General features: G+C 39.2%; 1 long non-coding RNA gene across 5 annotated transcripts; it reads right to left on the bottom strand.

Annotated features, from left to right (window-relative positions):
* Positions 1-31,068: 31,068 nt before the first annotated feature.
* Positions 31,069-45,866, bottom strand: LOC119150498. 5 transcript variants are annotated; one of them, XR_005105080.1, is made up of 6 exons: positions 45,639-45,866; positions 38,904-39,025; positions 36,127-38,245; positions 34,107-34,198; positions 32,114-32,259; positions 31,069-31,378 (listed from the first exon to the last, which is right to left on the bottom strand). It is a non-coding gene; the product is annotated as an uncharacterized LOC119150498 (long non-coding RNA). The 5 variants fall into 5 exon arrangements; XR_005105079.1 differs by lacking the exon at positions 32,114-32,259 and having other exon boundaries at positions 36,127-36,207; positions 36,856-38,245; XR_005105081.1 differs by lacking the exon at positions 32,114-32,259 and having other exon boundaries at positions 36,127-36,207; positions 38,089-38,245; positions 45,639-45,863.
* Between the last annotated feature and the right edge of the window lie 26,223 nt (positions 45,867-72,089).

Raw genomic sequence — 72,089 nt, 5'->3', positions numbered from 1 at the left:
GTAAGGTGAAGAAGAGCAACCTAAACGTCCTTTTGCTGAAAGGGAAGTGGCAGGTGAGATAGAGATTTATGGATGATTGGTTCTAAGCAATACCTGAGAAGTCTCTCACCCATATAAAACATAACAGAATTTATTGTTATGAGAGTGGCATAAGTATATATTTTCAGTGTATTGCACAGAAACAGATATGACCTTTCTTTTTTGGGCTCAGTGGTTTCTCTAAAAAGGCTTTTTTTGTTGTACTGTTTAGCATAAATTATTCAGGTTTACAACTAAACTTGAATTAGAATTTTGAATGTAATAAAAAAATGTAAATAAAAAACCAGTAAATATTCCATTTGGAGCTCCACATCGGTTTTATACCTGTCCTAATCTTGACAATAAGAGAAGGATTGTACCTGAAACAGTGTTACTTAACATTATTAGGAAAACATGGTTTATCACACTGCAACCAAGAAGCTGGCTGTATAAGGCACATTATTAAATAAACACAATACTTTCATGTGGGTTTATGAATCCTTCTCTGTCTTTGACTACAAAGCCTGGAAATTACACAGAATTGACCTTGGGGATCAAAACAAATCAAGCTCTGAAGTTATCAGCTTCCTAAAACTTGCTTAAAGAAGTTAGAAAAACAGAGACACAGGAAACAGATCTGGATTGAAAACAGCAAAAGTTGTTTCTTATTCTTTAGGAATAACATCAGGACTTTTAAAGCCACTGTCAAAAAGGCCAGGACAGTCCGGAGAAAGAAAAAAAGTATGCAGAAGGAAGACCCCATTAAATTGGCAGGATTAGTATGCCCAGGTATAAGTACAAGGAGAGAGTTACATTCCTCCTCTCTTACCTACAGAGGTTCTTCCAAGCACACATACTTCACATCACTTTTGTCTTTCAGGTTAAGGGCTGACACCTTTTCACCTGTGGCTTTGTAGTAGAAGGGAAGAAAGCAATCCCAGGCTGTGTTAGAGAGCACTGCCGAGCTGTAACAGAAAAGTTAATGGAGCAAGGAAAACCCAGCTTCCACATTCTGTGAGCAATTTTATTCTCCATTTCACTATTCCTCATTTAAATCAAGCTTGAAGTTTCTGGTCTTGTTTGGTTTTGGTAGCAACATATTTTTTCTTTTTGAACTAAGTTAAACTTGTGTTGCTGACACGTCTATTCTTTTATTTGCCAGATGGGAGTAGCTTCAAAGGAGCATTTATGTTTATTCAATCCCCATCTTTTGGCAGTTTACTGGTATTTAGTGAATACTTTAATCTAAGGGATGCAGAAAGCACATTTTGCAATGTGTTAAAGTCATCTGGGAAGTGGGGAATGTGGCTGACAACTTTTGCACAAAATAGAAGCAAACTATTAAAAAGTGTGTATTGCCAATATAAACCAAAAATAGAGATGCCACAGGGTCATTATAAATGTCCTCACCCATAAGAAAAGATCAAAGATGGACAGTCTGGACCTATCTCTGCTTGGTTAATTGTTTCTGTGATGCCCCTGGAAGCCATAAGGTTGGTTCTTATCCATCTTTTCTGTGAGTCAATCATGCTTACACTTCTCAGGGAGCTCCAGATTATTTATTAGTTGTTTACTAGACCCTGGCTCAGAACAGACACTTTTTTTAGGTGGCTTCTGAATTATTTGCTGCCTATAGTTGTTGTGACCAATCCCATTATTTTCCTTCTAGAACATTTAAAAAAACCCTACTGTTTTGTAGGTGTAAAATGTAGGTACAAAAGTGTTTACCTGTATTAAGCAAATGCACAGTTGCATTGGAGAGCTACCTATGGATCACTTGTTTGTATTAATGCAATCAAGGGGGGAAAAAGGAGGGGGGGGTGGCATGCAGGGTCCAGGGAGGGGGGGACTATGATGACTGAGTTTTATATATGCAAAAGAGGCTGCAAAACTTATCTGCTGTGCCAGAGGGAAAAGCTTGTCCCCAGTGAAGATAAACTGAAAGGACCCTTTTATTCATATTGCCTTCTCATAGACTTGTTTTAAATTATTTCAGCATTGTTATTGTGATATAGAGCAGTGTAAGAGACAGCTGTCAGGCTACAAATGCCTGGACACAGGGAAATGAGAGGGCAAGCAGGCAGACATTTTTTTATATTTGTCTTCTGCATTAAAAAAATGTAAGAACGACTATATTTCTCAGAACAAAGTCAACTTTATCCAGCATCCTGTCTGACAGTGGACGGTAACAGATGTGTCAGAAACAAGAGGGCAATAAACATTATACTCTCAGCTTCCAGAAATCTGTGGCTTAAGGTCTCAGTAAGCCACTGTTTACATCTGTGTTTAGTAAAAAAAAATCCATCACAAGTTATTATTATTCCATGAATTTATTCAGTGATTTTTAACCTGTTTCAGTAAGGGTTTTCTTTATTTGCTGTAAACTACCTGCAGTTTGATACCTCCTGATTCTTTAGTGAAACAGAAGAGTGAATACCAATTCTCAAGAGCCATAGGTGCATCCTGGACCTATTCAGTTCCATATTGATGGCTTTCATGTGATCTCCATTCCTTTGCCCTATGTTCTCTGCCACTCCACTGCTGGCACCAAGCTGACAATCAATGGACCTGTCCATGATGATTCCAGGATCTATTCTCTGAGGAGCAATAGCTAGTATTGAAACAATACTAATTTTTCTAAGTAAAGTTGTTTCTCTCTCAAGCATACTAATAAGTGACAGTCATTGCCTATGAACAGTATGCCAGGCAAGGAAATATTGCAAAGCCAGTTATCACTGCAAGTTTGTCATTTCATAGGAAAAGCCATAAAACTTGTTACTGACTGGCTAGAAACACACACCTACTCTATTTTCATGCATGTAACCTGTATTTCACTTAGCTCACATCCACACAGAAGATTGGGAATTTGAAAAGCAATAATGGACTAATGCAGATCTTCATATAGCCTGCAGGAAACCTAAGGAGCAGGTGGGGGAATCCAAGCTGCAAAATATCCTGAGCTAGGAAGGGAGGAGGAAGACGACAATGGCCATTAATGCATAGGAAAGCTGAGCTGCCACAAGACAGACAGGTCTTCCTCTTGGGTTATTTGCTCTCGTCTATTACTCTCACTGACACTCAGCACAAGACCTGGGGGATTCTAGTCATTCATTTTGTCATTGAGGATATTTTAAACAGACGAGGGGTTGTCCTCGTAATATAGGATAATTCATGGGCATTTATCCCTCTTTAGGTACAGCTCTTTTTCTGTAGATACTCCAGAGATATAAACTTAACATCATATTAGGGAAGGAGACATGCAGCAATAGTGATACATCAAAAGGGACATAAAAGCTTTTCTAGATCACTTATGCATTCAAGATTTCAGGACCAAATAAACTGATGAAATAATATAGAGAAGTCAGGCACAGTGGCTCCATAGTGATTAGCAAACAAATACATTTATTCCTTCCTGGTTTCTACCACCTTACATTCCTCCCCAATTGGATTTTTTCAGAGTTCAACATCTGTTTTAAAAAAAGAAAAACTAGCTCTTGTGGTTTTTTTAAGACGTTCCCAGAATAGAAATGTCAAATGTAAACATCTACATAATCTCCAGGCCTTATTTTATTTTGAACTTTGGATTAGACTCATGAGATTACATCCAAACTAAAAGGAATTCTGAATTATGCTGTTGTGTTTTTCATCTCCTGCCAAAGACTTCTTCAAAATTCACAGCTTATTTGAACCCTCTGACTACTTAATAAACAAAGCTTCATATTATCACTATTATCACCTAATTAAAATGTATCTCATTTCAGAGCTTTACTGCACAACATAAAACTTCTGCTGCAAGTCTGTACAAAAATTACTATGCAGTCTTCAGCTAATTGCACCTCAAACCATATTTCTGCTATAAACTGGCACAAACCAAACTACATATAAGTAATATCAATTGTTCCTCTGTAAAAAAAAAATGAGAAACATAAGTTTTAAGTTCAGCTTTACAGAAAAAACACTTCAGCCTACACCTCTACACCTGTAACAAAGTGATAATTCTGCTTTTTACACCTTGTGATATCTGAAAGGTTTTTCTTGTGCAACTAGGGGTCGCTTTTGTAATTTGAGACTAAATTACTATTTATTATTTGTTTCAGGAAGAATATAACATTTGTCAATTTAAAACTAATCCAAATTAAAACCTTTCTAAATTGCATCACCACAAATCCACTGGCACAATGCAATTCTTGTACTCTGCAGGCATATCTACCCACAATCTGCCTGCACTGTGAGGGCAGAATAATGATTTTTGTGGTATGTTGAACATACTTATAAATTGCAGTGGGTGTGTCAAGAAAGACATCATAACTAAGACAAATGATACCCAGCAGTACTTCTCATACAAGATATATATGTCTTCCTTTCTGTCAGAGTCTCTGGTGGGAGAAAGAGGGAACTGAGCCAGCAGGTCACCAACTAAAGAGTGAGGCAGAAGGTGGATACTCATCAACTGCATGGGAAAACAGAGAGTTACAGAAGTAGCAAACTCTTTGTCAAAGGCAAAGCCCAAACCAGCTTGGGAGGAGGGGAATTGGAGAAGTGACCACCTAGTCTATGCTTGCAGTGTGATCGTCTGAACAGTGCTGATTTTCACTTTTGAGTTCCACACTAAGGTCCGAATTGCTTCCATCAATGTCACAAGGATAAACTCACTGCTATGAGATGTTGCAGCAAAATCACCTCATTTAATGCAGGGTAGCTGGTTGGCACAGCATAATTTTGACGGAGTGCTCATAGTCACACATTGCAATGATAGGACAGTCCTATGCCAGACTAAAATTGCTGTGATTGAGATTATTCTTCACCATAAAGGATGCAGATCATGCCAGTTACATGAAAGAGAAGACAAGAGGCCAAATCTACAGACACAGTGACTCTCAGCAGTAAACATTTACAGCCCCAGGTAGCTCTGCTGCCAGTGGAGTCTCCTCCCATCACAACTAGGGTGTTCAGGTGCTTACAGAAGGGATCCAGCTTCTTGAAAATGGGACATGATCCTTTCGATTTGAAAAGGATGGTAGAATCCCAACACAGTCACAGCTTAGAGAGACACATAATTATATTCTTGTAAAAAGAAAAAAAAGTAGCAGAGGGAGTCAGAACAGAAATAAGAACAGTTTAAATGCAATGCTCTCACTGCCTACCATTCCCCTGCAGGCAAGTCCTAGCTTTCATATAAATTTAGGATTGTCTGAGTTGCAGACAGCTCTGCCCACTCTTTCTGATCCCCAGGAAATCCTTTGTGCTCTCTCCAGAAAGTCTAGGCATGCCCTCCAGCCCTCACTCTCATGAAAGCAGACCCCAGCCCCAGCTATGGCTGCTGCCAATGTCAGGTCCCTCCTGCCCTCACCTGAGTGAGGTGCCTAGGCAGGGCCAACCACCCTTCTGCTCCAGATGCTCCTTCCACCACACTCTCCTCGAAGGGACAGCAGAAAAACCCAAACACTGCCCATCACAAAAAGTAACAGAACAAGGAAAGGACTAGAGAGGAACAACTAGCATCACCCAAGAGATACAATGAGTCAGGACAAATATGATGGAAGTGTATAAACAAAGTGCAATGGAGAAAGGTTCAGTCTTGCATCTTCTTTCCTAATGTAAGAATTAAATGACAATGAATGGCAATAGTAAATGATAGATTCAAAACAGGCAGAGAGGGTTCTTCACATGTGTAGTTCATCTGTGTGGTGAATACAGTACATATTACCTGGTTTCAAAGTGGGACAGAACAAAATTCTTGGATACAAAAAATCTATTTAAAAACACTGAATATATGGCAGCATTTCTGACCTCGGACTTACAAAAATCAGTGGTTGCTTGGAGAATATTTGGATAGAATATCACTATATGCTTGTGTGTCTCCTCCCTACATTTCAGTGACAGGATCATTTGTGATCAGAGACAGGAAACTAAAGTAGACTCAGTAAAGCTAGGCCCATGGTATTATAAAAAGGAATTTTTGTTTATCCAACAAAGATTGGAAGTTGTAACACAAATTATATGAAGCCCCCAACCCACTGGATATGTTAGCCTAACTGCAAATAGGAGGGTTTCACATATCTCTGCTCAGAGCACACCAGCATAATTCTATCTTGAAGGTAAGCATTAACACTAGTAAACTTTTTCTCTAAAAAAAATAAAATGGAGAGCTACTGCTTTTCATTATAGGTAATCACTGTGCTTTGGAATGAGCCTGAATACTTCCTAGATTTTTATAAGATAACCATAGATGGATGTGGAGGAAATCAAAAAGCTTGACTCTAAGGTCACTGTCAGAGTGAGACAAGAGGGAAGTATTAAATATATATTTAATAATACAAAAGGGAAAAGAAGGTAACCAAATAAGCAGAACAATATGACAACTTTATGGTGTCTGGGAAACTTAAACTGAAGACCGCATATCATGACAATCAGCAAAAAGACAACATAAGGGACCAAGAAGAGGAAAGTAGAGGAAACAAAGAAATACTGGTCTTGGGAGAGTCTTTCTCTCTCTGTTAGGAGATTAGAACTGATTGCATTATGAACCTTTAGTTATTTATGAGTTTAATTTTTTGTAATAAAATGTACAAAGGTGCAGAAATCTTTACATCAGAGAAACAAAGGCAACAATATCTGCACATAACAGCATCAACAGTGCCAGCATAACAACTCCTTTCTTCACACATAGTGGGACTTTTGATCTCAAGAGTAATTTTGATTTTAACAATGTCTAAAGGGTTTTTCTGTTGTATTTACATTCATCTTTGGCAAAATAAGGTCCTTATTTTGCTTAAACTATTACCTTCCTCTTTTTCCCTTGGGCTTCTATATTACTGATTATTATTTTCTTTCTACACCTGATTATACCTTAATCTGTAAGGAAGGTCTTGCCAAATACATTCAGGTTGTTAAATTTCTACATTCCTTCAACCCCTTCAAGAATTTCATTCCCAGATTGTAGCCTGGTCAGTTTACAAGCCCTTTACAAACCAAAAGGCCCTATTTATTTCCCAGAGGAAAATATATAGCAGGTGGCACTGGTGGATCTTAATGAGGAATTTGAATATTAAGACTGAGCACCTGAAATACTGAAGTACTTGAATAAATTCTTCTAAGTTCACACACAAGACTCATTCCAAGATCACATGCGTCAATTCTCAAAAGGAAGTTTGGGGTTTAATGCTGTTTTAGCATTAGCTTATTTTCCAATTTCTTAACATTTAACTTTGAAATGTCTTACAGGATTTCTAGGGAAGCCACCTATTAGTTTTGCCTTGAGGAAGTGTTTTTTTCCCCTCCCATGTATGTACACTTTGACTCTGTGATGTCAAATACTAGACTGTATTTGAACTCTTTGTTCTTTAAACATTTCTCTGCTTATTTTTATAACTTTCCTGTTTATTCTATTTATCAATGTTCTTCACTTTGGTTTTATTTCTAGAGCTTTCTGCATTTTATTATTAGTATCTACAAAGGTTTAATGCTGAAAAATATGCAATGCATACAATTAAAATCCTCACTTAACTGTTATTAGGAAGCAATCAGATGAAGTTTTCAAGCATTGTTCACCAATTCATCATCTTGACAATTGCTGGGCTAGCCTAATTAAAAAAGGGACAATTCAAAACTATTAGAAGTAATGACAGTACTTTGACCAAACAGGCAAGTTTACCTGCCATCACATTTCCCAGGGATGGCAGTGGTGTAATACTACAGCATCCTGTAATACCAGCACTATCTCAGAAGTAACAGCCTGTAGTAACTTCCCTCAGCCCATGTAAAATTGCAGACGAAAGGTCCTTTGGATGTTTCAATATAGGAAACAGTAAATAAAGCTAATTAAAGGAAATCTCTTGTTCACATTACCCAGCCTTTTAGAAACAACAAGGCCTAAAACTGTCATGCTATATAAGTCATGAGTTCTGCAACTCTTAATTTTAAAATTATGCATGATGTTCCTGTCAAAACATGTCCCTCTACAACCTGAATTATTATTGTGAGTGGGAAAAACATGATGCTTAACTCATAGAAAGAAAGCAAATGGAAAATTTAGATTTCCTTTTAGCAGTAAATAACTTTAAAAGAAGTGGCATAGAGCACATTTTAACAGTCAGCCACAGGTTAAATAAGCAGGAAACAAAGCTCAATGAAGCAACACAGTGCACTGATTCACTAGGTTTGCATACCACCAGAGCTGCATTTGCATTGTGTCTTGAGTTAGAAGTAAAACTAAAAGCAGCTGCCTCAACTTTAGCCTTCTTATAATACCAAAAAACATCAGTTATGTTTTCATATGGAAAAAGCAGCAAAGATCACAAGCACCTATATTAACACGACAACAGGAAACCAAGGTAGCAAGGTCCTTCTGTGCAAGGGTAACAATGGGAGGTTAAGGCAGCAGTTTTCATGGAAACAGATACACATAGTTGGAAACGGTAACCCCTGTTCCTGTGGCATTGAGACAGCACTTCCACCATTTTGTAACACCTCTAAACAAGAGGTACTTTCTAGAAGAGTCAAACTGGCAAGAGTCATAAGTTTTTTCCTCACTATCTGCCTGGCTGCAGCTGTGCATTTTATCAATTATGTGCTTTAACGAATATAGTATTTACAATAAAAACATTTTTAAAATCTAGGAATCTGCTGAGACAATGTTACTAAGTCTAACTGAAGACAGAACTCTATTTTATACATGAAAACAGTTTCTAGTCATCTAGAAGAGTCATTGCAGTTAGTCTCTATCAAAGTTTGCTTGAGAAGTATTTCTAGATTCCACCTCTCCATTTGCTAATGTAGCATCAAAGGATAGCAAATGCAACATGTCTATGACTTAATTTTGCTATTACGTTTGTATCTTATTCTGCATTACTTCTCTGCTTTGCTCCACTATTTTTGCTCTGCATGGCACCCAAAGAAATTGTGATGAGCAGTACACACTGTATGATTATTATGTCAGTTTTTTCACAACGTTCTGACCATGCCACAAGTTCTTATGAATTTTAATTAATAATTTGAAAGCCATTGATCTCCTTAAACTATAAACATCTCCTTAAACTATAAGCAAACACCATTCATATGCTAAACTCATTGAACCACATTGGGTACAGCAGTTACCACCGACCCACACAGCACTCAGGCAGCCATAGCTTCTGTTCAGAACCTGCTGTTCAGCAGTTTCCCAATGTTTCCAAAGTTTTCTCACAGTAGTTTCATAAGATGTTTCAACTGATGTAAATCAGCTCTGCTGCAAAAAATGAGTAGTCTTGTCCTCCCTTATACTGCCAGGTGCTTGTTTCTCTCCTCCTTGCTAGTTCATACATCAGCTCCACCACTGAAGTAGTCAAATCCATCCTGACTATTGAAGTAAGCTAAAGATAGTTTCTAAGGTAGTATTTTTACCATCTTCTCCCTGCATGTTTGCACAGTCTTTTACCCGCTGCCCAGATAGAGTGGAGGAGGAGAAAAGTGCCAGACTGGCAGTAGGTAACTAGAAATAATAAGATGCATGAAAAGGAGTTATGGCTTCTTTTGATGACAAGGCCAGAATATTCTGGCTTAAATTGCTTGTGAAGCAATGGTATAATGCATGATCTAGGTATGAAAAAGTTTGAATTCTTGCTGTTCCCTGGAAACATGAGAAGTGCAACTCTTGGGAGAAGCAAAGAGATATTAGAAGTTCTAAGAAAGTGGCCAGTGACAGTCGCTTCTGAGAGCACTGATTGTTTATGTATAGAGCCCACTCTGGCTGTAAAAATTGGTTTTGTTAATTTGATCAAGCCCTAGAAACAGTGAAACTTAAGACTGCCCTGCACAAAGGCCCATACATAATGGGCTGAGCCTAGTTTTCAAAATCTGTGTGTCTGGTTGCCAGAATTTCTCAGGCAAATAAGTTACCTCCAGAACATGATGCTTGCCTGCACAATTGCCAGAATTTCTCAGGCAAATAAGTTACCTCCAGAACATGATGCTTGCCTGCACAATTGCCTGAAAATTGCCCAATCTGCATATAGAAATAATCACAATTCCAGATTCAGTAAAGGAACAGCAGTGCAACTTCCAGCAATCAGCATTGCTGCATCAATAACTGACTTCCCCCTTTCCAAGAATTTCCACTTAATTTACTACTTTATTTCTTATGGATCTAACAGCATAAATGCCTTTTCCTTTGCCTTACCTTTCTAGTTTTGGTTCTTGTGTGTAACAAAGGAGCTACAAAAAACATTGAGAGAAGTAGTAATGGAAGAGCTGATTATACTTACAAAACAATGGACAACATTTCCAAAAGTTTGGCTCTGTTGTTCTACTGACTTCAACTGGCAAATTAGCCATGATGATCCAATCACATCCCATTGGAGTTTGCCAAGTTGTGTTCACATGAATCTTTAACAGGAATCTTTTTCTTCCTTAATTAGGGCAACAATGAAGGCTTCTTTCTATTACTAGCATTAAACATTTTCATCTCAACTCCAACAAAAAGAGGAGATGCATTTGAGAACTTTAGCCTACATGGAGCAGCACAAACAGCCCTTTCAGCTCTTGGAGTTGAATAGGGAGTACCTACATCTGGTAGAAATTGAAAACATGCAGAAAACAAGCAATATTGGTTTGGACAGAAAGAGTTAAAAAAATATCCCTTTTCCAAACAGATCGGGGAATCTACCTTCATTTCACAGCTTGCTTCATTCTGGAAAGAAAATGTTTGAGAGACAGAGCTGGAAACAGAAACAAACATCCTTATTTTAAAAGGCTTGCAATACTGGAAAAGAATACCACAGCCAAATCCCTGCTGCCTGAAGCAAGAATCGAGTGAAAAGCCTGCTTGTTCCTGCCAATTAAAATTTGTGGTTTTCTTTTGTAATTCTAACAAAGTCATTTCCGTGGGTGTTTTATAGTGTTTTGCTGCCTCTGGGTCTCCAAGGAAAAGGAAGCTAAACACTTCACCTTCACTAGGTACAACGTTATTACAACTATTCCGCATGTTTTAAATGTGTCTGAGTCCCTTAAGAGCGTTTTAAAAAGGGAGAGAAAAAATGATAAGACTGGACAAAATCCCAGGACAACCATTTAAAAGGTGTATTAAATGCACATGAAACAATTTCTCAGATGCATTGCCTAAGAAGGATACATTAATTCCTGAACATTCCTTCAGGAACTGCCTGAGACCTTGTGTGAGAAGGAACATATGCTCTTTTGGTTTCTTTTCAATGCAATTTCAGTAATATCACATGCTGATCAGTATTGTAGTGTTTTTCTACGTGTACGCCATAGGTGAGAGAATATCAGGAATTCTCCTTTTGCTTCTGAGATTCCTTTGCTATTGTGTTTGCATGGCCTCTCTTCCCATCTAAAAAAAAATAAACCAGCAAATGAGTACAATACCACAAAAGAACCCAAGGTATAAGACATATCACCTTTGCAGTACCTTTCAAATGTTTTGATGCATCTTGAAAATGCATAACTCCAGAAAAAAATCAGTTAGAAGAAATAACATTTATCTAAAACAGCTAGCCAAGAATAGCTAGTTGAATCACAAAGTCATAATATTTTTTGTAAAGTGAATTAGGGAATTGCAATATGTTTTTTTACATCTGTTGGTAATAAGTTCAATATTTCTGGTTAGAGCTGTAAAAACCACTTACAGGTACCAACCTTATATGCATTAGAAAAAAAGAATATTCAGAATAGAACCTCACCTCCATTCAACTGCCTAATTGCCAGCTAAATGACTGACAGCAGGACCCTGGATATGTATAAGAATCAATGGTTGTTGGTTTGTTCTTGGGTTTTTTTTCTAGAAAGGTTTTGAAAGTATGCTGCATGTGTCCAACTACATCATAAGCATAAATTTCAGTTTTATTACATCTATCTTAGAATGTGCCAAAACACTTCTTGTAGGCATATGAACAATGTACATTCCCAGGCAAACAACATTTATTCATTTATAGCACAAATAGCAATCTGTCCAGGTCTCCTTCCCCTTTCCTTCACATTGGCTGATATCCATAGACAGCCTTGCAATATGGTAAAAATGTTCAATTTTTCATTTACAGATGACTAGTTTTTTTTAATGTATAAAATGAAGTATAACAATCAAAGGAAACATCTAGGAAATTCAACATTTTAATTGAGACTAAACTAAATTCACAAGTATTGCCACCCACACAACACCTGAAAGACTCCGTCTCCTTGAGATCAGTGCCCTCTGGGTTTGTGCTATCATGTAATCAAAATTCTCATTTACTTCTAGCACTTAATTTAAAAATAAAGATATGAATTCTAGCATTTAATAATTTTCTTCTTCTGATTACTCATAAATCTTTATATTATTCATTCTTAATCAGCTTCAGGAGTTAGAACATTTTATGCACAATTGTCTCTCTCACTTCAATAAAAAAGAATCAATATGCCTTTCCATTCTCTTTCTCCTATTTGCTGCTCCAGTTAGTCTGCCCCCTCATCTGTTTTTATTAAGCTTTGCTTATTTCTGAGATTGAATTCACAAGGTTAGCAAATGATGAGGCTGTCTCTTGATTCAGTTCCTTAATTTCCCTCCTAAATTAGCTGGCAGCCTGCTGGGGTGCTGAGGTGGACCACTGTCTCTTTTTCCTGCTTTTGTTAGGTTGTTCATTCTTCCATTTCTTTAAATTAAACAGTAAAAGTTTGCTTACTAATCATGTTTTTTTCTTAATTATATTGATGTTTCATCTTTTCTCTGATGACTGCCACCTTTAAATAAAAAATAGGGGATGGTTTTTAAGTCTTATACACAGGTCAGACACATGTCTTTGGTCCTTGAAGATTTACTGGATACATCCAATGCTGTAACAAGTCACAAACCTCAACTGTCTGTTAAAAGGAATATACCTCTCCTTCCACCTGCTCCCTGTTTATATCACAGCAACTGAAGGTCACATTTTTTGCAACATGCACTCACATTACCCCAAAGATACATTTGAATTCCAACATCTGAAACAGACTTTGTTCATATCCCACTGTCCAATTACTCTGCTACTACTCAGTGTAATATCACGACTGCACAGCCTCATGATGTGGAAAATGTGTAGGAAACATCACATGTTTAAACACAACACTCAGTCATGAATATCCTACCCTGTCCCTCAGATGCCATCAGGGAATCATTTTCATGGCAACTGAAGTGCGTGCATGCTCCCCCCTCCCAGTCCCAAAGATCTCACTTCCACTGATGTCTAAGCAATATTTGTCCTCCTCTGGGGGACGGAAGGTAGAAGACCACCATAAACATTACCTACAGGCTCATTCATTCATCCAAGCAGGAAAGTCCTCCTGAAAAGCTGAATTTGCAGCCATCTGTGCCTATTATCTGCTCCAGTTACAAACATGGAAGAATACCTAGAATTTCCTAAAAATTAGCATGTAGACTAGAAGACAGTGTAAAGAGAGAATAACGAAATTCCCATTTTCTTAGCCAAGCTGTTTAACAAGAGAGAAAGAAGAAAGTCAGCAGTTCTTACTTTTCAAAGTCACAGAAGCATTTACCAGATTTATTTTTCTATTATCATAGTGGTTGCTTGCCATCGTTTTCTCTTACTATCCTTTTCAGAGCTAAGAAATGACTGGGCCAAATCACTTTAGTCAGAAATGGGTTGCAGTGCCTTTATCAGTTTGTCATTCTGTTCCTTTATTCTTCTGTTTATTGGTTCAACTTTTTTCCCCCAAAGCAAGTCAAGAAATTTTGCCTCATATCTAATCTTTTGTGGAGTTGCAATCAGTTATTTTAAAGATGCTTCCTGATCCATGTCCATTTTGCATGTAGAGGGATTTTCCTGATACGTGGTTATTTTCCATGTAGGTGGTTTGCAAAATATGACTGCAGAAAAAGAAAGTGACTTGGAACAGTGTTTCAGAGGTAGCCAAATGGCTGCTGGGCCACACAGCCTACAGGGTAATGAGTCCATCCAAAATGATTTGGGTTTTTTTTCCTAGAGCAGAGCAGGAAAATGTAGCTAACTTATATATTTATATTTTATTTTATTTTCAAATGTGCAAGATAAAGAGAAATAAAATCACTCTAAAAGATAAGAGAGGAGTTTCCCCAGACCATAGTGCAGACATACTCCAACCTACAGAAGAAGCAGACAGACCTGTTTTTCTGAGCACAAGCTGAGCCTCTCCAGTTCAATGTAGCAAACACTGTTCACTACAGCACAAAGAGATACAACCTGTAACGTAAGCACATCATGCTATGTTCAGACTCCTGTCTGCCTCCACAAATGGTCAGACAATTGCCACATCAGAGATGACAAACTAAATTTCTGACTACTGGGTACTGTGTCAGTGTAATTATCTCATGGCAGGAAACCTTACTTACGTACGATCCAAACAGGTATAAAGTTACAGTAAAGCAAAACCCTGCTAAGAAGAAAACCTGAGATTCTATCTTCTACAAAAAGGGTTTGGAGGGCAGCAGAAGGATCATCACTTCAGAGTTACTTAGCCTCAACTCTCTAAAGAAACTAGGAGAATATTTTTGATCTTTGATCGTGGACCTGTTTAGTCATCCAGGACAAATTTCTGATTTTCCTCAAATTGCCTGTGTCCCTGAAGTAAGTCCAAATAACAGTCTCTTGTACCTCCCCCCTTGCGGAGCATCCCTGGTAAGCCTGAAGTCCTTATATTAGCTAAAGGTAGACCTCAGCCTATGATCAGAATTGACCTGATATAGAAAGAGCATCCGTAAGACATGCTGCTTGGAGTTCATTCAGACATACTGGCAAAAAAAAAAAAAGGGGGTTTTGTTACCTTTTGTGTGGCAACCTAATGGTTAAAGCACCTACCAAACAAAAGGGAGATCTAATCCCACAGCAGCACTTCCCACATGAGAAGATACTAAAGAAGGTGGTTTTGAAACACAATCGTCGAGTGGCCAAGAATACAAGTTGCACAGGACCAGATAACGAACAAATTAAACAGGGTATAAATCTGCTCTAGGATTTACAAGTTGAAGAGGACAGACCAGGTCCCCTGGCTCTCTTCCAGGATATTTCTTGATTTTATCCAGTGCATATGTGATCTAAAATGCATAAACTTTCGTAAGAAAACAGATGAAAAGGTGCTAAATAGAGAATTACTCTCATAACTTCTACAGCATTAGATAATGCAGGAAGTAGTAAAATAACATTCTAAATTTCCATCCGTTGTGAATTCAGAAGACTTTCTGCTTCTAAGAAGGAACGAACAACAGGCAGTCTATTTATTTTGCTAAGAAAGATTTGTTAATAAAGTGAGTGCAAAAGACAAAAGGTGAATACTATCAGGACAAGCATTATTTTTCCAGAAACATTCTGTAAACAAATTTAATAAAAAATTATTTTTAAATGACAGTAAGAAAAATTTGAAATCTAAAAATTTTGGAGAAATTCTTAGGCATACTGTTCAGGTACTGCAAAGCTTCACTGGAACACATAATTTTGTAATATTTCAAGTTGAAAGCTGAAGAACAAAGGAATGCAAATATTTTTTTAATTCTCTGATTTCATTCATGTGCCTTCAACTTGATAAATTAATAAAAATTTGATGGATAAGTTATTCTTTATTGCAGAAAAAAGAAAATTAACTGTTTGCAAAAAGCAATATACATTATTAATACAACAATGACAGAAGGCATTATTATAAAGGGGTACAATGTGACCAACTTGAAACAGCCCTTTAGGGAGCAGAGCTAATGCTCATGCATAGATGTAAAGTTAGGAAAACATCAGAGACTGCTCGACATGAGCTTTCAACAGCAAAGGCATGCCCCTTCAAGGTATCCTGGAATGCTGTGTTACACCGTATGTTCATTTCCGAGAGCCAAAATTCTGTTCACATCACTGAAGTTTCTCACAAATAAGACTAAACCAAATACATGTGGCCCACAGATTTCATCAAAGAAGAGATTTTTGCTCTACACTTGGAAAAACAAAAAAGTATATACATACTACATACAGGATAGAAAGGATCTTTATGATTTCTGCCGGTTGAATTCTAAATGCATGTTTTAAATTGCTAAGGAATATGCATGTTTTGGTTTGCTAAAGAGTACATTTTCAGACAGTAATGATAGTAAGCTGCCAGTTAGAAGCCAGGATAATTAATTTAGAAGGCACAGAAGTATATTGCTAACAGACACAGCGAACAACAGGTCACAAGACCTGTAACAAAAACACATGCAAAATTTTCAAATCTAAGTGTGCCAGAAAGGCATGCACTTCTCATATTTCATAATAACCAGGTTATATTGAAGATAAATAATGAAATTAAAACAGGTCATTTTTGAAATAATTTACATAGTGCTTCCATGATAAGTGAAGATCAAATAGAATAATTAAGCATCCTTTCTGAGCCAAAAGATATAGGACCAACCAAAGACATGCAAGAATGATAAAGAACTATGTCTAGCTTGTTTTATCAGGAATTCAGCCTACTTGTACAAAAAAGTTGCCCTTAGTCAGAGAAATGCATGAGTAATAATGAGAACTAAACCACGATAAATAATCGCTCTCATTGGCATAAAGGAAGACCCAGTTATTATTAAATGTTATAGGGGGATTTACTTAGTGTAGGTTTGCTTAGGCAGTCTCACCTCCTCATCAAGGTAGCCGATATGCCCAAGGAACCCTAGAATGACAGTGGTTAAAGGAAGACTGTGGAGTGACACAGCTCATCAGACCCTGGACCCGTCCTTATGCAGCTCGTCATATCAAGTACATGCAAGGTTCTCAAGGGACTAGGAAGGAAAGCTGTCCATGTTTTCTTAAACTGAACACCTGAGAGTATTTTGGAGGACCTGAGGATAAGTAGGAGTCAGAAGCCTAGAGACTGAGCAGTGGGGACTCCACCTTTTCTGGCAATTGGTTGCGGTAGATTATTTTGGCCAAGATGCTCATGAATCTTAGAGAATCCGATTAACTGATTTTTTGTGTGCCCAATTCCAGCAGAAAACAGTAACACGGAGGCATCTGAAATGTTTACTGAGAGTTTAATGCATTTTCAACCATCTACAGTCTGTATGCAGAGCTAAAAGCCCTGTATGAGAGAGATAAGAATGTCTCAAGAAGCAGGCTAGGATGCATCCTTTATACGCTAAAAAGATCCTAAAACCTATTGCTTGTGTAACACTGGGTTCCTTCCCAGAAAGAGGTGCTAAAGCAGGGGTCCTCAAACTACGGCCCACGGGCTGGATACGGCCTCCCAGGGTCCTCAATCCAGCCCCCGGTATTTACAGAACCCCCCGGCGCGGGCTGTGGGGGAAACCAAGCAGCCGCAGATGGCTGCCTGCCACTGCATCCGCGCGCCGGCCACCTGGTTAAAAAGTTTGAGGACTCCTGTGCTAAGAAAACACAACATATATTCCCACAGACAAGAGATTACGTGCAAACACATATTGAAGGAAACAACGTAAAACAATGTTGTGTCCATGAGATACCATAAAGCAAGCAAATGCAAAAGCCAAAGGTTATCCACACATAAAGATATAAGACATTTTTACAGAAAAATGTAATACTTAAAAAATGGAAACAGAAGCAATAATTACTCATAAGAACTTAAATGTTACGTTAGGTAGGTCTTCGGTAGACCACATACTCCCCAGGAATACCTAAAAAGTCCAATTTTTCATGAGCGAATATAACATATGTTCAAAAAATAAAGAATTAACATCTCCACAGTAGAAGTCAAAATAACATCATATGACCTAAAAGAAAATTACTTTCCTCAATGCTCTGTATTTCATGAGGCTTCTAATCTGCCCTACATTCTGGCACAAGAAATACTTACTTAAAGCCCTTCCTCTACTCCAAGACTGCTCTCACATATCCATCCCTTAAATCAGTTTATTCTCATCATCAAATACTGGTGTTTACCTGTCCCAGGTCTGAGTTACTTTGCCCTTCAGACTCATAAGGCATGCCCTGATCAATGAAAATCAGGATGTGGCAGCTATGGGGACTGCAAATCCCTCCAAAGTCATTCTGGTACTCCTTTCTCTTAGAGGTACAGCATCCATAATACATACCCATGATCTGCAACGATCAGGGTACAAAATGCTACAGACTAGTTCAGCTTCCTTTTCCATAGGAGGATCACAAGTTAGGTCTGGCTAGCTTTGGGGAATCTGTGCTTAACAGATAACCCAAAATCCCTGCCTAAATGGTTGGATTAGCCCAGCCTTTTCTGGGTTTGGTCAGCGCCTTGGCCACAGCTCTGAGCACTGCCCTATTCAGACAATGCTCCAGATCAACAACTGCAATCTTCTGCTTTAACAGGCTGCCATAAAAATCCAGAAGAGGCATGTTTCTTGTAAAAGGAAATCATGCCTAGCAAATCTACTGGAGTTCTTCCTCTGTCTACAGTGAGTCTTATAGAAAAGATGGATCCAAACTCAGACAAAATCAAACATACTGATTAACCTGCAAAGCCCTTCACAAAGCCCTATAAACTATACCTTCTTACACATTCTTTTTAATTCTTTTGGATTACTTCTGTAATTACTTATGCTTTCTGTGAAAGCATAAGACCTGCTGCTTGCAACTTAAAGTCCAATCTTCCTTCATATCCTCTAAAACAAAAGATCCATCGTGAGATCAGAAAAAACATAACTGCACAACTGCCATCTGTCCATTTTTTACACAACTCAATAACAAAGATCTGAAAAGGAAGAGTTACAGAAGGATATGCTTCTTTTCTGTTCCAGTTTTAACTGAAGCACTCCACCTTCAAACAATGGCTCTTTTCCGTATTCTGAACACCATTACCCCATCTTCCCATGACATAACTGCCTTCTCATCTCCTCTAGAGTCCCTCAGTTGTTTTGCAGAATCTACTGGTGTTCTTGTACAGTTTCAGAATAATCTTCAACCATTTACTTTTAATTTTTCTCATACCCTAGAGTGCCCCTGTATTTTGATATTTTCTGTTTTGTAGCTTTGACCACAGACATGGAGAGTATTTACATCTGCAAGTCTAAGTAAAAAGTAAGTTGCAAACCTGAAATAAATGTTGGTAGCCTAAGGAAAGACTGGGCAGGGTGGGGGGGGTGTGCGTGGAGGGTGGAATGGAACCAGGGAGAAGGTTAGCCATGACTTTTTATCACTATTTTACTTTCACCTATTCCTACCCCTTGACACTGACAGGACTATCTTCCATACTTGGTTTTGGATTAAATTTGAAGGATAACAAAAGTATTTCAGAGGATTTGCTGCAGTGATTTCTCACCAATATAAATGGCAGAGGTTTAAAACATATACCCTTGGAAACAGCATCACTTCTCTCTTTCTAACCAATTTATGAGTGGCTACACAGCATACATAAAAAGGACAAAGGATCCCTATTCTAAATCCGGAATACATTATCTTGTTAGAGGCCTGTTCTGATAAGTGAATGATGCTTTGGGTTTTTTTCTCGCAAGTAAATCTGTATAACAGCATAGATACCAACAGACACAAAGTGTGTTAAACAAATAATCCAGAAAGAGGATAAGCATTAAGAACTTTCTGTTCATGGTGCTTTAATTGCTGTTTCATTTTGTTTATTGAACCATCAAATAAGCTTAATTGAAGGTGATAAATATATTATACTCTTCCAAGAATCAATTTGGATTCCCAAATATATTTCAAGTGAGCCTTCTCCTATATTACCAGTTTCACTTCACTTAGTTTTTCAGTACTCAGTTAAGGTAACGCTTATTATATTCTTTGTGTTTATTTTAAACCTACAACAAGAACAAAACCATTTCTGCAGCTCTAAATTTTTAATCGTATCAGGATACTAAATCCTGCCAATAGCAGATTTATTTGTAAAAACAAAACTATTATTTGTCCACCAAATATTATAAAGTTGATTATTCCATTCCTCAATTAACAAAAAATAAGATAGAAGGTGATATTAAATCTGGACTTATGGATAGCCCTATATAATGCTATTATAAACAAGAATAATTGTCACTATCAATTCCTGTTTGGGTTCTAAATGAGAATAATTCTGATACAGATCTTGACATTTTTCTGTTAAAATAGTCTTTAATCCAATATTTTTATCAACATATATAGTGTGATCATGCCTCACTAAATCAAAAGCTTTGGCGAGGCTTATAACTATTACAGCAAATTTATCATTAGCACTTTATTATTAATAGTGGAAAGATATTGCCTCTCTTGCAACCTGGAACTGCTGTGTGATGTTTTGAACTTCGCTTGCAAACAGGGTAGCCAAAATCTTAACATACAGCCCTCCTCTAAAGGGGCAGGTATTTCTATGTTTGCAATCAGAAGACTTCAGTCTTGGGGATAAGAACAGCCTTATTTTCTTCAAGGTACTCAAGAAATTGTTAAATACTTAAACCATAAATTAATGTTTCTTAACATTTTCTGTGGGCATCATTTAAAAGTGTCCCAAGAATCTTTACTTTTCATCACTTCATATATATATGCAATTTTTAACAAAGTTTAGAGTTCTTTCATTACTAAGCAGATATCTATGAAACTAATACATTTTCCCTTTGCACTACATGCTGATGTTTCCAAAATGCCTGTTTGGGGGCCAAGGTCTTCCGCAGATAGAAGACACACATAAAAATTATTAACAGCAAACTGTATAAAAGCTGTCCTACACCTTTTAATATCATCTCTCTCCTTACCAATTGCAGTCAGAGTCCAACTCAGTCAGCCTCACACAGGACACAAACAAACTAGTAGGCTGCAATAAGGCTTTACCCTCAGTCAGATTCTACTGTCCATGCTGCTTCTCCTTCCTCCAGAGGTCAGACCACACTGCTCCTCCACCATCCAACCTCTCTCCCACCATCCTCAGGGCTATTTAACCACTTGGCAGGAACGAGCTACAGCTGCACATCATCCATGTCAATCAACCCACTGTCGCTGAGGCAAGGCCACAGCTGCATACCATCAATGCCCATCAACCCACTGCCTGCATTCCTCTACAACCAATGGACCTTCTTTTGGGTGATGAATGTTATTTAAATTGCTGTTTGCAAACAGAAATAACATAAGCTAAAGACACTAATGCTTCCTGCTACGTTTCTAGCACCCATAGGTAAGAGATGCTGTTCATTCACCTAGCATTTATCTTTATTTGTGGTGAATTTGGAATGAACATGAGAAATTCCTGTTCAGAACTGACCGTGGAAAAAGGACTTCTAAATAAGCACCAAGAACTACAAGCTGTGTGATGGCAAACCTGCTCAGACTTTTTCATATAGTGTAACTGGGATCCAGAGGTTTGTCCATTAGGGTTGAATATTTAATTCCAGCTCAGTATGTATACAGTATGTCTTGTCCTTACGTTTCTTCTATTTTAACTAGGTGAATAGAGTGCATAGCTGCAGACTGAACATTTGCAATTTAAATATGTCAGCAGAGTATCCTTGCAGCAAAAGCTTGCCGCATACTGGGTTGCATTAGCCAGCAGGTCCACGGATCTGATCCCTTCCCTCTATTCAGTACATGTGAGACCACTTCTGGACTGTTGTGTTCACTTTTCACCAATACAAGACAGACATCAGCACATCAAAGCAAGTTCAGCAAAGGCCACCAAGCTGGTCGAGGAGAAGGAACACAGGACAGCCAAGGAGAGGTTGAGGGAGTTGGGCTTGTTCAGCACTGAGAGGAGAAGGCTTCAGGGAGGGGTCTTATGGCTGTTGACAGTTACCTAATGGGAATATGTAGACAAGACAAACTCAGGGTCTTCTGAAAGGTGCACAGCAATAGGATGAGAGAGAAGCTGGAACAAGGAAATTCCAACTAGATAGCAGAATATTTCTGTTCTTCACCACCAATGCAGGAGATCAAACACTGGAACTTGCTGCTCAGACAAGTTAAGGAATCTTCATTCCTGGAGATATTCAGAACTTGACTGGACACAGTCTTGTGCAGCCTGATTTGTCTGGCCCTGCTTTGCATGGGGGTGTGACTAGGCAACCCCCAAAGGTCCTGTCCAACTTAAACTGCTCTGTGAGTCTAAGTGCAGACAGCTGCATGCCACATTCTTACATGCACCAAGGAGGATTCAGTCACATTGTCACAGTTGTGTAAATGTGTTTAAATGGCTTCTGGAGTGGAGCTGGCACACATCTCAGTTTGGCCACAGAGTCCTGGGTGCCCAGAAAATGGGCAAAGCTAGGAGGTAGCTGTCTGCACCTGGTTGCATAGACAGGGTCCACATGGAACAAAGCGTCAATTATGATCTTGATTAAGAGATACAAACCACCACTTCTGCTTTCAAATGTTACCTGTCATGAAAAAGACATCATCCTCTTGCCAGTTGTCTGGTTTTGTACCCTTGCAATGTGTAACCACACCTCCCTATCCCACTTGGTATGGCAGGCTCTTAGTCCCTACCTCTGCCCTTCACTTGGTATCTGCACGTTTCACTTTCCCATTACTCCGTGTTTAAGTACCAGCTTGATCTCTCCTTTAGAAGAGTATTTTTGTTTCTTGGGTCAGATGAATGCTAGCTGTAACTTCAGCTGCCTGACACCAAGCTAAAGTTCCTGTACAGTCAGCAGAGAGAAAAAAGCCCCTCTGGAGGGTGATTCATCCCCATTTTTCTTGGAAACAAGACTGATAAATTTCTGAACATATGCAAATCTCAAATATGTACTCTTCAGACACTATTTATGTCTTTAGCTGTCTTCATTTGTAAAGCTTTCCGTGGGGCAGAGAATAGAAAAACTCAGAGATTTTTGGAACAATTTAGAGTAATTCAGTTAGTGTGACCTGCAGAAGGTGGCACTAAGAGCAAGAAAAAAGGGAGCTTTACATATATAAAAGGAGGAGGAAAAACATGGATATTAATTATTTTGACCTCTCAAACAAGTTACAGTTTTGTAGATGAGGGCATCTTACGCAAATATGCCCTCACAAAAGGTACAGTATTTATGTAATACTCCAGTTGTGGAATCTCCTTCAAAGAAATTATACCCAGGAACCTAATTCAGTAAAAAACTCCTTCTCTTTTGTTCCTTTTCCAAAACCATGCACCTATATCGGTAGTTTTCACTGTTGTGACAAGGCTGTTTTGCCAGTCTTACAGATGAGGCTGCACAGTAGCATGAAGAGCCTTTTATTATCACATACAGTACTGAACCTCTCCTGGCTAAAGAAACGCACAGAGCTGCTGAGACAATGGCAAGTCTCAAAAGCTCTAAATGGCAGCTTGTATGGCTGCAAGGTGAAGCAAACCAAGCTGTAAAAGAAAAATCAAACCACTCCATTTTAAGAATGCCAGCAGACAATTTTACATCATATTTGCTCTTTGCTATCTCACAGGTCTTCTGTTCTTCCTTCTGGCATCATCTCCAAAGTTTCGAGTTATGTCAATTAATTTCAGATCAGGACCAGGAATATGCCAGCAGCCTGCAGCTCCTGCCGAGCCCTTGCCGCATGTCAAGGAGCCCACTGATCCAAGAGGTGCTCCAGCAGCAGCGCTCCAGGCAGCTGACAGGCGTCAGCCCCATACAGCAGGCATGCAGGGGCGGACTGGAAAGAGAAACACTCATATCAATGTCAGCCGAGTCACCAGGGTGCCAGTGCATAAGAAAAGAGGCATGTTAGAAACTGTCCTGGCTAGACAAGTGTAAAGGAGTTTCTTCGAGGGATGACAGGGAAAACCAGCCTCCTTTGGATTTAGAGGACGAAAGGAGAATGTGCTTCTCATCTTATTCACCTCCTCTGAGGAAGAGGGAAGATAAACTCATTACCTTGCATATTTCTCAACACATCTGTAAATAAAAGACTACCATTAGCACATTTCACCAGACATTATCTGTGTGTCAAAACTCTTTAGGGTATGACTGGATATCCCCTCCTTCAGAGAGCATGCAAGCAAGAATAAGCTGCCTTTGATTTATTAAAGATGAACTATCAGTACTGTAAAAGGCAGAACAGGAATACATATGCACATCCTAAGAGCAGGGCAGGATGAACACCACCTTCACGTTTATTCATAGAGCTCAGTTCACAGCCTTTCCTGTTTACTAGCCTGCCAACATTCATGCAGCCACAGTATATCTACACTGATATTTTTTAGGAAGTTTACCTGTGTGTTATTTCCCCATGATTGCGCCATTTTAGGTAAAGAATGCTTCCCTGTCTGGTGAAGCGTATTGATTTGGGAATTAGATTTTGGGTATAAATAGCATACAAAAAGAAGCATATGAAAAAAAAGAGGTTTATTTTTCAGTTAAATGGAAGACAGTGTGAAATTAACTAGAATTCAAGCACAGGAAGCAAAGGAAGAGTAATCTAGTGAGAAGCATGAGGATAAAAACCCAGCACCTGGCACTGCAGCACCCCCAAACTACAGCCAGCTCAGAATTTCACTATGGATCTCTGGGAGGGTCAGGGGGCTGAGCAAGCAGAGCTGTGCCAGGGCTGCACTGGAGCTGATGGAGCTATAGCCTTTAAATTACTGAATTTCGTTCTCAGCTGACAGCGAACAACCAACCACATATATCCTAGTCATTCCTCTACAGAAACCATTAACAGGTATACCACTGATGTCAGGGGGATGTAGCACACTGCAGCTATTGAGCAGATAATGTTTACAAGCATTCCCCTGCTCCCGTTTTTAACTGTTGTGTGTGGTGTGTCTTAAGTAATGCCTGAGAGCTGATGCTGGACAGGTGCTGTAAGGCAGTGCTGGGCTAAAGATGCCATTGGTATCTCAGATACAAAGATTCTGAGAGGTGTTGGAGCCCCATTGTGCTCCAGCAGCTCCTACTTCCCATCACAATCTGATATCCAGAATTATCCTACCAGGCAATTCAGTTCTCCTAAAAAAGAGCAGGAGACGTTTGTGGGTTGTGGCATGTAAACAGCATGGACAATGGAAACAGTAGGACCTAGCTTTTTGCCTAAAGAAATACTTAAACATTATCATTTCATATTCATGGCAAATGAAACAGGAGAAAAGAAGAAGAAAGAAAAACTTGGTATAAGATTGTCTTTTATGCTGCTTATGTCCCAGAAACAAGGCTGTTCTTTCATATAGTTGTCAGAGGCTCTCAGTTACTAACTCTACCAAAATGAAATAATCTTCAGAAGCCAAGTGAGAAGCAGCTCTTCTGCAGAAGACAGTTGTTGGACAGCTTTGCTGTCACTGCTGACTTGTTTTTGTTTTCCGTGCAGCACATTATGAAGTGCACATTATTAGTGCCCAGGGTCCCCTCTGTCCTGTTCTGCCCTGCTTTTACTGGAAGCCATGTGCTCTCACTTTCAGTGGCTGCACAGAAGCGAGTATTTGCTCATTTTGGTGACTGCCAGCCTCTGTCCGTTTCCCTCCCCTTGTGGGGTGCACAGGCTTGTCAGCCATGGCAGCACCTGTCAGGCTAAAACGCCATTCAAAGCATGTGTTTGAGGGGAAACAGTCGAGCGTGAGGAAGGTAGTTGGACTCTGTGGAATACATTCCTCAGCAGATCTCTCCAGCTGCCCGTGTTAACCACAGGCAGGGTTACTGGCAGGCACAGCGACATCCCACCCTCCTGCATCAACATTGCATGCAGTGCCAGCTTCAACCTAACCCTCGTGGAGTTTAGGGGCAATTCTGGCAGAACCAGACTCTACCACAGCTGAGTGGCTTCCCCTTTCTAAACCACCATCAGGCTGTTACTGCATTTCATGCCAAATGGCACCATGCTGAAAAAAAATGGATCGCAACCCTGCCAAAAGCACAGAGCCGCTATGACCATCAGCCTTCCCTCCCAGTGGTAGGGCTCCCTCAGGTAGGCAGAGGGACCGATATACTTTGAAATCTGACAACAATTTATGTGGCTCTAGTATAATTCTGATTTTAATACGTTTCTGAGGTGCCAGGCAGTGTTTGTAGCGCTTCCTGAGCCAGCCTGATCTACCTCCCATGTTACTGCCTGTAGTTCAGCACTCAGCTTTCCACCTCGCCCCGCTGCTCAGCAGGCAGGAAAATGAGCTAGAACGGCACACAACACAGCAGAGCACCAAAGGGAACCACACACATTTCTCCCCAGTGAGCAGTTTAAGCCTGTGCAAAGTCAATGTGTGAAATCTACTGGTGATCAAGAGTGCTCTGCCCTCAAAGCTAGTCTCTGATAAGCAGCAATCACCCTCTGCTCACACCAGGTACTCAGCTGTAGCAATAGAAAGTCGGCTGGAACAAGCCATCTTCAATTTGTTTCCTTCGCAGGGCTGTCAGGCTGGTGCACAAAAGCCCTGAAGCAAGGGAAACCAAGACAGAGCCATTTCCAAGCTGCCCCTGCTAGATGGCCTTCTGTGAAACCCTGTGGAAATTTGAAAACTGTTACCTGCCAGTAAAAAATTGCCTCTCCTTGCAGGCACCGAATGCATCATATTGGGTGGCTCCAGCCCAAAGCATGGAAACTTGCTGTGTCAGCACGTGTGGATTTGTGCTTTGGCAGGAAAGTGTAGGTTCTGGGAGAAATTAGCAGTAATGGTGCTCAGCTTTAAACCATTTGAACGGAACACAGACATTCAGCCTAAATTAAACTCAATATGGACAAAATAATCTTTCCCAAAGCTACCCCTGCTATACCCTTTTCCTGTGCGGAGTACAATGCATCCTGCCCATCGTAAAAGCTTGCACTTCAAGACCACTTTCTGTCCAGGTATCCTGCTGGGTCTTCACCTTCAACAAGGAATGTGTCTCTCCAGATCCCAAATATGTGTCAACACCAGTTTTCTGTGTAACATATCTGTTTCTTCTATTTCAAAAAATGCTTCTAATTTTACGCTGCCAAAAATATAACCTTTTCTGCCTTGACTGCAGCAACAATTTTCTGTCCAATCTTACCTAAAGTACTTCACAGTATGACCTGTGCAATCTTCTCACCCCTCTCTTCTTTATTCCCCCCCCCTTTTCTGGCACACTGAGGAACACCACCCAGTTACCTTAAGCTCATAGCCCTGTTCACCACCACCACCACCCATGCATCATGCCTCAATCAGCACCGAAATACAGACTCCTCTTCTGCTCATAGATCACAAAATCCCTGAGAAATTTGCCAGCTACAGAGCTACAGATACCTCCATGCTTCTTCACACACTGACCTCCCACTTGGAAGGGGCATAAGACCCTAGAAAAGGAAAGTACTGAAAACCTGAGCTGCCTGTCCCTTGCTAAATCCCAATAACCTGCCACGTGCTCAAGGGGCACCTGCAGAACATTGACAGCTCCAGTCGGCAATTCTGGCTCCTGGCTTGTGCTCCTTCTTTTGTTGAGGTCTTACAGTATTGAAAGGGGATGGGCCAGCCTGAGCCAGCAGCCCAGCAAAAGAGCTGAGCAGCTAGGGCTAAATTAACAGAATGAGAAAGCAGTGCCAGTGGGGGTGCTCCAGCCCTCTGCCTCCACCGGGGCTCCCTCCAGCAGTGTCAGCCCTCCTACCCGCCTTAGACTCCTTCTAGTTCACAGCACAAAACTCATCCAATGCAATGATGAGGTGATCGCTCTGTCTGCTCCAAGAGGCACATGACAGGCTGATCACTGTCTCTTTTTTTACTCGGACATGCTGTCTGCTGCCAATTACATAGAATATCTTGAGCGTGTGAAAGACAGTGTGATTGCAACTGTAGGGGGGGAGGAAATTTTGCAGCTGTTACAGAGAAACACAGCTTACAGAAATATGAAGAATAGAATATAGACAAACAGAATTTGCTACAGAATATTTAACTCAAACAATCACACAATTACAAACATACTGGTAAAGGAAGATCTAGAAACAAACCGAACTCTCAGAGCTGCGATCAGAACCTCCCTATTAAAAGGCCATATGCAGGTGCTAAATAGACAATTAGAGCATGAAAGGTAATTCTCAGTGATGTCTGTATTCAAAGCAAAAGAAAATACCACATACTGAACTGTTAAATAGCCAGATAGCTAAAGCTGCTTACTAAAATAAGGAAAAATGTGGAAAAAGGAAAAAAAAAAGTAACAAAAAGTAAAGTAATGGTAAATTTCTTAGCATAAATTCTAATTGCTTTCCACCCTCTTTTCTTATCCCTATAATAAAGTCACATTTCCATGTATTAGGTCTCTTTGGGTTTCTCTCTAACTCATCTATTAATCTCAAGGAGAATTTGGGCAGAACTTGAAGACGCTAAAGTTTCCAGGAGAAAAAGATTAATTCAAAATTTTGCCATGCCTGGTAGCAATAATCCAGATGACACCAAGAATGCAGCTTCTACAGAAGGCACGGCTTTTAATGTTTGCCACTTTTCTTGCTTGTTGATCTTCCAAATTATCTTCTTTCAAAATATATATCTTAAGGCTCTATATATTTTAAGTTTTCCTGATGGCACAGATAGCCTGATCATGCTGAGCATTTCTATGTAATCATTCTTTGTTCTGCTGTTCCTTAGTACTTTTATTCAAGTCCTTTCACCATACCAGAAGGTAACTAATGAGATGCACAACACTTTATAGCTCACAGACACAACTGACAGCCATTTCTAGATTTTTGCTACTAGTCATTTTAAATAACTCAGGTAACTCAAGCAATCAACATTCCAGCACAGTTTTCTGTAGGCAGACAGAAACTGACCTGTTCATGCCAGCTCCTCAGATTGTGTTGACCTTCTCAGGAGCTGTCCTCAGCTTTCTGTTTGCATTTTCCCACTTGTAAACAGAAGGCACCTTGTATGACATTCTCAGAAAGTGGATTATGAGCGATGATAACAAGTAGACCATGAATATTTGCTGAGAAAATATCTGACTACATTTTAGAAAGACTTTGCTCCTCTATTGGTCTACAAGGACTACAGCCAGAATTTTAGCATCCTTGCCTTCCACTTTGATGTGTCCTAACCTAAGGAGGAATATTTTCAGTATTTCAGTGTAATATATATGGCTCCATGAACCTACAGATATCAGTAAAACTCCTCACCAGATGCAGAAGTAATAGGTGCTGCCACACAATTTTATTTTATCCATTACTCCAGACCAGCTCCTGAACTGGGGAAGAGCAGAAGCAGACCCTTCCCTGAAATCAGCTTTGGCCTTCTCACCTTTGTCTATCTGGATTAGACTTCAGGGTTCATTTGTTTTCTTTGTATAGATAACAGAAATAGGAGGTTTTTCCAGGCTAATATGAGTAAATCCAAATTAGAAAGTGCTTTACACAGTCTTATTTCAACCTTTACGAGTTGTTAACAATTGGAAAAAGAAAAAAAAAAAAGCATAAAAAACCCTTACATGAATGGTTAGAGCTATCTAACTATGCATCGTGACTGAGAAATCTAAAACAGAGGTCATCTTTCAGACTCCTGGACTTTATCATGTATTTTTGACATAGCCATGCCAAAGCACAAAAGCAATCTTCTAATTTTTCTGAAACTTTCTCAGATTTGGAAGGATTGTTCTTTTTCAACTACTGTCTCAACCTTCCCAAAATTAATAGTAATGATGATAATATTAATAATAATAATAATGTGAAGCAGAGATAAGTGTTTTTACTAACCATCAGCAATTACATGATGACTTTAAGTAATGCAACACCAGATGCAACATCGCATAGTCCTGATAATCACAGATTTGCATGTGTACCTCCTTGCTCAGGAGATATTAAGCCCATTTAAGTATCAAGAAAAATTCTTGCTTTAACTATCCACTACTGGTGAAGTAAATCACTGACAAGTCCTCTTGATGGTCTTCAAAGAATAGAATACAAATATTATAGCAAAATATTGTGTCTTATGAAAAAAGGTTAAAAATAGTGTTACAGAATATGGGTTTAATTGATGTGGATTTGTGGTATTTGCAGAACACTTAAGGAAGCCAGGCATTTCCCTAGGGACATAAGATGTCCTCAGGTTTTGGTTTTGTTTATTCAAGGGATTTTAACTTATCCCACAGGTACAGCCAACAGCATTCCAGAAGGGGCCAGTGAGGTCTCTGCTAAGGGTAGGTGAAAGTTTTCAAGCAAAACTATATTTTGACTAAAAATGAAGTTTTCATATAAAGACAAAACTTTTTAAAGTTGTCCCTCTTCCCAAAACTGTGAAGAAAACCTCACTCTGAAATGAACAAGTAGCTTCCTGCAGTGTTTCATTAAGGCCTAGTTCAATGTCAAACATACCCTGGTGAACTGCAGTGCTGGACATGTCCACCCTGCAGACAGATCCACCCCCTAATGCTGCTGTTGGCTACCCTCAGCAGCTGTGTGCCTCCCCTCATGAGTGGTGATGGCCAGTAAGGGAGAGCAGTAATAATAAACGCAGTCTTACAGTGGAAAAGGGCTCTGAGAAGGAAGCAAAATCTTGCAGCTCCTGAACCAAACACGGGCCAACTCTGAGATCACCTGAACAAAAAGCTCTGAGCCAGTTCAAGTGCCTAAATGCATCAGTTAAGTTAGGTGGCCAAACTAGTTTATTAAAATTTCTCAAAAGATAAATGGTTAGAAAATAAAAGTTATTTTCAGCAATATCTCATCCAAAAATTTACAGCCATTACATAAGTGCTAACTGTAAATGAAGTATGAAAATCAGTTCTTTCAGTAGATAGCAGAATACATCATTGTTAGTGACACAGCCCACTTAACAGATCTTAGTACTGTTGGTCCTCAGTCCAGCTAGACCAGGGTATAAAAGATCTTAGTGTGCCAGGCTAAGGCCATATTTCCCCACCACTTCTGCAACATTGACTTTTAAAATCTTTTGAAAATCTGACCCTGAAATAACAGTTGAAAACCTAGCTTTGAACCTTTTGAATCCTATTGTCTTACAAGACTTGGATTTTGCAGTAAATACCATGTATACAACAGCTTTACTATAAAAATTTCATAATCATGATTTTCTACCAGTCCAGACATAAACTGAAAAGGGACACACAGGCTGGATCATGTTGAGAACAAAGGAATTTCTGTCAGTGCTTCAACAGGACTGAGCTGAGTAACAAATCTCAAAAATTATGGATACAACTGTAAGTCTTTCTACTGCATCTTTACACTAAGTTCTAAGTAGTACTCTCTTCATCCCCATGTCCTTTTTGATATAAACACTGTGGCCAAAACAATACCAGTACATCATTAAAAATGTTTTATATGAATCTGAGGTTGACAATACATTTTATTGGAGTATACAGGGTCTTTTTTAGCATCAGACTCTGCGGACAAGTCTTCAGGTATGTCAGAAACAAGCAAACATTATTAAGTATTTTTTAAAGACATAATTACAATGACTACTACTCTTCCACTGACTCGAAATCAGAAAAAAAGCCAGGTTGCTGCTGCTGTGTAATTGCTGGATTGTGTTTCCTACTGGCTTCGGTGGGTTTTCATCACTTAAAGTATTTGTTAATAGTTTAAGAAATGCAGTGATTCTTTTCCACGGCATGATCCAAGTGAAGACTGCATGAGCTCTTTGGAAAGAAAAATATATTAGCAAGTAAACTCTCAAATATAACATAACACTTAGAAACAGCAGAGAAATGTTAAATTAGTATTCTTTTTTAGTCAGTGTTAAAGAAAAGAAATATTTAACAGAATAGATTAATGAGAATGTACCAAGCTATAAATGCTAGATGTCAGCCCATGTTTCACTTCAGGGATTGAACATTTTCCTTTGTTTACAATTCTGCCTTCTCATTTACCTGAAATAACGTTGGTAACAAAACACCAATCCCAGTTGCTAACAGCTGACAGAGGGCTGTTTATGACCAATGCCTAATTTTCTTTTTTTTTCTCTCTTTCTTTTTAGTTTTCAGGATTCAAGGAACTTCTATATTAGCTAAAGAACAAAAAACAGTTTATTTCTGAGGTTTTCTCTGCTACAATTTCTTTTCCTCAAATCAGATTGGAAAAATGGCTTGTAGATACTCTGTTATTGCTTTATTTTCTAATGCATCATATCACACTGGGTTATAGAGGGTATCGTTCAAATTAAATTTACTCCTGAGAGATGCAATAACTTTCAATCAAACCGCAGGTACTCAGCGTCCTCCAGAAACAGGCCTATAACACAGTATGAATGAATGGGGGTGAGCACAAGCACTGGAAGACAACAGATCCAATCAGCTAGAGAAGAACAAATTACCATTGCTTGACGCAAATAGTTACAGTCTTAGAAAAACTACCTTGATAGCTGAATAACTCACAAATTATGTGCGCTCCCAGGAAAAAACATTTCTGAGAACACGACTCCTTAGAAATGGTCCTGTAAGGAAATGATGTCTGCTTTCCAGGTCCAGGTTCAAATGGCCCACATTCAGAAATGCCCAAATACTGTTTTAATGTTATTACACTAGGCATCAAGAATAATAAACAATTAGGAAATAATCTTTAGCAAAATGTACATAGGCTATTAGGCAGCTTTCAAGCTTCTTCTGACTGGCTGCCTCTCACCCACCGTATCTAGACACAGAAAGAGCAGGTAAGAAGAAAAATCAGAGAAGTACAAAAAACCAGCATACAAAACCCACACTAGGAGAGAAACCCTTTGTGATTAAGTGTGCCTGCACATGGGCTAAAGCTCCTCCCACTGAACATTCAAATCACCTGTGTCCAGAGTTCTTCCAGGAGCAAGATGCACTTTAGAGCCGTTCCCACTGCTGACCCCAAGTTGCCTTCAATTAATAAAAAAACCCTGGCTACTAAAAGCATCTAATAGCACTGTCTTAAAGTCCACCCCATCTAAATGGCCTGCTTAACTCTTAAACTGCAAGGGCCTCTTACTAACAGGGTTAAGATGCTCATTGTCATGACTTTGTCTCAGCTGATCACACATACAGGGCAAATTAAAGCAACTGCAAAATATTCAGCTGCAGTAGTTGTGAGAAATAGCATGCTTTGAAACAGTTGTTTTCTAAAGCTGAGACAAGATAATTGTGAAGAGTCTGCTTTGAAGAAATGAAGGTGTTTTCAGAAAACTTTTCATCTCAGGCTAATACTTAATTGCTCATAAAAACATATGCTCAGTGATCCCATATTAGATACTTCATTGTTTACGCTCAGGCTGGCTTTGGATGGTGTTTTAACTGCCTGTGAAAACTGTCATTTTTATAGGGGCTGGACCATTACAAACCTTCATTATTTGTCCTCTGAAAAGAAAAAGATATAATTGCTTAAAGCAATCATCATATGCTGATATATATCGGAATGTCTGGAAAATAGATAATTTCAAGGTAATACATAAGGTGTCCACAATCTGCTGGGGACCATTCTTTTAGTGCTGCTTTGTCACACAAGAAGGTATCTATTGCTCCTTTGGATGATCCCAAGGTTTTTGGCTTGAGCCTAGTGCCTGGTAGGGTATTTCATATTTTTATTATTCTCAGCTAGAAAAATTGCTTCCTAACTTCCTTTTTTGTATCTGTTGATACTCAATTTACATCATCAGTATGGGCTGGAGAAAACAGTTCTGACTGGTGTTCTGTGCCACTTAAATTTATATTGGCTTGTATTACATATGTCATTACTGCTTTTCTAAGCTCCACTATTTTTTTCTTAGGTCCTTTTAGCCCTAAAATCAATTTATTTCCCCTGAAAAAATGAAAAAAAGCCCTACTCTCCATGTAGCAATAAGTTCATTGATCTAAGTATGAGTCAGCAAAAGATGAAATTAAGAATTATTATTTATGATTTAGACTAGATGTGATCTAAAAATTGTACTAAGAATTTATATACCTGTTCTTTAGAAGGGCTGTGATCCGTATCCCCAGTGCTACAAACGTTAGGAGTCTTGTAGAAATTTGTATGTATGAATAATTCTATATGCAAGAGTATGCCATAGAATTTGCTGGAAATACACATTCATGTGTAAAGTTAATAGAGCTACTCAGGAATGTAAATTTACTTATATGCATCATTAGTTGCAGGCCAGGAAGATAATGCTACATATTCCAGTCCATATAATGACAATTTGCTCATCTAGTACATGCTGTATACTTCAGTACAGTATATCTGGGTTACTTTTGACAAGAATAGGAATATTAATCATAATTAGTCAGCACAGAATTAACAAGTCTTACAAGAAACATTAGTTTCTGTTGCTCTGAATTTCGTGCTTGATTATATCATAAAACAGTTACTGCCTCAACAGAGACTTAGATTTTTATCGAACTAGCTCCTCTAAAAACAAATACAACTCACCTTCCTACAGTAAATCCTGATGAATTCAGCAAGATACACACACAATAAGCTTCTGGAAGACAGAAATGGTCCCTTACTATACATCTGAGGACCTGCCAGTGCAAGAAAGCTACCTATTAATGGAGTCTACAGTAAAAATGATAGGCAATAAAAAGGAAAAAATATGATAGCTATATAAGTTGCTCATGAAACAAAACAATTTAAATGAGAATTATTTCTCATTGTAAGTACAGGAATATATTTTTTTTCTCTGAATCTATATATGTATATAGAGACAGAGGGATGCATATTCTCACTTTAAAATACCTTGTATTAAATTCTGTGTATAAAGTCCAAGACAATTCACTTCCTGCAAGGTTAACATTTTATACCTCAATTCATGGCACCCATTTCTGCATTTAATGAGCAAAGCTCACGGAGCTAAAAATAGCTCCTTTCATTGCTTATTAACTCCATTTAACTAAATACGAGCAACCTCATTTTCCACTCCAGACAAAAGATATGGGTATTTAGCACCTCTGGAAGAGGGAGAGGGAGCCCAATTCTTCTTGAATTAATGTATGCGTATTTTTAATATGTACCATGCATGTAAAGCACATCTACTGACTTTGAGAAAAGTTGGGGATATTCAATATGAAGAAATCTGACCATGCTTACACACTATTCAGTGTAAGAAATCAGGAATGTCTGCCTGGAAATCTATTAGCTCAAATAGGTTTTTATACATGCCTCTTTTGACCTAAGGATGAACCCTTCAATAATTGTTTTGTTTTCTTTTCTTTTCTAAGCTATCTTGCTAGTAGTTGAATACTACTTTACTTATGTCCCAGGAGAACACTATACCAACTTAGCTGAGTGTTGTTTTAAAGCTAAAGTGATGAGGGAAATCCAGTAGCCTTAACCTTTATTCTAACCCTCACTTAATTTCAACTGCCTAGGGTCAAATGAAAGTAGAGATTATAAAATGTAGCAATGATCTTATAGACTCTGAAGTAACATGACTTTTGTAATTAAAGTGGTATTACTGTGCAGTGATCCGGCTTTATTTTACACTCCAGAATAGCCTCTAAGCTTGCGATACCAACTCTGTTCTTTTGGCACACAAGCACAAATATTTCTGCAGTTTGCCAGGTTTATCAGGTGAGACTGAGAAACATCTGCAATGCACTGGTTTTGTAGCCTTAGCAAATGGTTGCTGTTGGTAAGATGTGCAACATATGCCTGTTTAATGATTCACTCCTCAATTTCAGCTTTCTGGGAATGCTGTAAATTTTACTCACCAGCCCACAGACCAAATCCTGCCTCATGAGCAACAGGTACACACAGTCAAGCAGCATGAATCTGCCAGAGGTGCAAAGAACGAGTCAGCTTTTTTGGAGCCAATCCATAATGCTGGATTCCAAGACTTAGGTTATGCTGCACCATGCCATATCTCCCCTGATTTAAGCCACTGCCATAACATTTGCCCACATGTGATAATTCCAACACGTTTGTCACTCAGCCTTATCACTCAACACATTTCTCAGTGAACTTCCCTAATGGACAATATCCTTCTCTCCTAGTAATATTTCATTATTCACTTTGTAAGCATATCCATTGCTGGGCAATTGCTGCACCATTTCATTCCTATTTGGTTAGGAAATGTCAGAAGCAAACCTCAAGTACAGCTAACTAGAAAACAATTTCTTCATGAGGCCCAAAAAGCCTTGGAAACTCCAGCCAGCTGTAAAGGGTAAAACATGATTTGCTCAACTGGATAGTATTTCTGCCAGTGTTGGATGTGCTACAGTCAAACATCAACGGCTACAATAGTAAAATATTTATTTTAACTAAATGAATAGATAAATGTAGCAAAAGGTCTTGAAGTCTAATCTTTTCCACTGCACAAGTGGGAGGTGGGAAAACAGTGCAGATCGGTACACGAAAGACAGCACGAAACAGTAATCACACTAGTTAGCAGTAACTCATTTGGAAAATGCAAAAACAGGCAGTGCACATCAATGGTAATTTAAATACTTACAGTTTGAAGGATGCAGGAGGTTGTGGACATCCATGCTAGGAAGATCTGCAGACCCATGAACACTGGGAACATCTACTGGCACTGTTGGAAAGAGACACACATACACAGAGAGGACACCATTAAAAATCATTTTCCAGTTCAATAGCTCTACTGTGGGGATGAAAGCCAAAGATGTACCAGAGCTGGATGTGTTTCTTTCTATAGAGCACTGCACTCTGCTGCACAGACATACCTTGTGCAGCATTTGATAAATCATATCTGAGCTGTAGTTGATCAACCCTTGGGACTGCAAGACACTAATGTCCCAACAGGCTTTCTGAAGGACAAAGGCAGTAAAGATAATGCCATCACTTAGGTATTAGGAAATCAAACACACATGCATGCCTTTCATAGGTGTGTGTCTAGAGGATGGCTGTCCATCTAGATGAGGTTCTTCCTTGCAACCCATACACTGACCAGTGTCTTTCGCCTTGGGGAGCCTTACACTCTCCTTAGGAGCAATTTAGAGCAAGACAGACCCCTTGTTCCCAGATGACCTCTCTATGGAAGCAAGTATCTTAGAGTCAATCTGTTCAGACCAGACACCAGTACAATCTCCAGGCAAGAGATGCTGCAAACACTGCCCTGCAAGCCAAACTCCATGGCTGGCAACACAGGGTAAGAGGTAAGTCAGAAGGAGACATAAGTGAATACTCATAAGGCTGAAACACATCTTCTGCTTAAGAAAACCTTTTCTCCTTCCCAGCATCTCAGCTCTGAGTCATGTTGCCGTGACACAGTGTATGGCTTGCTCAAAATGCTCTTTCCTCACTTCGTATCTTTGAAGCAACGGGGTTGGAGGTGACCATAATTATTCACCAGAGCTGGTGTTTTGCACATTTAGAGCTGGCTTTGAATAGTTGCAAATTCTTGTGAATATGTCATGCTTATTTCCTCTAGAAAAGCCTGTTAACTATAAACACAGTCTGTAAATATACATTACACGCAGAGACAAACTACCGAAAGAAAGGAGAGCACAACAGCTAACAAGCTTTAGGACAAAAATCATTTACAGAAACATGAACTATCATTTGAACAACAGTACCTTAATGCATTTCATTAATAGCTAAGAAAATCTGGCAACCACTTAAGCTCCAACTCTATCACCTTGATTACTATGGCCACTAGCCTCTCTCATTTTCCAGTTTACAAGGGAGACACTGGTGTCCTAGCCATCCTGACATATTTCCCTGTTGAATGCTGTTTTAAAATAAAGTGCTGGGATTCCTGTCAGCCCCAGCTCCAAGTCCCCCACCAGTGCCTCCCTGGCTCCTGCACCTGACTCCCGGCTGCCCAGCAGAGCATGACATTTGCCTTCCCATACTTAGCTGGGGAGAAGACAGGAGGAAAAGCAAAACACCAGCAGCCTTTTGTCTGTGCAGATCCCAGTTACAGTCCCTGTGGATGGCCTGCAACTCCTCAGAGGTTTTATGTGAACCCTGGATATGACAAAGGGCAAGAGAGGGGAACTCACAACAAAGCAGCATGAATAATTCTGGAGGAAGTCAGAAGTCTAAGAATAAAGACTAAGCAATAGAAAACAGAAGGGAGGAGAATATTAATTAAATTTAAAGCAGGTTTCTGGTGCACCAACGAGTCACTGTTCAGTTATGTCATTGTAATTGATGGCAATAAACCCACTATTATCCCCACCTACAAAATAAAAGCAAGATTGAATTCTTCAGTCTAAAGATGCAGTCATGCAGATAGAGGCCAGTAAAGACTAGGAGGACACAGGGTGAAGTAAGAACAGCAAAGATCCAAGATGAAATATCCATGAGAAATAGGTTTGAATGCAGAAGGCGTCCAAAAAGGAGGAGGAATATAGGATGATCTCTTTCACTTGGACTCTAACCCCAAGACAGCCCCTGCTCTGCCCCCTGCACTGAGACTGTGTTGTGTAATCTCTTATATACCGCACACCGTGCTGAAAAAAGCCAGTGGTCCCAAGACATGGGAGTGGAGTGCAAGCCTTTATACAATTCATGAGGAGTGTCTTCATGTTTTTTCTATAGCACAGAGGAATGAGGATGCAGTTCTTCTCCTTGCAGATAACCACTTGCATGTCCTTTGCAGAAAACTGAGGAAGGAAAAGATAAAACCTGTCAGTATATTCAAGCATCTTGCTCAAATATAAAGGTTGAATGAGGTAGCATCTGCTCACTGCCCCACTGCAGGCAGCAACCAGTTCTTGCTGTCTTTTTTACCAGGCTCAGCCTGACAGGACATCCTGGACTGCACGTACCAGGCATGTGGTTCTGCTGACTCCAGAAAGTCCCCATTCAATCTCATATCTACAAAATTCTCACAGACTTCTCCTTCCGTATGCCTTGTATTATCTCCTACTAAAGCTCTGCTTTAAATAAATGCACTACTATGAGCAACTGAATTTAGAAAGTGACTATAAAACCCCCCAAAGATTTTACTTAAGGCAAAATCATTAGCTTACTAAAAGCGTTAGAGGTGACCTCTGACATAAAATGTAATGTGGCACTAAAAGGGTTAGTATATAAAGATACATTCAAATCCAACGCATGATAATAATTCAGAAATTGGCAGTCATGTTCCAAACCTCTTGTGCAGAATATAGCTATTATTTCTGTGGCTATCTCTTTAAGAAGGTGAGTTAGAGAAGTAGGAGATCTCTCAAGAGAAGTTATAATAAATCTTTACTGACTTGTCTTTTAAGCAGGAAGAAAAAAATCCACCTATGAAAAGACTTTAAGGCAAAATGTTACCTGACTTTAGATTCAAACTTCTTATTTATTAGAAGAGATGTACAGTTGTCTCCAGGTGCTTCATGTTACTTGTTCTGAGCAGAGGAAGTAGTGATGTTACTCCAGGGGAAATATTTTTCACTCTGGAAAATAAGATCACTCTGTTGATCTTAAAATATAATGTAGTATAAATACACAAAGTCGTGTCAATCAGACAGGTACTATTCTAAGATATAAATCACGCATTCATGATACACGTACAGAGTAGTGCCATGCAGGCATTGAAAAGACAATCTGATGAGCAGTATCTGATTTGCAATAGATAAGTTCAATTCATTACGATTCCTCTTTGGGAACTGAGGTGTCAGCATCTACACTGAACCCCTGAAAGGGAGCAAGATTTTCCTGGTTTGGTTTGCTTTATGTTGTTGCACTAAGCTCTTTTGTTGTTACTGTAAGCTTTTTTGTTGTTACAGTAAGCTCTTTGGGGTTTTGTTTTATAACTAGCTCCTTCAACCTTCCAGAACAAAGACAATTTTTATGCAGAAACACATGATCAACTTACATAGCAAAATAGAAAACTCAAGATTTACTGCATTTGTTTCTAAACGTATTCCAGGAAATTGTCTGGAGAACTTTGATCTCTAACAGGTCTGTTGGTTTTGCTAATAAAAAAATCAAACATAGAAACAAAATACACAGCAGCTGAGATTCCAAGACTCCACAGATTTTTAAATATACCTGTCATTTCAGTCATCACTGAAAATTATCTCCCAAAATTATAGGCACCCATATAGGAACTACTAGAAGCTTTGTGTCCAGAACAGGAGTTGAAACACTCACGGAAAATCCACCAGTACAAAGGAAATGGGATAAAAGCTGTTTCCTAGTCACACATAAAATCCATAGCCAAAATAATAAAATACTTTCCCACCAGTCACATGGAAACTAAGCCTTCTATTAATTTTTCTATACCACTGACAGGCCCAAGATGGAATTTTCCACTTCGTAACAGTAGGGTTGAACAAAGAACTGATACAAACTGGTCCTAGAAAACAAAATGACACTGCAGCTTTCCAGTGAACAGAAATAAAAGACCAGATGCTGATCCCAGGCAGATGATGCAGGCATGCACAGTAGCAGGTTTCTGAAGAGCACAGCAACTTCCGCCAGGTACTGAAGAGTAGGTTTTACCAAAATGGCCAACAACACCCAAGGTCCCAAGTGAACCACCTACCAGGAAAGCTGTACTTACAGTTCCACCTTGCTAGAAGGTGTAACTTCACTGTCATTTAAAAGGAAAGGAGCCAGGGACATAGAAAGGGAGCTCTGCTTCCTTAGAGGTGAAGACTGATGAATTTAGGCAAGAGACAGACCTGAAATTGCTTTCTGTGAGATTAAGAAACTCATTTTATAAAGTAAATCATGATTTATTCTATTCCTGACTAATAACCAGGTGCCTTAGTGTGCTGAATAAGACTCTGGTCTGCATCTACTTGAATACTTGCCCAAGACAAGTTTTTTTCCAATAACAAGTATAAGTCATCCCAAGGAAATTACAACTCTACATTGGCAATTTAATAGATTCATCTCATATAAAACTTAGAATCTTTCAAGCCTCTTGTTCAGTTCATCCCGTGCTTTTGGGTTCACATACTTGAGTAGAAAAATAATGGAGGAATGGGAAACTGTAAATACCTTTGAATGTTATTAAAAGTTATTTGAGTAAAAACATATAAAACATGCAAATCAATAAAGGCAAATGCAAACCATTACCCTAACATAGGAACAATCATGTGCATAATTATGAAATAGAGAATTGCCATCTAAACAGAAACACTGTCAAAATGGGCCTACAGCATTAGAAGGTTTAGGAACTGCCCAGAGTCAACATTATCATTTCACTACCCTGTCAGACCGCTTATTTGTAAAAAGGAGCTTCTTTTATTCAAGCCTCCCACACACCTCAGAAAGGCTATGGCTCAGCCAACACATCATTGTGTCCTTTTGCCTACCAAACTCAAGAAAGAAATTAATCAGAAAGTGTCCAAAGACAACAACAAAACAAAATAAAGCAAACAAACAAAAAAACCCAACAAGAACAAAAAAAGTAAAAATAAAAAGTGGAGAAAATAGATCCCTGAAGAAAAAAAGGAAAAGCTGAAGTTCAGTTTACTGAGTCAGGGATTAAAAAAGACACGGTAACAATTTTCAGATATTTAGAAGATAAACGTTCTTTCTATACACAGGTTAAAGGAAAGTAAATAATGGGTTTAAATTAAGAAAAGAAGATGTAAGGTAAACACAAGGAGGGGGAAATATCTGTAATTAGAAGGATAACTAGGCAATAGAATAGAGGAGCACTTAGGAAGGTGACTGACCCACTTGACTGGGATTCTTTTAAGAACAGAGTATGCAAACATCTATGAGAAAGGCTCTCAGTATAACTGAATCTGTCTCAATAAAAGGACAGACTACAGGACCTCTGAAGGACCCTTCTAGTCATATTTATCATGATTATATCATTTTACAGTTTGGGGACACAGCTTTCACATTTTTAATGTAATAGAGTCATTGGAGATAAGCAACTGTTATACGTAGGGATGGATCATATACTCCCTGTTCTTGGAAGGATTAGCTGTTATTTGCGAGAAACATGAGTCAAATAAATCTTCTCTTAAAGTGAGTGAAAGCAGTGGTTGCTACTGCCCACAAAGCCAGCTACACACATAACACTGGTCAGAAATTGAGCTATGTGGAGGAACAAACAGGCATATTCACTGTGGACATACTGCAGACTGAGCGATCTGATCGCTGTTTGCAGAAGCTATTACACAACCAAAGCCTAAAATGTCAGAATGCCAGATCCATAAACACAGAGGGTGGCAGGAGGTCTCACTGGCAGGGACGCATTTATGGAGTCCAGAAACAAAATTAAGAGCTTTTCTAACAGAAAGCAGGCTGTAAAAGAGGCAGAAAGGGGCGGGGAGAAGGAAAGCTCAGATTATTAAGCAAGGAAACTACTTTCTCTTACCCAGTTCTACTGTACTAGGAGGACCAGAGTTTTGTAAATTACTATTCTATCAAGAAATCACCTGACCTTCCCTCCCCCTTACAAAAACCAAAACCTTCAAGAGTCCAAATACAGCCAAAGGAGTTACGTTAAAAGAACCTATCATATATATATAGAAAACAAACACGAAAAAAACTGGCTGCAAAGCTGATATTGGAGCAAAGCTCTCCATTTGTCTCAGAAGTCAAACACATGATTTTAAGGAAAACAGGAGCTCTGTATTTAGCTTCAATTCATTCAGGTTAATAAGGTCATGTTGAGTTTAACTGAATGCAAACATGCATTTAAAATTAGACCTATACTTATATTTTTTACTCAGTCATCATATAATGGGTGAAAATGGGCTTGGAAATATATCTTAACCTCACTATTTATCTGTCAGCTATTTGGTTTTTTAATGTCTCAAACAATGCAGTAGGCCAATATTTATATTCCTTGCTGAATCAGGACCTAAATAGGCTTTTTTCTTTACAATCAAGTTCTATTTGTGTGTTAGCAATTCACTTCTGAAGGGTTAAGTCCATATATGAATCTGCAAAGACTTAATTGTGTTATTCTGAAATGAAAGAGACTGAAAGCAGGAAAAAAACTGAACTGCAGGAAGAGAACATTTGTACAAAGAGTGATGTGTTCACCACAGTTTTTTTAATCTCATTTTCTGATATTTCAGACAGTTTGAACAAGTGATTTCATTGCTTATGACCCAGCTTCTTTTCCTGTTAATCCTCCACCAAAAATATAATGCTTTCTTGTGTCAGTTGAGATCCCTGCCATGCAAATGAACATAAATGTTACAAAGTCATCATTAAGACCACACTTAAAGAGCAACAGCGAAAGTAAAAAAGAGCTACAAAGAAAATTCCTATTAAAAAAAAAAAAAAACACAACAAAAACATTTGGACAACTGGATATCCTGGGTATCTCCCTTTTCACTTCAGTAAATCAGGATTCAAATATAACTCATTTATTCTAACGCAATACAGAATCACTTAGTTTGAATCAATAGGGTTATTATCAATTTACATGAATGTAAGGAAGATCAGAATTTCGCTTTTATGTATCCATTTGTTTTTGCTAGGTATTACTAATGGCCCCTGTTGCACAATTTGATATTTCATCCATTTTACTGAATGAGGAATTTAGAGAGAAGCAAAGGTTTTGGTGAGGAAAATAATTTTTTAAAATTTGAGTCTTGGGTGTTCAAAAAGAAGAAAGAAACTTTTATTTGTGTGGTTCCTGGAGATGACTTCTACTATTAGGCAGCACACCTGTCTTTCCTAAAAGCAAGTTAATTCCCTTGAGAGCAAAGCTATGGTCTTCCCATCATTTCCCACATTCCCTCATCATAACTGCAGAAAGACCATTTTCAAATTATCAAACAGCAGCACCACAGCGGGCAGTGTACTGTGCCAGAATGATTGTTTGAAGGAAAAAGTACCACCATCACTGTAACCTGGCTGAATTTCATATTATGATAATAATAACAGTATGGATATCTTGGTGAGGCAGATCCAAAAGTATAAAATCTAAAAAAAAAAAAAAAAAGAAAATAACCACAACACTTAGGATTATGTCCAAAACAATATAAATATCACTGAGCAGATTTTCCACTTTCCATATGCAGTGTTTTTAGAATACTGTTCTCTAGTGATTTTTTTAAAGCTTCATCCTGGAGTTATTCTGTAGAAAAAGAATGAAATAGGTCTTCAAGTGTATCCTTTAAGTCATCCTTTCTGACAACTTAAAGACAGCTTTGAACCAAACTTGGAAGGCAACTGCAGTGAGACATGAGTTTCATCAGAAGTCATATATGAATTCATATATTCATCATATATGACAATAGTCAGTGCAGTGTAGAGAGGGAGAGGCCAAAATCGAATTTAGGATGGAAAACTGATTAGGAGGAGCTGGGTGAAATGTTGGTAGTAGCAGGTAGAAGGGAGTAATGAGGAAAAATCATAAGCAGTGCTGCTCAGAGGAAGCAAAGGAGTAGGAAATGGAGGAAGCAGTACTTCAGAGTGAGGAGTGGGATGGAGTAAGCCCACATCCCCTGCCATGGTCTAATACTGTGGGGAAACTAAGAAAAAAGGTGTAAAAGCAATTAGGTAACCTTCCAACCAACAGAGTTCAGATCTCAGACCCACAAAGTAGCAGACAGGAGATGATGGAGGGGGCTGACCTCTTTGTTTTGAATAAGGGTGAGGGAACTTCTGGAGAATGCAAGAGAAGGAAACCAGCTGAGCACAAGGCAAAGGGAGGAAATGCAAGAGCACTGCAATGGTGGCAGTGGTGAGAGGGAAAGGGAAGCCGCAGGAAGAAAAAGGAGCTAGAGGGGAAAGGAGCAGGGAAATGCAGGGGACAGAATATGGTGAGTTGTAGACAAGCACAGCTGCAAATAAACCAAGTGAGTACAGCTGTAAGAAAAATTTGCTCAGCTCCCCTCCAGGAAAATGGCAAGTATTGCCTTCCACCCACACATACATCCCCGCTAGGACAAAATGGCGTGTGTAGCATCACAAGGACAACACGCTCTTCCACAGCCATCAAAGACTGCACAGAAATTTCTGCAGAATAAGTGCTTTCAAAGCAGACTTAGCAGTTCATACATTTAAGCTGATCTTGACTTTATTTAGCATTTCCATAGTGCTCAGCATATTCAAATCACAGTGCAACACTGCTCACTTTGCAATGGCAGGCGCAAGGCAAGTAGGGTCTGCTGTGAAGAGCACAGAGCACTGACTGGCTTATGCTGCAGCTCTGAACAAGAAGCACATTATGTGAGCCCCAGCTCTTTATGTTTACTTTAAATGCACTTAAATTCACTTTAAATGCAAGTCCAGCTATCACCTTTTTGATGAATGGATAAGCCTTTGTTTTTGCATAATCGACGTGTCCATTTACTTTAGTTTAAGCAACTGTAATGCTAAAAAAGCACCTCCCACTGAAAGCATTTGCCACTCCCATCACAACATTTTGTCCTCAGAAATGGCACCAAGCTTTTTTAGCAGTGCTGGGAGTCCTCCACTTGCTCCTGTCTCAGGCCACTACCTAACTTTTCTTATTGGACAAAGCTGTCTTCATAAAGCTAATATCCTGCAGCATGTCACTCTATTCATTTTGGTGTCCTTTATCTTTTTTATTACCTACCTACCGATTTTTCTGCCGAGACCTTTTCATGATTGATCTGTTACAACTTTATTAGAAACTGTTCACTTACAGAAGGTTGGGGGGTGAGGGGGGGTTTGTCACATTTACTCCCAATGTAATTAAACTGACAGCAGTGGCTTTATCCCAAGAGAAAAATTGGCTGTGTACATTCACAGTAAATAATGAATTCTAAAATTACTCAGTTGTTTCCATACCTCTTGTTTCTCCTTTAGAGAGTTAAGGTCTATATCAAGCCATGCATCCTGGTCTTGTACACATCTTTTAGTATCAGGAGATATCAACAATAATTACATCAGGATCTATGAGTTAATTTTATTTAAAATATTCTGATCATTAATCTAGATCAGACATGGTTTTGAATCACAGGTAGGTTGAATTGCTGGCATAGTAGCTATGCAAGAAACGTTTGTTAGCTAAATCCCTTATCTGCATTTCCTTCATTAAATGTTGTTACAAAGGCAACAAAAATCATAGGAATGTGAAGTCACTTATAATTACAGTCTTTCTATACTTACCTTATCACACATTTCACTCTTCCGTTTCTTCTGTACTGTGGGGGGGTCTTGCCACCTCCCTTTGTTATCTCCAGTCCATGAGAAGTTGGTTTATTACACCATTTCAGAATTAAATAATATGTTTTCCTCTAACTCATGTGTTGTGTTCAGCTCCTCAACCTTTTATTGTGTCCTGTCTGTTCTTCATAATCACTGTTCTCTTTTCCTTTCTGGAAATGAGCCATGACTCTGCCCAGCTTTGAATCTTCAAACCGGTTTCCACCTGAAAGTCTAAATAAACACTGCCAATTCTTCTTCATTGTATTATTTAATGCTAGGGCTCGCCCCTGGGATTTTTCTGAGCGAAATGACTCCATGTCTATATTTTTTTTACAAATGTGAGCTGTGAGAGGACAAATTTGAAAGGACAAAGGGAACTCTTTATCCTTCATAGCAGCAAGAAAATTCAGGCAGTTATAAAGTCTGACTGGTTGCAAATATTTAAGGAATATTGTATCCATTTAATAGGCAGATCTAGGTACCCATCTCCTAGGTACAGGCACTTGGAGATAGTATGGATAAATTTTAGGGCATACATCACATTTTCTGTGGGCATCAGCTATGTAAATAGGGAAAAACTCTAGCAATGGAAGAACTTAACCAGGAAAATAATCTGAGATGACCACGGGCACAGCAAAAATCAGTGTTACGCTGGATTGCAGTGCTGCAGCACCCAATCCACATCATATCACGCTATGAAAATGTTCTTTTTGTCACCGTAAGCTGGTCAGTCCTTCACTGACATCACCAAGTAATGGTGAGCAGTCAGCAGGCACCTCTGCTCACTTTAAACTGTTGCTCCTGTGACTTTACTAATCTAGCTAAAACCAGATGATACAAAGCTTTCACGGCCTCCAAAGGCACTGTATGGATGTGAAAACCCAACACAAAAATGTCAGCAGTAAGACTGTTTTGGTTTATGCCAGTTTGTGTTTATAAGGTGCCAAGGAAACTAAGTGTTGTGGTTATAAAAAGTGTCATGCAAAGTGTCCTCTAAAGTCTGCAGCTGGGAAAAATGCAGAAAGGCAAAGCATCTGCTGCAAAATTATTTCCTAAAAGGCAACTCAGGAAACATAATGATGTAAAATTTTCTAGTTTAGGCAATGTCCATGCAAATAGAATGGGAATAACCCTTTATGGTCATCATGAACTAAATTGTGGAAGTGCTTATCAAAAACGTAAACCCATCAAACTCTGCATAAAGTATGGCTCACATACAGCAAGCCCAGTTCTCAGGTAAACAGTGGTGGTGAATCACTACAGGCAGACCAGAGGTTAAACTTCCTAACACAAGCCACCTTCCTAACACAAGCCACCTTCCAACTAACTCTGAGGAACACCGGTAAAATGCAACATCTGTTTGTAAGTAATTTGCCCGGGGGGGGGGGGGGGGGGGGGGGGGGGCGGGGAATGCAGTTCAGGGAATAAATAAGTACTCAGATGCAAATGCTATGCCTAGTTATTCCTTTGCCTCATGACTTGCTTTTGTCACACATGCTCAAAATACTTTGTTTTTAATATTTCTAGCCCCTGGGGAAAGACATATTATGTTTCATTTCCTTCCCTTTTGCTCAACTGTACATCCACATTTAGGGTTCTGCTTCTGCTTCATCTGTATCTTCCAGCAAGTTGTTACTATTTTTTAAAATGGGAAAGCCTGGGGGACAGGGAAATTGTGCCAGGACCTATATTCTGTTAACACAGGTTCTGTAAACTTGCAGGTATATAGCACAGCAGATTGTTGACATCTTCACTGCACCCTTCCAACAGAAAAAATGAATTAATCCTTTTTATCCCTTAGAAACCATCCACAGAGTGTTGCAATCTGCAGTCTCATCTTCCACACTGGGGATCTTTTCTTCGCTATCTGGATTAGGGAGAGATACAATGTACCCATCTGTTTAAATGTGGTTCTGATTAATATGCTGTCAGCCACCTTGAAAACACTCAGATATTAACTCGCTAATGTGCAGCTTGAACTAACTAATGAGTGCATTTACACACTCGTGCAAGTGTGTCCATAGGCGTGAGTCGATATGTGCGTGCAAGTGTGTGTGCCAACAAGGGATTCTCATGCGTGTGCCAACAAGGGATTGTCACATACGGCACAGCAGAGGAGGCACCGACCGTCAGGTGAACCAGGAGGGAGTCCCCCTGGGTCACACTTCAACTTGTGTTCCTCTGGAGCCACAACAGCAGCAGCAGTAATTCTCTGTGATGAGGTTTTAGATTTGTCATGTCTGCACCCACTGATGTAGAAATTATGAAAGTGGCACCAGGAGCAATGATGGAAGGATAATTAAAAAATAATTAACAAGAATAATTTCCAAGGGGCCAAGGGACAAAAGCTTTTATTTCATCAGCTGGTGTAACTGATTAAATAGGTACACGATACTGCTGCAAAAATATCCCTTTTTTAAAATTGAGAGGAGGGAAGGTGTAGAGGGGATAATTACCAATTACTTTCTTTCTTTTGTTCTTTTGTCAGACTAACTAACTTGCATGACTAAGTAGTTTACTCCAAGACAAGCAGTTAACAAATCACCTACCCAGACTCTGAAGAGTAGCTCTGGCAGCCCAATGGTATCTGATGGAGAACACAGCTCCACAGATAAAAAGGAAAAAGAAGCAGCAGAACAATAGACTCTCTGCACTTCAATGCCACTGGGTGGGGGGGGTCTGATGGGGGGAGGGGAGGAAGCCTTACTCCATCTCCCATCAGCTATCACACTGCTCCTCTCATCTGAAATTATTTATTGCTTCATAAAAGAGGAGGAGAAAAATTTTGTGATTCGTTTTTGTTTCTGAAAATAAGATTACACCCTATCTCTAAGAATACACACCATAAGACTTGCTTTCAGCCAGTCACATCTTCCTAGCTGCTGATTGTCTTCCCCCAGCAGCGGCAGCGTTCCACCTTATCTAGTAGTTTCCTGCTGCTGGTCAAGGTTGCTGCAATGTATGTAGTACCAGAAGACTGTCCAGTTGAGAATAAATCCCACAATAAGAGAATAAATCCCAGTGACCTCATGCATTCCTCTAAAAATAATCCAGCATCTTTCATTTGAGCATTTTAGCTCTTGTACCTTCTCTCTTGCAAGTCTTGTGGCCACCACTGCAGTTCCTGCATGTGGGTGGGAGCCTGCTGCCAACCTTATCATGACCAGGACCTGCTTCTTCTGGCTTAGATTAAGAATCAAGAGAGCAGATTGTTTCCAGGGTAGTTTCAAGCCCTAAATCTGCTGCCTTCCCTTGAAGGTACATTGACCTCTGGTTCCAGGCAGCTCCCTGTTCTTGACACTCCCTTGTATCTGGCCCCTGCTAGAAATGTGATCAAAATGATACCAATAGCAAAATGATTCACAGTAGCCTAAAACATAAAACAAGCCTGAGAAGAAGCCTTCTGTTATCAAAATACCTCACAAAGAAAGAACTGAAATCCCAGGTCAGCATCTGACCTGCAGATTTCATGCCAGATTTCCAAGCCAGTACAGCATGAACACATTTCTGGGAAGCATCCAAGCCTTTGAATACTTTTCTAGACCTTTCAAGTTCACCAAGCATTAATGACTGTATGAAAAATGCAAATTAAGTACCATATGTGAATGCAGAATTAAAGCCTTATAGAGAACAATGTGGGAATATACATTCCAGATGCATTTCTGCTTGGAAGCTAAAAGAAGAGCAGCTTTCAAGATTTTGCCAGGTTCCCCCATTGTAATTCTCTCCTCTCTTTTGAACGACTCTCTATGTAAATGATGACAGGGCAGTTAAGCACAGTGATTGTTAAATGCTTCCTACTGTTCAGTGCAGTTTTTATCAGAGGTTTTCAAATTCAGTATCTTTATCTGTACTGCCTTTCAGTCAGTGCTAAGTGCCTGCTTCTCACCAGTCCTAACAAATATCTCTTCTGTAAGTTTGATCTTCCTGCTGTCACAAGAATTATACATTGTAAAAGCCAAGCTTCTAGCGGGGGAGAAGTGGATCCGTGCCAGATGCATACTAATTTCTTGTACTCAGTCCTGTTTTCTTCAGTTCAGGGAGCAGAAGCAAGTTACGTGGCACTGCACCAAGGGCCAAGGTCTTGCCTACACGAGGCTGGACAGTCTTACAATCACAGCGACGTTCCCCTGGTGCCCCCACAATACAGAACATTCCAATGAAACATATTACCAGCAAGTACTCAGGAGTGATCACATCACTCCTGCAGATTGCACTTGGCCAAGCAAGGTTAATTGACATATTAGTCTCTATACACATAGGCTTTGCAGTGACAAGCATTTCCAAAAGAGAACATGACGTTCCAGAAGTCCTTATTCTCCACATAAGCTGTGCTGTTTTCAAGATATCAAATTTCTTTTTTTTTTTCTAATCACCATTCTTCTCCACACAACGGAAATTCTCATATCATTTGTGTCACCTCTGATAACGCGTAGCCCAAAAGGAGATGGCACGAATGCTGCCGTGACAGGGGACACCATTAAACTCCAACTAAGACTCGCCCAGAGCAAATCTATTCCATACCCTGCTTACAAACATGCAAAACTCTTCACATTAGTACCCTGCCAGAATAAATCGGAGTTCAGAGATGTTAGGAAAAAATGGAACACTGACAAATATCAGCAGGCACTACAAAGCCATTTTCTGAAGCAAAGCTCAAAAGTCATCCTTTCATTCATATGCATATATGAAATTCCCTGAAGTGTACAGTACTTTGGCAGAGGCTTGCACAGTGCTATCTCCCCTAGCACACGGCACTCCTGCTCTTCCTCAGAACCTGGAGCAGGCTACAGGTACATTTAGCTTCTTTACCTCCTATCACCCCTTCAGTCTGAAAATCCACATATGTATCAGAAAAATACCAAGAGCTTCTTACTCAAAAAAATTTTCAAGACTACACTTCCTGTAGTTCTCTGCCCAGTAAAATCTACCAAAATGTAGCTCAAATAACCTATGGAGCTGGCTGGTGCAGATGGAATGTCAGCTGCTGATGCAGCACTTGCAAGTAATGGTGGAGTATCTACAAACATCTTGTGAAACACCAGTCAGTTAACTTTCAGGCTCACTGGCACCACACACTGAAGAGGGAGCTTCTGGCTATGGTAGATTTCTAAACACAGGTGGGCATGTTGTAACTTGTACTAAGTTAACTAAAAATAGATTTGAACTCTCTGTAAAAAATGGAATATTATGCCACTTTTATAATCAAATGTTTCTGAAATATTGGAATACTTTCATTTGATATTTTCAAAAACACCAAAGTTTTTACTTCTTCCTTTAAAAACCTGAAAATTTTGCTAAAATAGTTTTGATTAAAACAACAACAAAACCAGCATTTAATTCTGCTCCGAATTAAACTTTTCAGGGAGGGAGGGGTATCAAACAAGACATGACACAGAATACTTTCCATGGTTTTGATTCTGTCTCTGAAAAACTGTGTGTTGTTACCAAAAATCATAACAAGGAAAACTCCCCAAACGAAACGATAGTTCAGAAAGCCTGCCCGGCACTGCAATAAACCAATGTCAGCTTTCTAAACCATCATTTGGTTTGGAAAGTTTTCCTGGTTATGATTTTCGGTAACAGAATTTGGTGACCCAGATGGGGCATGCTCTCTGGAATCTCAATGGACCAGAAGAATTGTGAGGACTCCAAGCGTGCACCGGAGTATTTGTGGGGAGGCCCTCTGATTTCCTGGCCAAGTAAGTTTCTGGGACAGTTCTCTGGGATATTAACAACATTGGTCATAAATACTTAGGTTGCTTACAAACAGGTTGTATTGGAGAGTGGGTTATAGTTCCCCTGGTATGTCTGAGTTATATATGCATTGTTAAGCTATCAGTGTTGTGGGTAGGAGTCCTACCAGTGGGCTGCAGTCCCACTGGGTCATTTGAAGTACACAGCTGTGTAAGTCTGTTTGCTATTACAGGGTCTCCTAGGGTCCGGATTTTGGGTATTGGTAAATTGAAACTTTGTTGGTTATTGTTTACCAGATTTTGTCTCTATTGGATTTTGTTTGCTGGATTTTTTTCTGTTGGACTTTTTTAAGTATTGGGTATTTGTGATTTTAAAAACTTTCTAACATGGGAACTGGATATTCTACTGGGGAGCGGGGCAGGGGATGTGAGTGGTATGGGGTGTAGGCAGTTCTTAAGAGTTCTCCATTGGGCTGTATATTAAGATATTGGAGCAGGTTTGGGGGTGACCCTTTCACTCAGAAAAAAATTGGTAGAATATTGTAATCACTCATAGCTCTTGTATACCTTAGATGATCAGGAGAGATGGCCTAAGAACAGAAGTAAGAATTATAATACAATATTGTAAATAATGTTGTTTTGTATATGCAAAGGAAAATGAATACCCATATTTGGATCTGGTTTTTTTTTTTGCCTTGAGAAATTATCATGAAATGAGAAAGAAATATAAATTGATTATATTTGACTCTGATGTATCGATGATGATGGAGTATGATAAGAAATTGCCTCAGTTTTGTTCTGCTTGTAGTACTGGGAAAAGGTGTTTGAAAATGAAGAACGAAGAAGAGGATGTGCAATTGATGGTTTCAGGATAGTGTTGTTGGTGATAGGGAGAGATTTTTGCCTAAGGAAAAAGAATGGTGTTGGAGAAAGCTAGGGAAGAGAATGAGAGGATAAATGACTTTTACTGCTTTGTTTGGGGGGCAGTCAACACCAGATAAAAGAAGAAAGTTGTAAAAAGTAGATGGTATGTCTGAAATGTCGATATCTGAGTTGATAGAAATTGCTTATAAGGTTTATCATAACAGAGAGGAATTGGAGGGGGGGGGGAGGAAGATAAACAGAAAGAAAAAGAAACAAAATGCTGCGATTTTGGCAGCTGCATTTATCCAAGCCCAAACCTCATCTTGGGGAAGAGGTTTCCCAAGAGGGAAGAGGACAAAGAACAGGAGGAAATAGAAAGAATAAAGTTCCTCTGGGGAAGTATCAGTGCATGATTTGCAAGGAAAAATGACACTGGAAAAATGAATGTCCAAAGAAACAGTCAATTAATAAGGATACCCGTGTCTGCATTCATTCCAGAGGCAGACCTGCTTAAGATTGGTACGGAAGATTCAGGCTGACGGGGAGTGCGGGTGAGCTTAGAGGCATCTCCAGCAGATCCCCTGGTGCCAGTAAAGCTGGAGAATTAAACTATAGGTTTCTTGATAGATACAGGAGCAACTATTCTATAGTAACTAGTTGTAAGGGGCTTCTCAGTAAATTTAATATGCCAGTTGTTGGGATTAATGGAAAGAGACAATTCAAGCTATTTTTGAAACTAATGGGATATCAGATTGGAGATGAGTCCTTGTATATGCCAGAATGCCCTATACCTCTCTTAGGCTGGGATTTACTTTGTAAACTACAGGCCCAAATAATGTGAATAATGTGGTTTTTTTTTTAAATTCCATTCAGTTGCATATCCCACCAGAAAACACTCGGAAGGCACAAATATATGTGCTGCAAGGGGAACAATGAAGTGAACCAGAAATCTAAGAAATCCCGGATGCTGTATTTCTGTTGATATGGGCTACTGAAGTATTGGGAGAAGCTAACACCACACTGATAAAGGTAGAATTAAAACAAAACTCCAAGTTAGTAAACAAAAAACAAAACAAAAAAAAAAACAGAAAGAAAGAAAGAAGGAAAGAAGGAAAGAAGGAAAGAAAGAAAGAAAGGAAGAAAGGAAGAAAGGAAGAAAGAAAGAAAGAAAGAAAGAAAGGAAAGAAAGAAGGAAAGAAAGAAAGAAAGAAGCAAAACTGTAACCTGTGAAAATGGGAGCAAAAATTGGTTTAGAGACCTGGATTTGTACCACATGCTGTGATCTCAGTGCTGGAACAACAAGGACATCACTGGTTATCACCTAGTAGAATGATCCAGTGTCAAGCAGCATTATTGAAACTGGACAATGTAAGTTTAAAAGTAACAACCTCTTTGAATCCTGGTACTTTATTACTGGTATCTGATGATATAAATGCAGAGCATGAGTGTGTACTAACTATTGAATAGGTCTTTTCCAGTAGGCCACATCTGAAGGATATTCCATTGGAAAATCTAGAGTGGGCTCTTCATGCTGGAGAACGACAGTCTGGATATGCATTGGTGACTTTGGAGTATTGAATCAGAACCCTAGCCATCAAATAATTCAGCACAAAACGCTGAATTAATTGCCCTTTCTAGAGCTTTGACATTGTCACAGGATAAACAAGTCAATATGTATACTGGCTCTAAATATGCTTTTAGAGTGACACATGCACATGGGGCAATGTGGAAAGAAAGAGAACTCACAAGGGTCACCTGTTAAGCACGGATCAGAAATATTGAAATTATTAGAAGTGGTTCAGAAACCTAAGGAGTTGGCTGTAATTCATTGTAAGGCTCACCGGCCTGGGCATACTGAAATCATTCAAGGGGATTGTAAGGCAGATGAAATAGCGAAGAGAACGGCCAATAAAACAATGGGAGCCGTGATTCCTCAAAATGTAATGAGAACTGAAGAGCCCAAATATAATAAACAGGAGAATGAATTCACTAAGATGTTAAAATGTATAAGGACTTCAGACAGATGATGGGTAATATCTACTGGACAATGTTTATTAACAGCTCTCATAATGTAGAAGTTGCTACAGCAGACACACGAAGGAGTTTACATGGGAGCAGATGCTATAATCACAAGCGTTAGGAGATATAGGGCCAAAGATGCAAAGCTATGCTGATCAAATAGTAAACCGACATGTAATATGTTGTAAATTATTCTAAAGTGGAATTAAGATCTCCCCACTTGGAGAGGTACAAAAAGGGAATATTCCAGGAGAATACTGACAGATTGATTTTTCTGAATTACCAAAATGCAATAATTATAAATTTATTTTGGTACTGGTAGATATCTTTTCGTAATGGCCTGAAGCTTTCCCATGTTAAACCAATTGAGCTCAAGGTAACAAATAAATTATTTAATGAGATTATGCAAAGATTTGTAATTCCAAGTGGGATCTAACCGAACAGAAGCCCACACTTTATAGCAGAAGTAATACAGACAATTTCTGCCCTTTAAGGAATAAAATGGGATTTACATACACCTTGGAAATCCCAGTCTAGTGGGAAAGGAGAAAGGATCTTTAAAAAAAGTTAGCTAAATTGTGTCAAGAAACTAATTTAAAATGGATAGATGTTTTACCTACCACTTTAATGAGAATTAGAATCACCTCAAAAGTTAGGAAAAGGTAAGCCTGTTTGAGGTATTATATGGAAGACCTTATGCTGTAAATTTAATAGGAACGGAAGACCAAACTTGTATTTCTGGCGATTGGGTGTTCACTGAATATATATTGTCTTTGGGAAAGACTCTTTCCTCATTGTACAGAGGTATATTCAACAGAGAGCACCTGTACCATTGGATGTGCTGGTACATTCTTTCCAACCCAGAGATCAAGTGTATCAGAGAATGTGGTCAGACAAACAGTTGAAAGAGAAGTGAAAAGGACCTTTCCAGATTTTACTCACCACCTACACTGCTGTCAAGCTTGAAGGAATCATTCCATGGATACATCACAGCAGAGTTAAGCCAGCCAATTCACCAGAATGGACGGTTAAGCAGGAAGGACCTTTATGCTTGAAACTAACTCAAGATTCATAAAGTTCTAGGTTCGGTCTCTTGCAATACTGCCAAGCAGCATGAAAGTTAATGACTAAAATAAGACCCTATATAGAATTGGATTGTACACAGGGGGGGTTGAGTTTGTTAACATGATTTCTTCCTAGATACTTGTTTAAACATGCTTTACTGATATATAGAATTTTGCCTGTTATGTGGTATGATAAATTCTCAAATTTGGTGGGATCAAGAGGACTCTTAGACACAGAATACTCATTTGAAAATTGTGGAAATATCAACAAAGGTTGTTAATAAGACTGAGTGTTGGGTATGTACCCATTTCCCTGAATAAACTCATAAAGGAATTCCTCTAGCTGATATCACTATTCTGTTCAGGACTAATTGGAATAACTTGTGGGTGAGACCAAAATACACTAATTGGAATGTGACTGACCTCCAAACCTGGACAATATTGAATCCACGCTTGTCCATTGTGAAGTGTGCTACTACAAATAAAACCAAGACACACACAAATAGAGATGAGGTATCTCTGGGGCACTATCCACATTGTGATTGGTCAAAGCAGCCGATGAATTCCTCAGAATTAACTACGAGTAAGTACTGGAATGTTCCATTAGGTACGTGGCAGTGTAGCACGAAAATCTTTACCACCAAGATGGTCAGGCACTTGTACATTGGGAGTGATTTTTCCCAATATGATTATAGCTGAGAAACTGGATGATAATCTGTGGTTAAGAACTTATCGGGAGAGATATAGGGAGGGTCAAAATCCCATTATTTAAAGACCCACTGGATTTCATTCTTTTGCTAGGTGGTTTATTCCTTACTTAGCAGTTGCTGAACTGGAAAAGGCAATGATACATATATATGCAGTAATGGAAGGGACAGCCAGCAACACTGAAGATGCCATAAAGGCTTTGCAGGAAGAAGTTTCAGAAATAGCTCATATAGCTGTGCATAACTGAATGGTATTAGACTTGATGCTGGCATCTCAAGGCAGAGTTTGTACTACTGTTAATGTACTGGTTGTTGTGTGTATGTGCATCAAATTGGAAGAATTTCTACCCACTTACAAGAGATTTGGAAACATACTAAAATCTTGCATGAGATCCAGAAAAATTATATTCTTAGGGATTTCAAGCAGTTTGGAACTGGCTAATGTCCTGGTTTCCTGTTTCACACCTATGGATTAAAAAGTTAATTGTAATTATTGTACTCATGATTGTTATATTTGTATGCTTGTATGTTATATTACACTGTATCGTGAAGGGTTGTATTGCTTCAATTAAGAGTTCAGAGGGAATGAGACTTATTTGATATATGAATATATACAAATAAGTCACAAAGGGCTGAATTGTTGCTTAAACTCCTGAATTGCTAAATTCTGATTTGGTTAAACAAGAATGTGCACAAAGTTAGGTCCAGTTGACCTAACCCTCTCAGATCTTTAAATGACTTACTGTCTCAAGTCATGAAAACTGATGAATGAAAGGATTTCTAATCAAGGGAGTCAATCTTGGGAAACAAAGAACAGATAATGATAAGAGCACCATTATCTAAATTATGCAGAAAGAAGCCTCCAAGTGGGAAAGTTCTGACTGCAAGAGGAGACAAGCTGACAAGGTGTTGCATTCCTCAGAAAATCAGTTGAAAGTAGGACAAAGGTAATTGTGGTAATGGGAGATCTGGACCTCCAACTCAGATAGAGCGCGCACACACACACACACACATACCAAAAGAGGGCAACCCCCTGCTTCGGGAGCATGTGTAGGCAGTAAGAAACTTCAGTAGTGCATACTAATTTGCATTGAAGTGAGAAACTTGTAACTAGTCCTGTGTGTGAATGAAAATGAATATGTAATGTACTATGAATATGCAAGTACTCTACTGTATATAATGTGTACCCTTGAGTAGCTTGCTGCGCATGTTAGGAGGAAAGATCCCCCATGCACCCACCACTGCAATAAACCAGTGTTGGCTTTCTAAACTATCATTTGGTTTGGAGAGTTTTCCTGGTTATGATTTTTGGTAGCAATGTCTGTCTTTACTCCTGGGTACCACAGGTCATTTCTTTCTTCTACAAAAATATATCTATCATAAGGGGATAAGTGCAAAAGAACCACCTAAGATGAAGGTCAACTGCTAAGAAAAGTGAGTTAGCCAGGAGTTGGGTTAGACTGGAAGTTAGGTGGAGGTTTCTCATTCCTTAAAGAGCTGATGTTCAAGAACAGTTTTCCCATAGGAACACAGAGGGAGAAAACCTACCAACTTTAACACGGATTTTGCCACGCATATGAAAGAGATTAGAAGAGCTGGCATTTCACAGTGCAATAGACTGGTCTGTATAACACAGGAATCACCACTCTTTCTAAGTTTCCCATGAGAGTCACCATTTACAAGAATAATTTCAGAAGCTATGGAGTAAAAACTCATAAAGTGTTGTATATACAGCTTATAACTACATCTCTCTAAGCACACGCAGACAACAACTGAAGACAAAGTTATTTGCTATGTTGGACTGAGCACAGTCACTCTCAGTAAACAAATAATCCTTGCAGTGTAATGTCCGGAAGGAAAGGATATCAAAGTAGTAGTGCTATTGTATAAAAGCATTTAGAAGCATGGCTTATTGATTATATGGTAAATGGCTTGAGCTCTGACATGATAGGGCTTTCTGAGAGAGCAAGAACTGTCAGGTAATGCGTGAAAGTCTCTAGTCTCCTCAAGGATTCTGGGAGATCTGCAGCAAAATAAGAATAATTGGAATAAAATGTGGTCTCAAAGTTACTGTGAAAACTTTAAGTTTTACTGGTTAAACACCCAAGGCTCTCAGCTGTCCTATTGGCAAAGGGCAATCCACATGAAAATGTGCACTGCAGCTGTGAACCCAGAATAGAAGACAAATTTTCTCATAAAAACAATCCTGGTGAAGGGTGGATGGGATGAGGTGCCAACACCTGGGGATATTTCCACTCCTTTCACAAGCACGATGCATTGGGCATAGATTTTGGCTAATGGTAACAAATGGAAACAAATCTCTCTGACTTTTATCCTGCAAGGTTTTCCTCATAATTTTCCTCTGGCTTAGACCCTCCAGTCTCACCAGGCCAGTGCTGTAGCATATTTTTCTGATGACATCTAGAGTAATTCCTTTATTTCCATACAAAGTGCCAAATGAAGTTTCTGAAGTGGGAACACTTCTCTCCGAGGAACAGAGCTATATCTCCCATCTGTTTTCAAAGAGGCAGACAAATACTCATCAGATGATAACGTATCATGACTATCCAGATGAAACAGTCCAATAACCTAAAGTTAAATTCTCTGTTTTTCATTACTCACTTTCTAGCACATTCATTCCTCTTAACAGAATTACTTATAATGCTAAATGCTTGACAAAACTGGAAAAGCTGGATATAAACAGGAAGAAGCCACTATCGGCACATATTATAGCTGTGCCCCTTGGGTTTTTTACACATGAGGAGTGGCCACCTCAGCAGTTTAGAAGCTGTACTTCACTTTTCTTTGGTCGTTTTGTCATGAAAGTTGACAGTGACAATTTTAATAATATTACTTTTGTCTTCAGATCACATTGATACTTGTTTGTCCAACTCCTCATGCTGCTATAAGAATCCCCACACAGTGTTATTTAACACCCTTAACAGCACAAATGCAAGAAATAAAATATGTATATTACTTGAGCAGCTGATACAGACCCACCAATAAAGACAAGAGAGAAAACTAACACACCGCCAGGTTTTACCTACACAATGTAGGAGACAATACCCTAGAGAATCATGGTTAAAAGACTATACAGTTAGATGTCCACAGATATGCAGCAGCCTTTCATTGGTAACGCATGACATCATATATGAGAACAAAAGGAAAAGCAATTTGAAATTTTATTTAGATTTACATTTTTATTTGTACTGACACCCTTGAGAAAGCAGCCTGTGGTGATATAAAAAGGACCATATTGACCCTTTCTTGCTTTTGGCAGCTGGGCTGGTAATAACTGTCTCATCTTGTTAGTATTGTTTTTATCTAGAGCTGTAATGACTATCCTACATAGGTGAAATGAAAAACATTTATTTTATATGTAACACCTCACTGGGGAAAAAAAAAATTCAATGTATTGCACTGATTTGCTGAACAACTTTTTGCTGTCGAGGAGAAACAGCCCTCAAGGGCCAGCCACCTAAACCTGGCATGCTCAGACACTAACTGCAAATCACTGTCCCTGAGAGGTGGGATCTCACCATTGAGCATGCCATGGTCTGCAGCTCTCTGCTCTAATGCAATCAGCAACGATGATATCGATTATGAAGAAGTTCCTTGAGGACAACCAAAGTCTCTCTTACACCATTGGTCAGTGTTCTCATAAAAGGTAAGGGAGGCTATGGAACAGCACCGACAAGCTCAAGCAAGCTGGCAGATATTAGGCCTGCCTGGGTGAGCTCACTCTGCTGAGAAATGAACTGAGACTTTATCTTCTCCAGGCACCAGCAGCAATGAATTGAACAGAGCTTAAAACCCAGTTCCTTTCCAGTCACTCCTCCACAGAGAAACAGGAAAACCTATTGAGTATTTTCAAACAGAGATTCCTACCCAAGACATGCAAAGAGAAAAGAAATAATTCTCCCCCTATTGAGGGATCTAAAGTAGGAGACATCATTTTCCTATGGGACCTGAGGATATATCTATACTGCGGCTACCATCCAGTATAATCAGAATATCCTATATCAGTTGCTCACATAACTGTCAGCAGCAGAGATACAGCACTTTGTTTCTCAATGCAGGTTATAAAACCTGTCTGGGAAACTTAGCATACACTTGAACAGATTTAGCAGCCCCCACTGTTTTATATCGCCATAATGATATTGTTAATGTTAACTCAAGTCTTGTCTGAAGGACAACTGTCCCAATTTCACCTGAAGGAATAATCTGAAATAGCAGCTGTCAAAATCTTAACTTTGGCTTCACAACTTCATCAGTATCAATGTGGTTAGGCAGTGCTCTGAGCTTCCTTGTGCTTTTTCAGAGGGAAACACCCAATCAGTGCCTGTCTTGCAGCTGGACTGGTCTATCTCAGAAGTGCTGAAACTGGTGAGTTAAAGAGGGAGCTAAGAGAGGCTTATGAAACAGAAGCTCCTTAAACCCACTGAGCATGAAGTAACGCAAAGCAAAACAGCTCCAAAACAGTCACACACAGTAAGGAATGTTACTGGTATAATCAAATGTGTAATTCTTCATTTCTTGGAGCTCTGAGCTATGCTAATGAATAGGGTTAGGATTTGGGAGACCTAGACCTGAAGAGCAGTGCCCTGACTGATTATTTGACCTGGGTTCATTGCACCCTAAGCATAGGCCACACTCTTCCTTTGAACAACATACAGGTGTCACCGCAGCATCCCATTTCATGGCTAAGTTTGCAGCTGTGGGAAAACAGTAGAAAGATTTTTTACTCAGCAGCTCAGTCTCGGTAAAATTTTATTAACATTTGGATTTGGTCTTCTGATACATCATCAGGTATCATTGTCACATGGGTGTCTATTTCAGCTGCAGAGAGGAGCCATTTCCTTTCAGGAATGGCACTTGTGAATCTCCATTCAGGAATGCATATGCTTTTCCTTGTCTACCTGGACTCAGCTTGCCCACACAGCTAGCTTTGTTCAGAAAGTTATGCTTCAAGTGTAGTTCTCCAGATAGTTTCTGCCCTCTCTATTAATGGCACCACCGCTGTCTTCTCTAAGTTCTTCTAGCCTTGGTGCCTTTGGATTGCACATTGAAATGTGCCAACAACATCATGCTGCTGTGAAAGAAACCAATACCATCATGGGATGAGGTCATAAAAATGTAGCCAGGAAGATATGTGAAGTATTTGGGTTCCTCTGTTTAATGCTGCAACAGCTCCCATTGGAACACCATATCCAGTTTCAAGGGTCACACCCAGGGGAAAGATGTTGGGTAACTGGATCTAAAGAATAGCCACAACCAGAAGGCTGAAAAGTGCGAAAGAACTAGGGTTACCTAAGCTAAAGAAAAAATTACTGAGGAGCATCAAATATGTAAAAAAGTTTCTGTCAAGAGGAAGAGAAAAATCGGTTCTCTGTGTTTATGGTAGATAGAGCAAGGAATAAGGATATGCAAATTGCAGCAAGAAGATTTCAAATTAAACATCAGAAAAAAATTTGCAAAAATTCTTGGCATACAGGTAGCTGATTCTGCCTCATTTTGGGCAAATGGGCTATTAACCTTCTGATTCTCCTCTGAGGACCACACTTCTACATTATCCGAGAGACTGCTTCAACAAAAGAGAAAATTCAACACCATTTCCTTTGAAGAGCTGAAGATCTTGAGCTACAGGCGGTAGTGGGGATGCTGAGTGCCTCTTCCAAGGAATTCGGCCCATTGGAAAAGCAGGCTCCAAGTTCAGTTAGAAGTGGCATACCCACATCACCACCGTACATACATACACACCCCATAACAAGGAAAACAAGAAATGAAGCATCAGTTCTCATCTCACGGAGGTCAGCTACTAAGAAGCGTAGAAACACTAGAACATGGTTATCAGTAATTGTCAAAGCAGCTTTCATCTCTAATCCTTTGTGCCTCTTGCATTATACACCTTCAAAAAACATGGTCATGTGTGCTGTATACACAACAGTATTTAGTTTTTCAATATAGTATTAATCAGAGGACAAAGAGTCTGGTACTGTGGCTCAATAACCTTATGAGCACATCCTAACATTTTAACTTTAGCAGTAACAAACAAGACAGTTAACTGAATCTTGGGTTTCAAGATACAAAGTGGTTGCCTGCAGAAGTTAACAAGAAGGACAAGCACTACACAACTGACTGGACACATAACATGGATTCACCACTGTTTCACAGTATCTCATGTTGAATACCAAAAATCCCTGCATTTTGCTCTCTGCCATTCGGGCTGTTAAGCATGCTGGTACCTTTTTTCCCTTCTTCATATATCCTCTGAAGAAATCCAACTGTTTACAAGGAAAACCTGTAAAAATTCAGTTAAGAGGTTGATATGTATGCAGATCTTATACTGGAACGTTATACTTTTGCTCTTGAAATATCAGAAAACATTGGCTTTTCTAGCTTCATCCAACATATAAATCCTAAGGAAAAGAGTGAGGTTTTTCTTGAGGTCCGGTCTTTCAAATCCATATACTCAGACTTCTCCTTTATGTATTTCACTCACTCCTAAATATTTTGGTTTATTTTATCTTCACTTCTAATCAAAGACTCAAATTATATATTTTACCCCCATTTGACTGGATACCAGGATGAATACTAGGATGAAATATGTAGCTCCTTTTTCATCAGACTAGCTTGCAGAATTTGTTCCTTCACCTTTTTATTGCAGCAATATCACCTCTACATATTATGTTATTACACTACTAAATGATAAAGAACTCTAAACAATATTTTTCAGAACTATTTGTGCCTAACATAACATGTCACTCATATGGTCTTACGTTAAAAACAAAAACAAATAGGTGTGCTTTTATCTGTCCTCAGTCATTCACCAATCTTGGATTTTTCTTATAAGGCAAAGTCTTCCGATGACTATGGGCAGTCACAGAGAATTTCTGGCTGGGATAAAAACATTTTCCAATAAGCTATGTCAGCTTTCATCTATAATTTGCAATCTAACATATACAAACAAGAAAACACATAGTGAAACTTATCTGAGATTATTACAAACAAAAATAGATTTAAAATAGCTTGAATGGATTTACCAGTAATAACGTGCCCTCATCTGTACAGAAATCAGCCATTGAAAGTCAAGGAATTACATGCAAGGAATTGGAATTGTGGAAGCCCAAAAATAATTCTTCTTCCAGAAAATGCCAGGTACTTGGTTTTGCAGCCTCTGCTTTGAAACCTATTTTCAACCCACAACTACCCGGTGAAACTAGGACTTAAGTCTTGCTGACCTGTGTATTAGCCTCGCAAAAGGATGAGTTGACGCCCAGCAAATCTGAAAACTTTTTTCTTTAGCCACCTGTTGCTAATACTACATCAGAAAATCCACTATGGAGTTTCCCCTCTTTCCACTAAAACTCAAAAATACAATCACTTTCCCTGGCTAAGTCAAACTCTGTACCTTACTTAGGGCCAGTTTCCAAAGTATGCTGGAAAGATTTATTCCAATGAGCTATGGCTCAAACTTTTAGAAAGAATTAATCAAAGTAAACTAAAGTCTTAACAAAAGAAAATTTAATCTAGTTGGCATTTCACAGAGGGCTGAAATTCATTATTAGCTACTGTTTTAAGGCAGCTTTATTGCCTTAGTGCTTATAATGAGCATCTCCCTTATTGCTGCACGGGCCTTTTCGGCAGGATTTGTCCTGATTGCAGCGGGGCAGAAAATAAGGTGGTTCAGAACTAGACGTGTTGTAGAAACAAAACCAGCAAAGCAGCAGTTTGGAAGGGTGTTGGAAGGCTTAGCAGGAAAAGCTGTTTATTAAAAGCCATAAGGGAGGTGACAGTACTGGGGATGCGGGGGAAGCACCGGTATGCCATTCACCAGGGCAGCAGTGATGCTACAGAGACGTCAGATGGTAGTGACTAGGAACCAAGGTGAGTCAGGCATGCACACTGATAAATAGTAATAATACAAGATAAAAAATTATGAATAAATTATTCCACTCTGATAGAAAAATAAAAATTATATTATGAATTGGCAACATAATATTTTAATTAAATTATAGGTGTTTGGCTTCAGTTGTTTCTTAGAACACTGTAAAACACTATACAAAAACCAAAGCTTTTTTGTCTGATTTATATCTGTGAAACAAATATGCTGCTACAACAGCATGGAAAATTTACACCAAGGTGTTTCTCTTTGTTCTTTAATACACTGTAAAATTGTGTTGTCTAAATTATTTTTATGCATTAAAAAAGCATCTAGGTAGGTGCCCATGAACCAAATCTCAGGTGGATAGAGAAGGAAGCAGGACAGCTTAGTAAAATTAAGCTACTATTGCTTGGCTTTTCTCATCTCCACTCATGCTAACCAACACACCCTGTAATGATACCAACCAGATACAATCCCTGTGCTGCATGTAGGGTAAGTAACATAGAAAAGGCTGAACAGGCTGCCCATATCTACAGTGAAAATGCCAGAGACTGAATTTAAAGGCAGGACTTCTTTGGCTCCTTGCCCGGTCCTTAAAAACCTGGGCTGTCTGGCCATCAACACATACTTTTCCCTGCAAAACTGCACAAACTGAAAACTCCCAGGTTTTACTGCATCAGCAAGTTAATCTCCTCAACCTTTCACTTGTGGCCTGAACCCTCGTAATTAAGATTCAAGAGGACCAAAGCGGCTGCTGCTCGGGGTCCCTGGGCAGAGGAACCTTTGGTCAGGCAACCTGCTCATTAGGGAGTCCGGAGGGTCTGTGTGTACTGCCAGACCATGGGTCATGGCTTTTCATGACCTTCCTCTGGACTGAGGCAAGAAAACTTAGGAGGCAAATGGCTGAGGCGTTCTGCCATTTGAGGGTGTGTGTATTTTGTATCAGACCCATACACTTACACCCAGAAGGGAGAATTTCTGTCCCTGTCAATTCCTTCAGTATACACTCTTAATGGTGTATCAACTGGTTATGACCTGATATTCTTCAGGCACATACACAGGAAAAACACGATCTTCCTAATACCAGCTCTCTGTGTGTTTACACAGCAGGGAGGGTAAATACTGAATGTATGTGCCAAAATAAATAGGATTATTACCCTTGTCGTTGTGAAAGAAATTACTCCAAAGTGAGATCAATAGAAATTTGTTATAAATGCATGATAAGATGATTTTAAAATCAGGATAAGGATTTATAGAGAGCTAAAGCAGTGAACAACAAATATATAATGAGAAAAATTATTTATGTTATGTGAGAGGAAGGTTTGACATTAAGGATTTTCTCTAAATATTTGTGAGCTGTATAGTGACTACCATTAAAATACCAAAATGACAGCTGAAGTCTTCTATAAGCACATCAGCAAACAGAGGCATTTTATAAGAATGATTGCTAGGATGTTTGAGGATATTTAGAGGCTGACTGAGGTAGCAACACAGCTTTAATAAATGTATCCAGTAATGCAATTTGCCATTCAAAAATTATCCATTTCAAGTAATAAAAAATTTATGCCCAGACCAGTACAAAACAGGGCTTGCCCCCTCCCCTTCAACGCAGCATCTCTGAGGCCAGTCTGGTTATGAGATGGCTGTGCTTTAGCTTCCAAAAATTTAGCCATTTCAAATGTAATATCGTACATACTTTGCTTATCAAATGATAACACTCTGTTTAGTGAACTTATTTATCAAGGATTAAGACAAAGTGGATATATTCTCCTGTGGCAATTGAAAAAATCAGCTTCCCTTCTCCTTTCTCGCGTTCTACATGTAACCAATAATCAGTCTCACAGCATATAACAATTCAGAACAGTATTTTAAAGAAATTTGATTAAAATGACACAAGTTGGGAGGAAGGGGATGAGGAGAGCAAAATGAATTTGCAGTTGCCAGAGGAGAACACATTAACCTTGGCAGGCTTTTTAGGAAGTTGCTTTTTAATGCATCCAGACACTTCTTTGATGTCCAGTGCATCTAGAAGCTCCATTTCCCTGGTCATTCCAACTGACAACTACCTAGACAGAGCAAGAGCTCCCATCCAGGGCATGCACTGAATTTTCTTTCTGGGGGGAAAAAAAAAATCAACAACAAACAAGTGAGAGGAGGCAAGAAAGGAAAGAAGATAAGGAAAGAGGAATATAGAGAGGAAACTTGCAGACAAACACATCTTAATATGAAGTTAAGACATGCCTGGGGCTTGCAGCCAGACAAGGAACCTCAGAAATGTGCCAATGTTGAGTAATACAGACTGTCCGGTTTTTTTTTTTTAATTGAACAGCAAATCCTCAGCTGAAGCTTTTCATTGACATTCACCATATTAACACCTGAACACTTCAAAAAAATGTAATGCATTTCAGTTTTCTTCCATAACTCTTCATTAGTCAAAGATTGCATCAAATAAAACAGCAGTTTCAGTTACTGATGACAGTACACAGTGATAGAAGTGATGCCTAGGGAGGGATGGGGCAGGAAGGAGGAGAGCATGGAACTTGCAAAGAGATTAGGATGGAGCCAGAAGCTCCCCTCCTGTCACCTTGCCTGGTGCTTTGGGAAGCAGCACCTCTTGCCACCCTCCAAGCCATCTTTACAACCCTGGCTCAGGTCTGGGGCACAAATTCAGGTGAGATGCTCAAGCCTGTGGGGAGGGCAGGGGATTGCTGCCCGAAGGGGAAAGGGTCACCCATCTAGGGAGAAAGGGAAAGCAGGAGGAAAGGGTGAAGGCCGTGCAGGTGGCAGTGCAAGAACTTCCCCCAGGAACAGCAGCAGCCATGCCCGAGTCTGTCCTCAATCCTCCCCATTCCTCCCACAAAAGAATGGGGAAAGGGAGAAGATGAACATTTCTTACAAGGAAAATATTATATGGCAACAAAGAAAGGAGCTACTCAGCAGATTTTCCATCATTTCCATTTTTTCACATTTCCTCACTGTTTTTCTTGGCCAACAGCTTGTTTTTGAACACATTTGCTCCACCAAACCACTTTTTTTTAGACTGTATTGGCAGACTCTTGCTCTTCAGGGAAATTAGATCAGGAAAAAGACCAATCCTATGCACTTCACGAGAAGAAGAGGTTTTCCCTTCAGATCATTGCCTGGTTTCTTTCTTTCACCTTTTTCAAACCACACGATTCTTTCTGCATTGTGTTCCCTTTCCAAAGACAGCTACTGCCTCTAGTCACAGTGAAGCAACAGTGCTGGGTAATGCTGCAGAATGCTGCAGGGGCAGCTCGGGAACCCGGATAAATCTGGTGCTTTGTCTTATTCTCAGAGCACATAGGAAATAGCTTTCTAGAAGATATTTCTGGTCTCAATAAAAAAAATCAGAGCAGTCTAGCCAAATTATTTGCCTATCTTATTTAGGTTAAACAGAGTTAGGTTTCAGCCAAAACTTACAGATTCTGGAGTTTTCTTTTTCTTTTCTTCAGTGCTCTAAAGTTTAAAATTTGCTCTGAAGGAAATGAAATGAGCTTCAAAAATTCAGGAAAAAATTGGATAATTATACATTTTATTAATAAACCATAATGAAAAAGTCATAGAAGATGTACTGAAGGCCGATATACTCAAAGCTGTAATGCCTGGGTCAGGAAAATCGTAAACTACAGAGCACAAGAAACTGGGGAAAGTATGGGGGAAAATAATTTTTCTCCGTTCCTACGCACTTCCCCACAGATCTTCTGGCCAGTGCTGGAGTTGGGACACCACACTAGGTGGATCTCTGCTCTGACCTAGTACAACTGCTTTTATCTTCCTAAACCACAGCAAACACCTGATAAGGACTGGCAGCACCCAGATTCACATGGGCTGTAGTTAGCGATTAACTAAGCCTTGGGTCTTAATGACCAAGTCTGGTTTTGATTGTTGTATTATTTGCACTACAGCCAGGTTGTTGATGTATGTTCCAGCTACTGGTAGAACAAAAAACCTTTATAAAAAGCATTGTAAAGTGCAAGAGGGTGCCAATCACAGCAGCAGTAAGACCAGTCATGTGGTGCCTTTGCACGCTCCAGGGAGCCTGGCATAGTACTGAGGCTGCAGCCCTCTGTTTACTAAGTTCAAATAGAAGAAGCCAGGCCCCGCATGACGTTACAGATGGTTACCGCTCTAGCAGGGAGCCTTGTGTACGCACCGCCTTGTGTACGCACCGCCTTGCCATTTCAAACAAGCTGAAAGTTGGGTTTGCCTGCCATTCTGCTGCCTTCTGTAAATAAATGCTATGTGACCTGGCCATCCTGAACTTTCAGCTCACTTGTCTGTCATAAACCAGGCATTTATATCTGCCCTGAACACTCTTACTCCCCATATAAAACTGTGTCAAGCATGTGTGCTACATGTATGTATGACTACATACTTCTGGCTGGCAGAAACTTAGTAATGTGACAGAAAGATGGAAAAGAATGAGCTTTTTCCTCCTTCTAAAAATAACAGCCTTTGAATGCAAGTACCCAGGCTTCACCTACAAATACAACTTAGGAGGAGAAAACAAATAAAGCAAGCAGGAGTCCCCTCCCTTCCCTCTCCTTCCAGTAGACTCCTTTTCAGTAGCACCTGAAAGGTGTTTCATCTTTTGTGTCCCTCTGAGTTACTGTAAAAGAAAACAGATCACCTCTATTACGCACTTTTTTGCAGAATTACATGTTCAGTTTTGTTAATAAAGCAGCTTCTGGACTCACATCTGCTGCTGGAAGGCTAGCCATGTTTTGGAGAAATTGCAGTAGATATCAAAAAGTTCAGAGGATCCAAAAAAATGCAAAAAATTATTAAAGTACAGGGGAAAGATGCTTGTAAACTTCCACGGAAGATTAGAAAAAAATACTTCCTCAGTGCAAAAATAATTTTTAAAAAAAGTAAAGGGAGAGCTTTTCTAATAAGAAATGTGTCCTTAGCCTTTATTAGACTGTCACTGAAGCCTTTAGGCCAGCATAGACTCAGAGAGATGCATGATTTCCTATGTCTCTCATAAGGAATATGAGGAAAAAAACTGTCAAAACACAGGGTTCTTTCTGTGCAGCTGAGCACCAGCTTCAGCATTATGTTAGGGTTGAATCAAAACCTACAAATTACTGGATTCATTATTTTATGCCATGCCTCAGTGTCTGTCAACCATACTGTTACACCAGAACATCAGGTTTTCCACCTGAAGATATCCAACTATAATGGATCATGGTCTGCCTCAGTACAGGCTCTTATCATGTAATGCCAGAGCTCTACAGGGGAGCTACTTACATACTTGCATGCACTAAGACAAGTATGAGATAACTTTGAAAATATCTGCTATAAGTGTGTTAAATAAAAATAGTCGAAGGGCAAATTTCAACTTCAGAACTCTTATTTCAAATTATACTGTCATGCATGCTTTCTGGTTTCAGTGTACAGTTTTCTTCCATGTCCAGCCCTGTCTTGACCCCAAAAGCTTTCTTGACAATATGAGCAAAAATCCACAGGCAAACTGGCTTTTCTGTCCCTGTGCCTCACGGGCTTGTCCTGTTTGCATCATGCAAGCCTCTGTAGATAAATATTTTTGCCTCATATATGCACATGAACACTAGATATTCCTGAAAAAAATAATACGCATGTATGCGTAGCCTCGACCACAGCATTTGTATGTGCATAGGTGCACACACACAACTGTATGTCGTCTTCTTTGACATCAATATTCTAATACGCTTCTACCAGTAACAAGTTGATGCCCTGATATTTTTATCCTTATGACCACCCTGATGTTTTTACCAGCACCAGCAACAACCACTTTGACACTGCTGTCATACTCCCTCCTCCTGCCCTACATCCCAAAGACCCTTGTCCTCCATCCCTGATGGATATTACGTTCCCAGACATAGTCCTCATGCGCTCAAGCTAGACTCAGGGCAGAGATGCATGTGGTTTGCATCCATGTTATTTCAGAGTGAAGAAATACAATGAAATCCAGGCAAACACTCTAGGCTGATTTAATCTCGGCTACTCCTTTCTGCTGGCGCAAGGCAGGCCCTGGCCTGTCTTGGGTCCCTGTAGAGCCAACAGACATTAGGGCAATTCACTTTTTAAATTAAACCATTAATTCCTCTTGGCTTTACTGTAAGTCACCTGGTAGGCACTGATCATTTCTGAGTACAGTTCCTATTTTTCTGTACATCTGGACAGCACAGTGGGGTCATGTCTACACTCAGTATCCAGCTGCCAAGACAGACTAGCCTCTCACACATCTTCAGCTTATCCCTGGTTGGAGCCCCAGCCGGAGCAACGACATCTACTACAACTTCTGAAGTTATGAATACAGTTTGCTGACTTCTGAAAAAATTTTTAATGTGTCCAGGGCTGTTCATTGTCTGAAAGGAGAGCTACTGAGAGAGTGGGCCCTGATGATGAGGCTCTAGTCCTTCAGAAGATGCTGCAGGATACAGCAAACAGGAGGGAAGCTTTGAAGACTGGACTTTTCAAATGACAGATCAAACTCTATCAGCAAGCTAATGATCTTAGAAAAGAGATCTGACAGGCCATTTAGGAACGTCAATAGAGCGTCCAAGGAAACAAACATTATTTTATTTGATTTCATTAATCTTGGCCTAAATTTTGCTTCCTAAGAGCCAGCACAATTCAGAATGGCAAGTACTTTATCCATATGACAGCATAATAAGAAAATTGCCACTCAGGCTTAGAAAATGAGCTTTTTCCATTTTCTGGCATTCATTTATCCAGAGGAAATCTTGCAGTATCTGAAATTATGTAGGCCTTATCTTGAAAAAAAGTATCTTACTGAATCATAGAAGCTGGCAATACAATTTTAACCTTTGAAGAAACACTGTCTTTTGAAAAGAAGTCACATTGCCTTTTGCAAGGATAATTCTTGTAGTGACCCATAAAAATATTCCAGAGGTTGTTCTTATTGCAGCATATTATGTCCTCTAAAATGATCTTACCCCTTCTATAGTAACTCATTATTTCAAAGAATACCATTTCACCTAAATGCTATGACAGCAAACAATTAGTAATAAAATGTGCAAGTTACCATCTACTTTTAACAAATCAAAACTTCACAAACTATTCCTATATGATAACATGATAACAGATAGCTCCTTTGAACAGTTCTAGCATCTAGGTGCTTGGCTTTGCTTTCTTGCAATACATAATATTTCTAACCTTTACCTTTAGTTAAGTGACCTAGAGAAGAAACCAAAGCCTAGACAGTAAAGGTAATTCCAAACCAGAAAATGCATATAATGTTTAGACCAGCAATATATGCTTAAGATAGATCATTCTTATCTTTACTTGGGACAATCTTGCCTATTCTTCTGCTAATAATGTTTTGCTTATTAATTACTTGTCCAATCTACTTCAAGCTATGCAAATTACCTCTCTTATCTGTAACCTTCAGAAATTACTCTTGGAAATGACTTGCAGATATTTATCCTTTGTTTTCTTCTGCAGTTTTAGCCTATTATTCCTATTTAAGTTTCTCCCTTTACTCTTTTAAGTTGTTCTTGTAAAGCATGAATATAACTACAGCTATGTAGACAGTATTCTTTCACACAGATTTGAGCAGGCAAAAAGTCATTCAAACCAGCAAGAACTTCTTACACACTATAATAATCAGTATAATTTGCCTCACAATACTAGAGCTGATCGACTTATTCATCATGAATAAGATACCTGATGAAGGAAGCCCAGTTTTTGTTCACAAACCATTTGCAATTTGGTCATGAGTACTGTAGATATATCGGTGTGTTCTTTGACGAATTCAGATACAGATTTCAACCCACCAGTCAGTCAGAAAACTGTTCGCTATTGCCTATTATTCATTAAAAGTTTTAATTTGTGGTCTTATTATGCACCTTTTATGCTCCAGGAGAAACAACAACACAGGGAATGCTAGCAAAGAACAGAAAACATTCCTCAGGTACAAACTTGTAAATGAAAACTCACTCAAATGAAAACACATGAAACTTCTCACGAATAAACCACTGGTGACCCAAACACCCAGTGCTAATGGGGACACACAGCTAGCAGCAGACTGCACTTTATCAGAGTCTGCTGATGAAATGTTCTCAAGACCTTCTTTTTACTAATGCTGCAAAAACACAGAAGACTCTAAGCTTCCAACACCCATTATAAAAATAGAAAACAATACAAAGCTA

This window comes from Falco rusticolus, chromosome 6 (assembly GCF_015220075.1).
Source record: "Falco rusticolus isolate bFalRus1 chromosome 6, bFalRus1.pri, whole genome shotgun sequence".
Taxonomy (NCBI): Eukaryota; Metazoa; Chordata; class Aves; order Falconiformes; family Falconidae; genus Falco; species Falco rusticolus.
Note: the sequence above shows the minus strand (reverse complement) of the source record. Positions and strands in the feature narration are given on the sequence as shown.